Source organism: Rhinatrema bivittatum, chromosome 4 (genome assembly GCF_901001135.1).
Source record: "Rhinatrema bivittatum chromosome 4, aRhiBiv1.1, whole genome shotgun sequence".
Classification (NCBI taxonomy): domain Eukaryota; kingdom Metazoa; phylum Chordata; class Amphibia; order Gymnophiona; family Rhinatrematidae; genus Rhinatrema; species Rhinatrema bivittatum.
The window spans coordinates 409575745-409647609 of record NC_042618.1 but is presented as its reverse complement, the minus strand read 5'-3'; the positions used below and the strand labels follow the sequence as shown (position 1 = coordinate 409647609).

Here is a 71865-nt window from a genome sequence, read left to right as displayed (position 1 = left end):
TGCAGAAACTATACTGCGAGGTGGCAGAGGGATATAAGATAGGGGCAATAAAAGAAAATTATTCCTTACTTGCTAATTTTCGTTCTTGTAGTACCACGGATCAGTCCAGACAGTGGGTTATGTCCCCCTTCCAGCAGATGGAGTCAGAACAAAAAACTGAAAGGACGGCCCCCTGTAGGTTGGAGCACCCTCTGTGTCCCTTCAGTATATAGAATATCAGAGCCAAAAAGCCCACGGTATGGGGCAACTTACTAATAACCAGAAAACAGAACATCTGAACTTGAACCCGTAACTGGTAACGCAGAGAACTTGCAAAAGGAACTGACAGTCAGGCTAAGAGAAAAGTAGTAGAGCTGGGCGCATTCCAAGAGAAAGGGAGGGCGTCTGGACTGATCTGTGGTACTACAGGAACACAAATTAGCAGGTAAGGAATAATTTTCTTTTCCCTGTACGTACCCGGATCAGTCCAGACAGTGGGATGTACCAAAGCTTCCCTAAGTAGGGTGGGCCCTGGATAGCCCAGCACGAAGAACTCACGCCCCAAATGATCCAAACTGTGCCGAGGGAACATGTAGGCGATAGTGACGTGCAAAGGTGTGCAAAGACTTCCAGGTGGCTGCTCTGCAGATTTCCTGCGCAGAAACAGAAGAACTCTCCATCCAAGAGGCAACTTGCGAGTGAAGGGAATGAGCCTTAATACCGTCCGGAGGTGGGCACCCCGCCCCGATGTAGGCTGAGGCAATTGCATCTTTCAACCACCTGGCAATGGTGGTTTTAGAAGCTTGGCAACCCTTCCTGGGTCCGCTCCAAAGAACGAAGAGATGGTGCGTTAGTCGAAAAGGATTCGTCACCTCTAAATAGTGCATAACAACCCTCTTGACGTCAAGACGTTTGAGCTCAGGAGGAGAATCCGCTGGGAAGGATGGGAGCTCTACTGTCTAATTCATATGAAAGGCTGACACCACCTTGGGTAAAAAAAAGCTGGAACCGCGCGCAAAGAAACCCCTGAAGTTGAGAAATGGAGAGAAGGTTCCCTACAGGACAAGGTTTGTAAATCCGAAATACGGTGAACAGAGCAGATGGCCACTAAGAACACAGTCTTAAGAGTGATATCCTTGATGGTGGCGCTGCGAAGAGACTCAATCGGTGGGCCCCCATAATCCGAAGAACCAAATTGAGATTCCAAGACGGACAGGACGAACGTAGCGGAGGCCGCACATGTTTCACTCCTTGCAAAAGTCGAATAATGTCAGGATGTGCAGAGAGGCGAATGCCATGAGAGTGAGGCACGAGGGCTCCAAGAGCCGCTACCTGGACCTTCAAGGAATTGTACGCCAGCCCCTTCTCCAACCCTTGTTGGAGGAAAGCGAGAATGTTGGAGATGGAGGTATGGTGTGGGAAGACCCGGAGGGAGAAATACCATGTTTTAAACACCTTCCAAACCCTCTCATAAGCAATAGAAGTATATGGTTTTCGAGCCTGAAGGAGGGTGGAAATAACCACGTCCGGATATCCCTGGCGCCTCAACCGGCGCCGTTCAAAAGCCATGCCGCAAGACAAAAGCGATCTACCCGGTCAAAAAATACTGGACCTTGACGGAAGAGGTTTGGAAGATGTCCCAGCCGGAGAGGACCGTCCACTGCAAGGTTGATCAGATCTGCAAACCACGGCCTGCGGGCCCACTCCGGAGCGACCAGGGTTACTGGACCGTGAAGAAGTTCTATCCGTCGAAGAACCTTCCCCACCAGAGGCCACGGTGGAAATACATACAGCAAAAGATTCCGAGGCCAGGGAAGGACTAGGACATCTATGCCATGCTCTCTCCTGCGACTGAAGAAGCGCGCTGCCTTCGCATTCCTTTGAGTGGCCATCAGATCGAGGTGGGGCGTTCCCCATCTGAGCACCAGGAGTCGCATCGCTTCGTTGGAGAGTTCCCACTCTCCCGGATTCTAAGCACTGACGACTGAGGAAATCTGCTTGAACATTGTCTACTCCTGTGATGTGAGAAGCCACTAGCCGGGAAAGGTGAGCTTCCTCCCATAGCATCAACTTGTCGGCCTCTTGGGAGACGTGGCAACTTCTCATGCCACCTTGTCGATTGATGTATGCCACCGTTGTCGCATTGTCGGAGAGAATTCACACTGCACGCCCCTGGAGCAAGGGAAGAAAATGAATGAGTGCGAGATGGGCCGCACTGGTCTCCAGACGATTGATAGGCCAGATCGCCTGGATGGGAGACCATTGTCCCTTTGTCGACTGTGAGCCGTAGACTGCTCCCCAGCCGGAGAGACTGGCGTCCATGGTGACTATTGTCCACTGAGGGATCTTCACATCCACTCCCTTCAGCAGGTGATCCAGGTTGAGCCACCAGAGCAGGCTGTGTCTGGTTTAATTCGCCAGTGGGAGAGGGGCATGAAACTCCCGCGACACAGGTTTCCAGCTCGAGAGTAATGCCTGCTGGAGCGGCCGCATATGGGCAGAGGCCCACGGCACCAAGTCTGTGGTGGACACCATGGAGCCCAGCAGTTGGAGGTAGTCCAGGCAGTGGGCGGGGAGAGAGTCCGGAAAAGTCACAGTTGAGAAAGGAGAGAAAGTGCTCGATCCCGATGGAGGAAGACCTTCCCCTGTGTGGTGTTGAAGTGTGCCCCCAGGAAATCTATTGTTTGTGAAGGAAAGAGATGACTCTTGCGGAGGTTGATGACCCAACCGAGGGAGTGTAGGAGATGTAGAATCCGCTGTACTGCCAGCTGACACAGGCTCTGGGACTTTGCCTGAATGAGCCAGTCGTCCAGATAAGGATGAACTAGGATTTCTTCTGCTACCACCACCATTACCTTGGTGAAGGTCCGTGGAGCTGTCGCTAGCCCGAACGGAAGAGCCTGGAACTGAAAACGTTGTCCCAGTATCTTGAAGCGAAGGAAGCACTGATGAGACTGGTGAATGGGAATATGTAGATAAGCTTCCTTTAAGTCTAGGGAAGCTAAAAACTCTCCTTCGTGAACCGCCGCGATGACGGAGCATTAGGTTTCCATCCTGAAGTGTGGAATCTTGAGGGCCTTGTTGACCATCTTGAGGTCGAGGATAGGCCGGAAGTCTCCTTCCTTCTCCGGGACCACAAAATAAATGGAATAGTGGCCTGACCCTAGTTCCGACAAGGGTACTGGGATGATGGCCCCCGAGTCCAGGAGTCGGGTCAACGTGTGCCGCACTATATCCTGCTTTTTCAGCAGACCACATGGGGAAAAGATGAAACGGTCTCTTAGATGTCGAGCAAATTCTAAAGCGTAACCGTGCTTTATGATATCCAGGACCCATTGGTCTGAGGTGATGTTGACCCACTCCTCGTAGAAGAGGGACAGGCGTCTGCCGATCCAGGGGTTGGAGGTGTGGGCCAGCAAGATTTCATTGCGTGGACTTAGCAGTCCCTTGGGAAGGGCTGTCCCTGGACTGCCTGCGGCCCCGAAAGGAACGAGACCAGGACTGTGAATGGGATGAGGTATTCCTCTACGGGGCTGGCCTGGACTGACGAAAACGACGCTGGCCCCTGAAGCGGTAACGTGAGGAACCGAAAGTCCTAGAGCCCCGAGGTCGGTCTTCTGGTAACTTGTGAACTTTATTTTCTCTAAGGGACTGGATGAGCTGGTCCAATTAGTCTCCAAAAAGCAACTTCCCTTTAAAAGGCAAAGAGCTGAGTCTAGCTTTGGAAGAAGAATCCGCTGACCAATTGTGGAGCCAAAGTAGGCAACTAGTGGAGACAGCTGAAGCCATAGTTCTGGCCAGGACTCGGAGGAGATCATAGAGAGCATCCGTCCCATATGCCATAGCCGCTTCCAGGCGATCCGCTTGTTGTGCTTCATCTGGAGGAAGCTCTTGAGCCCTAAGTAATTGTTGTATCCAACGAAGACCACCACACGGACTCCTAAAGCTGAGACTTCGAAGATCCTCTTCAGATACAGTTCAAGCTTACGATCTTGGGTGTCCTTTAGCTCAGTGCCCCAGGTGACCGGAATAGTTGTCCGTTTTGTGACTGCAGACACCGAAGAATCAACGCTGGGCACCTTGAGGAGATCCAAGGAGTCCTCAGGAAGTGGGTAAAGTTTATCCATTGCCCTGCCGACACGTAGAGTGCCATCCGGGACATCCCACTCTCTTGACAATAACTGGAGAAGCCTGTGATGAAAAGGAAAAGTCTTCGCGGGGGGCCAAAGGCCCGCCAAAAGAGGATCTCCCTTCCTCCCCGTTTCACTAGGGCCTGCAGGTTCCTGTGGGGCTTTAATGTCCAGTTCTTCCAGAACTTGCGGAATGAGTGGGTCCAGTTCATCCCGCTGGAATAGTCGTAAAACTCGCAGTCATCCCTTTCCAGCAGCGGTGTGGGGTCATCCAAGTCTGGGTCCGGGTGTTGGGGAAGGAAAGGGTCTGGATTGGGCGTCTGGGAGACCCCCGCACCCGAGAAGAACCAGGAGGTGCCGGAGGGCGGGAGCCCCCTGTGGTGCCTGCCCCTGGGGGAGCTGAAGGCTGCGAACCCCCTGCAGTACCTATCCCTGAGGGAAGCAAAGGATCAGAGATATCTGGGACCTCTCCCATACCTTGGAGTCTAGGAATCTTAGGGAGAGGAGGAGCTGCTGGATCTTGTGAGAGGCTTGCCAAATATGCACTGTGCATGAGTAAAATAAACAGCACTGAGAAGGGCCCCGGGGGGGGGGGGGGGCAACAGGAGGGACCCCAGTAGGCTGCCCCTCGCTTAGATTATTAGGGGCAGGGCTCGTCGGCGTCAAAATGGGCGGAGGGGGGGTGAAGAACCGGAGTCATCGGTAAATCGGGAGACGCCGGAGCAGGCAGCTCCGAAACCAAGATGGCCGCCGCTCCTTCTTCAGAGCGGGTTGGAGCCGACCTCCTCGAGGGTGGGCGCACAGAAGTGTGCGAAATCGGGCGGCCCTCCGAGGTGGACGAACCCTCCCCGCCGGGGAGGCAGGCCGAACAAAGGCCTTCGCGGGAGAGTCGGCCCGACTCCCCGCAGGCTAACATCGTGGCGAGCGCGGCATGGGAGAGGGCAGATTGCTCTCCCGAAGTTGACAGCAGCAGGCTCTAAAAGAGCTAGGCAGAGGAATGGCGCTTCTCTGCTCAGAAGGGCCCGAGGGAAACGGCTTCTCAGGGCTGGCTGCTGCGGGGGGGAAGAGGTTGGAGCCACCAACATTCACCCTGGTTAGTGCTGCAAAAAAGAAAATACAGGAAAGAAAAACACTTACCCCCAAGAGCAGACAGTACAAGAAGAAAAAGTGCCTATCAGGTTCTGCCTGCAAGTCCCAAAGAACTGGGAGAAGTGCCTTGAAATTTTAAATCTTTTTTTTTTTTTTTTTTAAAGTTGCTCCATACCAAGGTAAGCAAAGTAAAAAATAGTGAGAAATGCTGGGGAGCCGTAGGTGTCCCCTGCCATCTGCTGGAATCAGAGAAAAATACTGAAGGGACACAGAGGGCGCTCCAACCTATAGGGGGCCGTCCTTTCAGTTTTTTGCTCTGACTCCATCTGCTGGAAGGGGGACATAACCCACTGTCTAGACTGATCCGGGTACGTACAGGGAATTCTTGGTTAAATGTGAATGTAGGCTCACAGTGACATGGCCCCGTGGAGTCAGTTTCCGATTTGACCCCCCAACGGAGGAGGAAGAAAGTACTGGGCCAAGAAAAAGGGAGAGGCAAAAAGCAGAAGCACTCACCTGCCAAGGCCTGCAGAGACGGGAAGGTGTAATATTCCACAGAGTCCAGCTGGCACAGCTTTTGGCCGAAGGCTTGGCAGAGTCTCTCAATCATGCCAGTGATGCGGGAGATATGGTTGTTAGAAGTACAAATGAAGGAAAAAAGACATTCTGTTGGATCCTGCCGCAGAATTCGCACACCTGAAATTAAAAACATCATCTGTAGCTCAGGAATTTCAGATTTAAAGAAATTCTGTTTGCCAGTTGGGGCAGAGAAAAGACCTTCTGACCATGCAAGGTCACCTTTTCACCTGTCTGTACCTCTCCCTGATTTGATAATCCTTGCAGAAGAAGCAGCAATGCCATCATGCCCACCTTTTCTAGTGACAGCTCTAGTGACAGCAGGGAGATGAAATGCCATCCCAGATTTATTGCTCTAACACAATACCTAGGAAATTGCGGGACGCTCTGTGAAAGCAAGGGTCCGACACGCTCCAGTACTGGTAAAGATCTGCTAGGCCGATGTTTAACTGGAAATAATCTTGCAGAATCTCCTGTGCCTCCTTCTGGGCTATTTCTCCCCCAAGCCATTCTGTGTCTGCCTCCAGTCTGAGAGGAGCTGATATTGCTTCCTTCGTCTCCGTTTCTTCAGGGGTCTCCCACGCATTCTCCATTTTTATGGGCGCCTTGGCAGGACTGGGGTCCTTCTGCTCATCTTTTGCATTATTGCTTTAGCTTCACTTCCTTTCTCACTTGGGTCCTCTTCATTTTTATAGGTCGTATACCAAATTCGGTCATCTGTTTGGGTTAAGGTCCACACGCGACCTGCTAAGACCCCTGTCCAGTGGCCAGGACTGCTTTCACTCCATCTGTCAAAACAGAAGATAACACCTAAGTTTTTAATCCATCAAAAATTCATTAAAAAAAAAAAAACACCATCTAAATGACATGGAAGAGGGATGGATTTAATCTTTAATGGTCTGTGGCATTAATCCAAACCATCTGTGTAAAACTGAAACAACACAGGCTCCAAGAAACTGAGACAGGGCAATGATAATTGTATAATCTGTCAGCATTACAAAGAGTAACTGTACAGAAGCACAAAAAATAATTTCACCTCTGGCACACAAAGGGAATAGGTTTAGCCGAGACAAAAGTGCCAGCAATTCTCAAGTCCCTGCAAGTATTTTAATAACGAGAAATCCCTCTCTCATCCCAACCATTTCATAAATTAGCAAGATAGTGATAAAATTAAGAGCTGCTTCTTCCCAGTCTGAGCCAGGAAAAAAGACAAAACCAACAGGAAAAGAAATGTTAAGTTTTTATTGCCACTTCAATCTCAGAACTCCCAGTTAATGTCCAGAAAGCAGAAGGACAGTAGTTTATTTTACTCTAGCACTTTCTGCTTTTTTTGCCCCAGGAACATAATTGAAGCAGAGGAAGTTTTTATAGATACAAATGATAATTATTTCCTCCATATAAGACAAGAATTTGGTAACTGGAGGGTTGGGTTCAAACAGGTATTGGCAAAAGAAAATACATGTTCTCTCTCTTTTGCTCCATTGATCTGCAGCCTCCTCCCACAAGAAACAAAATGCTTAAAAAAGGAAAATGGGGTTTTTACCTGCTAATTTTCTTTCCTGAAGTACCACAGACCAGTCCAGACAAGTGGGTTTTAAGAACATAAGATATGCCATACTGGGTCAGACGTCCATCAAGCCCAGTATCTGATTTCCAACAGTGGCCAATCCAAGTCACAACTACCTGGCAAGTACCCAAACATTAAATAAATCTCAAGCTACTATTGCTTCTTAATTAATAGCTGTTTATGGATTTTTCCTCCAGGAAATTATCCAAACCTTTTTTAAACCCACTTACACTAACTGCTGTAACCACATCCTCTGGCAATGAATTCCAGAGCTTAACTATGCGCTGAGTGAAAAAGAATTTCCTTTGATTTGTTTTAAATGAGCTATTTGCTAACTTCATGGAATGCCCCCTAGTCCTTCTATTAACTGAGAGAATAAATAACTGATTTACATTAACTTTTTCAAGTCCTTTCTTAATTTTGTAGACTTTTATCATATCCCCCCTCAGTCATCTCTTCTCCAAATTGATCAGCCCTAACTGCCGTTCCATGCTCCTTATCATTTTGGTCGCCCTTTTTTGCACTTTCTCCAGTGCAACTCTATCTTTTTCGAAATGTGGCAACTAGAATTGCACACAGTATTCAAGATGCGGTCTCACCATGGAGTGATACAGAGGCATTAGGATATCCATCATTTTATTCGCCATTCCCTTCTTAATTCCTAACATTGTTTGCTTTTTTGATCATCACAGCACACAGAGCTGATGATTTCAGTGTATTATCCACTATGACGCCTAGATCTCTTTCCTAGTTGGTAATTCCTAAGATAGAACCTAACATTGTGTAAGTACAGCAAGGGTTATTTTTCCCTTCATGCATCACTTTGCACTTGTCCACGTTAAAAATTTCATCTGCCATTTGGAAGTGCAATCAGCCAGTCTCGCAAGGTCCTCCTGCAATTTATCACAATTCGCTTGAGATTTAACTACTCTGCATAATTTTGTGTCATCTGCAAATTTGATCTCCTCACTCGTCGTACCCCTTTCCAGATCATTTATAAATATATATTAAAAAGCACTGGTCCAAGTACAGATCCCTGAGGCACTCCACTGCCATCCCTACCAGCAGATGGAGGCAGAAAACTAAAAGCTTTGGGGCACTGCTACGTTATTGAGAGTGCCACCTGCAGTCCCTCAGTACTGACTTACACCCAAGCCAACTATGGAGTAATAACTCCTCAACAACCCCCTAAATGAGGGCGAATGCCAAACCCAAAGGTTGGAGCCCCCAAACAGAAAAAGCACAAATTAACCCAAGGAGCTAACCACAACCTGGCAAACCTCTTTAAGGTTCTGTCTACATACATTCTGACAGTTCTTCCCAGTAAGCCTACCAGAACACGGACTTGCTGTAACGGTGGTGGGAAAAATTAATGGAGATTCTGCTGAAGGAAAGGATAGTGAACAATCTACAATCTGGTGGATTGCTCAACCTGAGGCAGCATGGATTCACCAGGAGAAGGTCCTGTCAGACAAATCTGATTGATTTTTTTGATTGGGTGACGAGAGTTGGATCAGGGAAGTACACTGGAGGTGATTTACTTGGATTTTAGTAAAGCTTTTGATATGGTCCTGCATAGGAGACTCGTGAACAAAATGAGAAGCTTGGGAGAGGGTGCCAAGGTAGTAGCATGGATTACAAACTGGTTGACTGACAGGAGACAGCGTGTAATGGTAAATGGAACCTACTCTGAAGAAAGAATGGAGTTAAGTGGAGTGCCACAGGGATCAGTTTTGGGACCGATTCTGTTCAACATCTTTGTGAGCGACCTGGCGGAAGAGATAGAAGGCAAAGTTTTGTCTATTTGCGGATGATACTAAGATCTGCAACAGAGTGGACACATCTGAAGGAGTAGAGAGAATGAGAAGTGATTTAAGAAAGCTTGAAGAGTGGTCAAAGATTTGGCAGCTGGGATTCAATACCAAGAAGTGCAGAGTCATGCATCTGGGGTGCAGCAATCCAAAAGAGCTTTATGTGATGGGCGGTGAAAGACTAATGCACACGGACTGGGAGAGTGACCTTGGTGTGACAGTGTCTGATGATCTGAAGGCGACGAAGCAATGTGGCAAGGTGATAGCTAAAGCCAGAAGAATGCTGGGCTGTATAGAGAGAGGAATAACCAGCAAGAAAAAAAGAGGCGATAATGCCCTTGTACAGGTCCTTGGTGAGGCATCACCAGGAGTACTGCGTTCAGTACTGGTGCCCATATCTCAAAAAGGATAAAGACAAGACAGAGGTGGTCCAAAGATGAGCGATCAGATTGGTGAGGGCCAGCACTGGAAGACCTATGAGGAGAGGCTGAAGGATCTGAATATGTATATCCTGGAAGAAAAAAATGCAGGGGAGATATGATTCAGGCCTTCAGATATCTGAAAGGTTTTACTGATGCACAATAGTCAAACCTTTTCCACTGGAAAGAAATCAATAGAACTAGGGTCATGAACTGAGACTCCAGGGAGGATGACTTAGAACCAATGTCAGGAAATATTTCTTCACGGAGAGGGTGGTGAATGCCTGGAATGCCCTTCTGGAGGAGGTGAGGATGAAAACAGTGAAGGAATTCAAAGGGGCATGGGATAAACACTGTGGATCCCTAAAGGCTAGAGGATGGAATTAAAGAAAAGAGTGCATGGGGGTAACTGGGGGTAACTTGCTGGTGTGGCAGTTGCTATCCTTAACACATAAGCCTTGATACTGTTGATGTAACTCTATCATTGCTCTCTGCTTCAACAGCAGTGGGAAAAGGGGAATTGGATTTAGACAGCAACCAATGAGGGCTCCAACTTTTACGGTCTGGGGAAAAATAAACATGGGGGGTATCTTGCTGATGTGGCTTTTACTACCCTTTATCATTAAGCCTGATACTTTTGATGCGGCTCCATCATTGCTCTCTGCTTCCATGGCAGGGGTTAGGGAAAATTGGATTCGGAAAGCATCCGAGGGCCCTGACTTTTACAGTCTGGGAAAACGATAAGCATGAGGGTAAACCTGCACAGTTCAGCAGATACTGGCAAAAGCTTGCTGGACAGACTGGGTGGATCATTTGGTCCTTTTCTGCTGTCATTTCTAAGTTTCTATGGTCTTGAGAATATTAAGGGGCTGGGTCTCTGGACTGATCTGTGGTACTTCAGGAATAAAAATTAGCAGATAAGAACCAATTTTCCTTTCCTGTTCATATCCCAGATCAGTCCAGACAAGTGGGATGTACCAAAGCACAACACTGGGCGGGCCCGCGAAAGATCCCCTCTAAACACACTTTCGCCAAAGGTCGACTTTCCCAGAGCCTGATCACCTAAACGGTAATAGCAAGATAAAGTGTGAAGAGAAGACCACGTCACCGCTCTACAAATCTCCTGTGGTGACACTAACTCGGCCCACGACCCTGCCTGCACTCTAGGAGCGTGCGCACGCAACCCCTCTGGAATTCTTCTCCCCTTACAAAAGGTAGGCTGAAACAATAGCTTCCTTCAGCCAATGCACTATCGTGCCCTTGGAGGCCTTGCATCCATTTCTGGCACCTCCATACAATACGAACAAATGATTTGACTGCCGAAAACCATTTGTGACCTTTGCCTCTGGCAACTCAGACTAATTCGGGGAAGCAGGAGCTCCACAGTCTGATTCAGGTGAAATGAAGATTCCACCTTAAGGTAGGAATGAGGGTACCATGTGTAAAGAAGCCCCCTTATCCAAAATCTTCAGAAATGGTTCGGCTACAGAACAAAGCCTGCAGCTCCGAGATCCTTCTGAATGAACAAATCACCACAAAAAAATACCACCTTCAGCATGAATTCCTTTAACGACGCCTTCCTCACCGCCTCAAAACGAAGGCGCACAAACCACCTGCAAGACCAAGGTTAAACTCCACGCTGGACCCAATCTATTCATCGGCAGCCACAGATAGTCGACCCCCTTCAAAATCCTCACAATATCCGGATGTGAGGCCAATGACCTTTTCCCTGGAGAATACCTCTGAGACACCCCAAGGCTGCCACCTGAACCCGCAAGGAATTGTAAACTAAACCATTGAAAATTGCGGGCTCAGGAGTATCCATTTTGTTGCAAGCACCTGCTCTCAAAAGTCAAGTCGTGAGACAATAGTGATCCTCCCGATCCGAGAAAATAGGATCTTGCCTTAACAGCCCCTGGAAATGAGCCAATTTCAGGGACCCAACGACTGTGCACTGAACCAGATCTGCGAACCACAGACGACGCAGCCTCTCCAGCACCACCAGTACTACCTGGCCCAGATGCCTCTCGATGCGCCTAAACACTCAGCCTATTAACGATCACGGAGGGAACATGTCAGCAGGATCCTTGTCGCCCATGTAAGAACCCGGGCGTCTATGCCTTTGACTGCGACCTATCTCATCTGCAGCTGAAGAAACTTGCTGCCTTGGCATTGCTCCTTGTCGCCATCAGATCCAGACAGGGACTGCCCCAACGAGAGTGGATAAGGCCAAAGGCCTCCTTTGACAGCTCCCATTCTCCCAGGTCCAACTGCTACCTGCTGAGATAGTCCGCTTGCACATTATTCACTCCCAAAACATGTGAAGCAGCTATTTCCTGCAAATGTCGCTTCACCCAGGCAAAAAGGTCCTGGGCTTCTTGGGCAACCGCACAACTCTTCGTTCCCCCTTGCTGATTGATATAAGCCACCGTTGTCGCACTCTGACCATTTGACCTCTGACTTGTGGAAGGAATTCCACCAATGCCCTGCACACTGCTCTCATTTCCAAGCGATTGATAGACCAGGATGCTTCCACTGTTAACCACAGTCCTTGTGCCATCCATTCTCGACAGATCACCCCCCCCCCCCCAACCCTTGAGGCTGGCATCTGTGATCCCTATAACCCAGTCCAGAACTTCCAGGTCCATCCCTTTCTCCAAATTGGGCCAACTCAGCGACCAGGAGAGACTGGCCCTGGAAGTACCCTGCAGCGGTAAAGGCAGATGAAACTCCTCCGACAACAGATTCCGGTGTGACCGCAACACCCCCTGATAGAGGGCACATGTGGGCAAAAGCCCATGGCACCAAATTCAACTTAGATGCCATTGAACCCAGGACCTGAAGATAACCCCAAGCACTGGGCACTGCCACCCGCAAAATCCGCACCACCTGGGATTGTAACTTCCAAATCTTCTCCGAGTGAAAAACATTCTGCCGAGCTGAGTACTGAACTTTGCCTCCAAATATTCCAGCATCTGGGTATGGCTCAGGTGACTTCGCCAAATTCACCACCCAGCTCACGAACTGTAACATATCCATCACCATGCACACACACTGCCGGCATACCTTCTCTGATTTCCCTTGGATAAGCCAGTCGTCCAGATAAGTATGAACTAGGATACCCTCCTTTCGGAGAGCTGCTGCCGCCACCACCACCTTTGTGAATGTGCGAGGTGCAGTCGCCAAACTGAACGGGTGGGCCCGAAACTGGAAAAGTTACCCCAGAACCATAACACAAAGAAACTTTGATGTTCTTCCCGAATGGGTATGTGCAGATAGGTTTCCATCAAGTCCAGCAAGGCCCAAAAGACTCCACTCGATGAACTGCTATTATCACTGTCTGCAATGTTTCCATACAGAAAAAACGGGAAATTGGCAGTATCAGATTTCACCCTTTTACAAATCAAGGATGGGAAGAAAGGCTCCTTTTTTTTTTTTTGGCCACCTATCCTCAAGCCAGGCCACCGGCCTGACAAGCTTTCCTGCGCTGGGAAACCGCTGTTGACGCCATCTTGTCTCCACGTGGCCGGGCCTGCTGCAGAGGAACAGAAGCCGTGTGATCGCGGCGCACGGGAGAGGAGGGGAACACGGCCCAAGGCAGCCACCCACTCTCTGAGCAGCCCGAAGCCGTGAACAGAGGAGCTACACTGCTCTATTCCCCAGCCTGGGCCTGCCCTGATTAAACCTGAAACAGCCCGAGCGGTTGCTGCTGAAAGAAAAATAACACTTTTTTAAAATAAAGAAACAGCAGCCACAGCAAAGGAAGAAATTCAAGCAAAAAAAGGAAGACTTCCCTGCTGCTGGCAACACCTCTGGGAAGGAGCCTTCAGCGGATAAGAAGGAACTAGGACCCCTGGATCTGCTGTGGGCTAAAGCTGATCAGGGTTTACCAACCTCCCTCCCCCGCTCAACCTGAAGGATGGCCCATGAAGGAACCTAACACCTCAGGGAGCATCTTCTAACTTCTCTTCTTCTGTCCCTTCTTTCTTTCTTTTTTCATAACTGCAGGTTTGCACCTCTACCATCTGCAGGAGACAGAGAAATACTGAGGGACTGCAGGTGGCACTCTCGGTTATGTAGTAGTGCCTCAAACATTTTAGTTCTCTGCCTCCATCTGCTGGTAGGGATGCAAATCCCACTTATCTGGACTGATCCGGGGTACAAATAGGAATGGCATTTACTTTCCAACATCACTCATAATGTCTACTATTGACTTTCACAGATAAAACCCATTACAATTCAGCATATATGCACTGCTTCTTGTCTTCAAAATGGTAGCAGCCATAACGCTTAGAATGGCACTCTGCAACACTGAAGTAAAAGCTCCTCAGACCATCACTTGCATGCAGTTTTGACTACGCACAAAACTCACGCTCTGGTGGAGTACCACTCTGAACATTGTGACTGAGAGCATTACTACTTTTTCCAACACTGATCCAAAATACTACTGACCGGAAGGACTGGCCACAGGAGAGCACAAAGTCTAATCGCAGCTCAGAGCGTGGGCACACAATGCTGTGCCACAGAGCAGGGCTGGCTGAGAGAAGGGTACGATGCTTCATGCTGCCCCCTTCTGCGCAGCACTGAAAGAGAAAAGAAACATTTTAAGATCATCTTCCTAGATGTCCATTCTGCAAGTGTAGTGGGTGCATGTCTAGGGACAAGTTGAAAAGTTTACTATAGTAATTAGCTGTTACACTGTTTATCTCCTCAGTCACACTCCAGACAGTAATTTTTAATTCACTAATTTTAACACACATGCATTATCTCACTCTCTTTCTTTGGAGCTCTACTTAGAAGGGCATTATCCAAATACAAGGAATCATGAATAAACTCTACTGAGGTGAATTTGTTCCATTTTGCCTTTCTGAAATGCTTCACAAAAAGGGCACTATCTATATATTTTTTTCATCTTGCACAGCTGATTTGTAAGATGATCCACTGCCTTCCCAAGGGCATAGCTATGGGGAGAGCATCTTGTGCCCCTTCACATTTGGCTCAGTCCCGCTTCCCTAGCAGCAGGATCATGTTACAGAGTCAGCTCATAAAGGTGCAGCAATCAGACAGCCTAGAAGATAATGAGATCATTATCAGTCTATGTTATCGTGTGTCTTTAAAAAGGCTAATTTGGCCAGGGAAATGCTGCCTTTGGGTTAGATTTTGGCAGGTAATTATTTCCCCTCCTCTCAGCACCTTGAAAGTTCAGGAATACAGTTGGAAGTCTGTTTATATAATTGCTTTCTAGCATCCTGAGAAGATTAATACTTGCAAGAAGGTACATAGCCAGAGGGGGAATGAGAAGCAGCCAGGGCAAGGAAAAAGTGAAAACTGAAAAGCCCAGACGATACAGAGTACTGCCAGAAATTAAATGGACTGCAGCCAATGTTGGGAAGACCCACATAGGAGTGGGTAAGAGATGGGGACTAGTATAGTGCAACCCTCCATATTAACTTTGAGTCTCCCCAAAATAATCAGTTTTGTTCCTTCCTTTTAAACGGGTCTAATTTACTTGAACATATAGTGAACTCCTACAATGGCCACTCAGAAGCTTTCCTCGTTCTGTAGGCTTTCCGCTCCTGCCATTCTCAAGTTAAGTAAGAAGACACACAACCAGAAACCGAAGCAAATTGCTCACATGATCAAAGTAACGTGCTCAGGTGACCAGAAATCCTAGGGCACGCACCCGCGCCCCAGGCCGTCCCTCCTACCACGCCTGCGCAGTATCGTCTCGCTGCGGACTTTGAACCGTTCACCGCATGCACGTGTCCGTCCCGCTCCTCGCCCAGAATGGAAAAGATCGCGTCCCCTTTGCACTGATGGGCGGAGGCTGTTTATTGTTCTGAGTCAGCGGGGAACACGCCTGCCATCCCACCGTAGTGCTGCAAGCCTCAGCAGAGAAGGAGCCGAACTCCGCAAGCATGCGCAACCTTGCAGGGGCAGGGAGCACGGTGCTCCGCCCCTTCCCTGTAAATTTTTTTTTTTTTTTTTTTTTTTTGGTATCCTGTACACGATATGGCGGCCGGGGGGGTCTCGAAGAAGGGAGGTCACAGTGGTTCCCAAACCTGTACCGGGGGAGCCCCAGTCACTCGAGTTTTCAGGAAATCCACATTGATCATGCATGAAACAGATTTGCATGGGTTATTTTATTTATTTATTTAATAACTTTTATATACCGACGACCGTTGGGAACATCTCATCGGTTTACACAGAACTGAACTTAGCAACAGGCTTTACAATTATTGCATAATTATATAACGAACATTATAAAACATATAAATAACAGAGTAGATTGTACAAGACTATACAAATAGCAGATTAGAATATACAAGTAGAAATTATATACACAATATGTTGTCTTGATAAAATACACTTTAGAGAGGGGGGTTGCCTGCATTGCATAGAAATTTACCTCACGCATATTCATTGTCGACATCCTGAATACGTGACTGACGAGGGTTCCCCCGGGAAGATGTTTGGGACCCATTGTAAGAGACCACAGACAGACAGACACCTTTTTATTGGCCTAACTTAATACATTTCTTGACTAACTTTCAAGAGCTAATGTTATCCAGGTAAAAATTGAAATGACCAAAACCTTGATTTTACAAGAAAACGTAACGTAAAGTAGTATGGTTGGAATGTGAATCATAAAAGGCATGCCATTCTTAGGAAGCTTTACTACTTTATACAGAGCCTGATGTAATAAGATGTAAGTGAAACATTGGCACATAATGCTAACGAAGACTTAGCTTGTGATCTGATATGTTAAAGCATTGGACGCTGAAGACTGGTAATCTGAAAATGCTTAACAGCATGATGTCTATGCATAAAACATTATTTGTGTGCACAAATTGTATTTTCTATATCTAAATCCCAAGTATAGGACCCTACACCATGAACCCCAGAATCTTTAATTCATCTCTGTCCAGTGGTTACATTTCCAGCTTTAAGAAAGCAAGTCAAGCTTGTGCACTTCTCTGCATTGCAAGCAAATGGGGTATGTATGGAAGAGTGCTAATTTGTGCACACATTTTTACATTTGTGTACCGAACTTGTTAAATGTGGAGTAAAATGTGCAAAAAAAAAAAAAATTGTGCACAGCTGAGTGGACCATATTACATTGGCTTAATGTTTTTTAGAGACTGACTTGATGTGTTCTGCTGGAGAAAGAGGGACAGAGCAGCCAAATGACCCGTATCCCAGTGGGAACCTTTACATCTGCAATCTCCTCTTTGCTGGGGGGGGGGGGGGGGTCACCTTTGCAACTGCAGAGTAGAAAAATGTGTCTGCAACCTCAGAACAAGATTCTTCCAGTGCAGGACAGCAAAAGCTAAGGCCAAAGGGAGTCACACACCAGACAAAAACAGCTATCTACCATCTATACCCAAGTTGATAATCCTGGAGGAATTCTGCTCAAAAAAAAAATTAATGTCCAAATCATGTGCACGATATTTTAAAATTCTGCAGTCTTTATTTGTTCAGATAAAACAATATAATCACTGTACCTGAATGTAATTTGCTTTGAAGTGCTTGAAAAGCTGAATATAAATAAAATAAAAATAGTTAATTTATTATGCAGTTCAGAAAAAAATTATTACTCAAAGATGCAGAATTTTAAATATTTTTGTGCAGATTGTTCTCATCATAAGGATTGGCCCTTTCAGATTGCTCTCCTATCTCAATGACCCCCCCCCCCCCCAGTTGACTCTCCTTTATAGCTTGAACCCCCTTCCCCATACTTGAACTCTCCTTTCCCTTGGATCAATGTCCCAGTTCACTTGCTAACTCTCCCCCCTGGGGCTGACCCCTCTCTCATCCCTTTCCCTGCACCACCAGGTTCAATCCTCCTCCCCTAATTTTGTTTCTCTCCCATTCCCCAGGAAGCCCCCCACATACCCCTCCCTAGCTCGCTCTTCCCCTCAGTTCTCTCCTCCTCCTTTAGACAGACCTCCAATGTCTCTGTCTGCTCTCCCTCTCTCTCAGGCTTGACTTTTTTTTGGGGGGGGGGAGCAGAGAGAGTTCCCCCTCTTCTAGTTCTCTCCCCTCACTCTAGATTTCTCTCGTCCATCAGCTCTTCCTACCTTCCCCCAAGTTTGCTGTGTACCTTGCTCATTCTGGCTCCACTGGACTCCCACTGCTCCTTCCCAGGCAGATGCTGCAAGCTTATCTCTTCTGGCCTACGTGGGCCAATGCCGACTCTCCCACCTCTTCTAGTCTGCATAGGATGGCCTGCTGCTGCTCCTGTCTCATTTCCAGCTGACACTGGCACTCTTCCTTTCTCCCTTCTGACCCATGCAGGCTCCACTGCCGTTGCTGCTGCTTTCTGGTCTCTGTGCCTAATTCTGTGGGGCAAATGCAGAATTCTGTGCAGGAGAATTCTGCGCAACATAAGAATTCCCCCAGGAGTTAAGTTGGGCTCCAAAAACAAAATGAATTTATTCAGAGTCCAGAAAAATCACTGTCCATAAAAAGGCAAAAAAAAATCTGTATCAGAGTCCAGAAAAATCACCAAGTCCCAGAAAAAAAACCAGCTTCTTGGTTAATTTCATAGATTTCCTCATTGTTGCTTGCTTCTCAGGCTTCTTGAGTACTGTCCAGTAGAACAGTGCTTTTCAACCTAGCCTTGGGGCACGCAGTCAGATTTTTAGGATTTCTACAATGAAAATACATGAGATAAGTCCCCACTAAGATTTTTTTTCCTTCCTTCAAGCCCCAGTGAAGGGTGAGAGATTTTCCTTTACTAAACACTCAGGCTGTGGATTTCCCCAGGCAGAATGGCGTCCTTTTGATCCGAGGTCATCGTCCATCTCCAGTCTGTACTGAAGGGATTCCCTTTGCTCCCCCAGCAAATCCATAACTTGCACACTTCAGCCCTTAACTCTTCCTGGGCTGAGTGCAGAAATCCTAACATTGCTCCTTAAGCAAACTCTTCTAAAAGACTCTCCTCCCAAGTGCTCATGGAACCATTCTCCCAAACTCATCATCCCCTCTGGGGGCAGGAGGCACTCCTTTCACTCACCACCTGAGCTCACACCTCCTGAACTCTCATTGCAGGAAAATACATAATGTTAAAGCGGAGGAGTTACATAATAAATGGTGGCGGATAAAGAGCCAGCTAATGAAGCCCAGCTGGCTTTACATATCTGTCCTGGCTTTTTGGCATTCTCCCCGTAGATGCAACTTGGGACTTGTGTTAGTTTCAAATGGGCCATAAATTCAAATCCTAGGGGCCTGGGCAAAACTCTTCTTCCAGAAGCTTAGTCAGATGTGAACACTGGATGGAGTATTTGCAGGTGAAGTAGGGGTGAAGTGATTGAGGGTGCTCCGTGCCTTGGTCTAAGCTAGCTACTGCCTATAACTTTTGGAATGTTGCAAAACCTTTTGTTATTGCAACTCTGCCACCAAATTCAATGCAATTGTAGCATGATCTTTTGGATTACACCCTTAACAGGCAATGCATGACTAAATGTTGCTCTGCAGTTGGCATGGCCCATTGTTTGTAATCTACATACTTCACTTTTATTTTTTCAGGCAGTGTCAAGAGATGTCATCAAATTGGTAATGGTTTATTTGCAGAGAGATTTTTTTTTTTTTTAATACATTCTTTTAAAAGACTGAATTTTAGGTACATGCAGTTTTTAAAGAATCTGGGACATCCTAGATAGTGTGGAAGCACGTTTCAAATCTTCCTGCATAGATGCAGAGTTTGCAGGTAATTTTTCCCACAGGCTTTGAAGTAATAATCTATCGGGAAAGCACATACATATTTTCCATTTGAAAATTGCCCTGCGAAAACAGTGCACAAATTTGTACCTGCTATTCCTGGGGGTATGTTTTCCATAGAAAATAAACACAGATTTCTTTCTCCTGACCTAAACACTCCCCCTCCCACACTGTTGGATCACTACACGAACTTTTAGCTGTGCAAAGGCTGGGCAATTTCAGAAGCTATTTACACAGGTAAATTGGCTGTCTAAAAATTGCCTTCCCATTATTATTATTAGATTCTGGTTCAGTTATTATTTTAAGGTTTGGAACAAATGCATGAAGCATTGCATCAGTTGTAGAAATCTATTTTTAATGCTTCTTAATGTAGAAAAAAAGATGTCCCTTGATTTCAGCTGTAACTGTAAATATTGTTTACAAAGTGTCCCATTGGACATATAGGGGCAGATTTTAAAAGATTTACGCATGTACGGGGGTTACGTGCGCCGGGCCTATTTTTAAAAGGCCCTGCGGCGCGCATAAAGCCCTGGGACGCACGTATGTCCCGGGGCTTGAAAAAAGGGGTGGGGTGGTCCGGGAGCGGGGCCAGAGGCCTCGGCACGGCCACTCGGCTGGCGCGCGCAACCTACGCCTGCCTAGAGGCAGGTGCAACTTATAAAATAAAGGTTAGGGGGGGTTTAGGTAGGGCTGGGGAGTGGGCGGAAGGAAAGTTCCCTCTGAGGCTGCTCCAATTTCGAAGCGGCCTTGGAGGGAACGGGGAAAGCCAGCAGGGTTTGGCGCGCGCAAGGTGCACTATTGTGCACGCCCTTGCGCGCGCTGACCCCGGATTTTATAACGTGCGCACGGCTGCGCGTGCATGTTATAAAATCGGGTGTACATTTGTGCGTGCCGGGTTGCGCACACAAACGTACGCCCTCGCGTAGGTATTAAAATCCTGCCCGTATTGTACCTATTTCATAATTAACTTATTTTTCTAACATAAAATTGTCAACATCTTTTCTAACAGCAGTAAGGTTTCCTAGTCTCCCAAAAAGTAAAATAATTTACCATCTCTAGCAACATTTACATTTCATCAGTAATTGGGGAAAACGTGGGATTTTAATGATTTAAGAACGTTAGTGGAAATGAAGGTTAACAAATACAAACAAAAATTCCCAAGAAATCAGGAGATCCCTTTTCATTGGACTATCTTGATACATTTCTTGACTGGCTTTTGGCAGCTAATACTTCCTTCCTAAGGTCAGAACAGAATGAGCAAGAGATGACAAGGCCAATATTCAGCCATGTAGCGGACAGTTAAGTTAGTCAGATATATTCAGCACCATGGCCACGCCACTGAATATATACGGCTATCTTAAAAGTTAGCCGATAAGTATATCTGGCTAACTTTAGGACACTCCTATGGCACAACCAGTTAGCTGCATCTAATGTTACGTGGCTAGAATTTAGCTGCATACAACTTCTAATATCACCGCTTTGCCATTTAGATGGATAACTTTTCAGTTACTCATGCTCCAGCAGTGGCTGTAGGTGTTTTACAATTTCTCTTCATTTTTCTGGCTCTGAATGTAACTACAAGAACTGGTGCTGTGGTTTTCCTGTTTTTGTACTGTAATAGGTTTGTCCTGGGTGTTTTAAGTGAACAAGCATTCTTCCTGGAGATGATTTTGGGGCTTTGATACATGGATCCCGGTTTCCTGGGTCAGAGTACATGCAGTGGTACTAGTGGCTTGGCTGTTTATAGTCGACTTTTTTGTGAGTGGAAACTTGAAACTGAAAGTAATTGTATCTTTTAGTCAGTTTCCTGAATACAAATGTTTATAGACGGTATCCAAAAAGTTATCTCTTTCTTTGGAGTAGTTCATTTATCCTTTTATGATTCACTTATATTTTCTGTTAATATCTTTTGCTTATTCTATTTTGACCTGAGGAAGGGAGAAGACTACTTAGACATGTATTATGTTAGCCCATAAAAAAAAAAGGTATCACATTTTTGTTTCTATTTGTTAAGTTTTATTTCTGTGCTGTCAAGTATACCAACACGGCAACCACACAACTTTAAGAAGTCAATTTTAAAACAAGCGTGCAAGCACCCATACACATGCATATGAGCGCACGAGCGAGGATACGCTAGAATTTTTAATCATGCACACGCTTACGCACGAATGTTTTAAAATGCCACAACCACGTGTTGCGTATGCTCCTAATTTTAAGAGGTTACTTGAGCACAGCTAGCGTGCATATATCTTCAATAGGACCATGTCGGCTTCTACGTGCGTATGGCAGCACATTTTATATCATGCTTATGCGAGGCAGATTCCCATTTTTCCCAATTAGTCCACCAGTTTGTCCAGTTAAGAGTGAGGCCTTTCAGACCTCTTTGGTTCTTCGTCCTGCACGCTGCCCAGCTGACAAAGACCCCTTATCCTGTCCTATAAGCCCTCCAACTTGAGATCTACAGACTTGCTCTTCTATCGGGAGCAGCAGTAAAGTTTTGCAGATATCCAGCAGGTGCGCGCCATGGATTTCGTTTTGTCTTGGCCCCGCCCCTTTCCCTTATTCCTCGCACCCGCACGGGTACATCGCCTGTATTTTGCAGCTTTTTAAAATCCGCATTGCTTGTACGCGGACCACATAGGCATGCAGGTGGGTATTTTTGTTCCTCATTTTGGGCAATTGTTTCAGTCTGTAAAGCGATTCACAAATGCCGCTAAATAAATAATTAAATAAATGCTTTTAAACTGGACCTGTAAGATAATTAAAGTGGTCGCTGAGCTACGGACCGTAGGAAAATGTGAGATGTGGGAAACAAAAAATCATCAGATTAACCTTTTAGATCCGGCTCATTGAAGGAATTATTTCCTGATGCCCCTTTTTACATATCTTAGTTCTTTGTATGTACCCGGCTCAGTCCAGACCATGGGTTGAGACTCCTGCCCAGCAGATGGAGATAGACCAAAACTGAAAAGGGTATCCTATATCAGGACAGAGCCTACCCTGCAGCCCTTCAGTATTTGTCTGTCTCCAGCAGATGGATCAGTTCAACCTGTGGTTCCCTGATCTTGGCTAGTTAGCCCTTTCCCAGTTGGGTACTTACCTTAGCGGATCAAGCAAGTACTTTTATTTTGTTCCGGTATTTAAAAAAAAAAAAAAAAAGGGGGGGGGGGGGGAATTGGCTCTGTTCTTGTTTTTTGGAGACAGCACTGTCTCCACGCTCTTGCGGGGCTTAGGGGGGCTTGTCCCCTTGTGTTTTTTTCATAGCCTAAGCCCCTGTTCCCAGTGCTCCTATTGGGGGTGAAACTAGTGGTCCAGTCCCGTCCCCCCCCCCCTCACCTGGCTGCCTTTTTTGTTCAGGAGAGTTTCTCTCCTGTCAGTGCCCTTAGGGCAGATACATTTGCCTGCATTCAGTTTAAAAACAAGACAAAACATAAGACTCCCCACAAGCCTATTAATTTCACCTCGGGGGCATAGCAATTATTTTTCTCTAGCAGGCGGGTGTTCAGAGAGGAGCGTGCAGGGTTCAGTCGTCTGCCGCCGCTCCTCCCGGCAGCGAAGGGGGCTTCATTAGCTGTTCTTGTCTTATGATCGCGGCTCCTCTTCAGTGAGAATGACGCGATCACACTGCTGCCTGGCCTGTGGGGAGCCCTCGATGGGGTATTCGCGCGAGGGGCTATGTTCTTCATGCTTGCCGAGTGGGGAAGGTCCCTCCCAGGCAGCGCAGTCAAATCCAGCCCGGGGTTGATCCACACCGCGCGTGGGCAGGCCGTTCCTGGGTCAGCAAAGCGCGGGAACGGCTGCCATCTTGAGAGTTTTAGCAGCTCCCGATTCAGAGCTCAGCGCAGAGGATGAGAATTTTTTGGGGTCTCCCCCCGATTTTAGCCCTGTGCGGCCCCAGGATGTGGTCCCTGTCCCCCCTCCCCCCCGCAAGTCTAGACCTCATTTTTTATTGGAATTTGTGCTCCTCATGCACAAATCCTATCTGGCCAGCTTGCAGGAGGAGGAGGACCCCTCACCAGGTCCCCTGCCGGCCAAGCTCCTGCAGGGGTCTGTCCGGGTGGGGGTGGTCCCAGGGGCCCCTACCTGTCCGGACCCTCCGGCACCTTTGGGGACCCCTGATCCGGATCCGAATTTGGACTTGGCGGAGACGCTTCCTCCTGTGGAAGGGGATGATCCCAGGATTGTCCGTTTGTTTCAGAAAGAGGAGTTGGAACCCATCATTCCTTTTGTCCTGTAGGAATTAGGAATCGAGGGACCCCCGGTGGATACTCTTACTGCCACGCTGCCAAAGCACATGGACCCGGTCCTGGCGGGACTCCGGGCTCCGGTTTCTGCTTTTCCGTTTCACCATATGCTCAAATTGTTACAAACTTTATCCGCTCCCGGAGGACTGCCTGGAAATGCTGAATATTCCCACGGTGGATTCTTCAGTCTCCGCTGTGACCAAGCACACCACTATTCCGGTGGTGGGGGCTACGGCCTTGAAGGATGCACAGGATTGCAAACTCGAATTCCACCTTAAGCGTTTCTTCGAGGTACTGGCCTTGGGAGTTCGAGCGACTATTTGCAGCAGTCTCATGCAGCGGGTAGGCCTTAGGTGGGTTCAGCAATTACTCGGCACCCAGGACCTCCCGTCTGCGGAGGTGGTGCAAGCTGAACGGTTGGAAGGCGTTATTGTGTATGGAGCAGATGTTCTTTACGATCTTCACTGCGTCCAGGCGAAAGCAGTGGCCTTGGCAGTTTCAGCCAGACAGCTCCTCTGGTTACGCAATTGGTCAGCGGACCCAGTGTCAAAGACACTGTTGGGCACTTTGCCTTTTAAAGGTAAGTTGCTTTTTGGCGATGACCTTGAGCAGCTCATTAATTCCTTGGGTGAGAACAAGGTTCATAAGCTGCCAGAGGACTGACCGAAGCAGTCCCGAGATTTCGTGCCTTCCTGTTCCCGGTTTCGGGGCCAATGTAGATATATGGCTCAAGGGCATGGTGCTTCTTCTCGGGGTTATCCTTCTCGGTCTCAGTTTTGGTCTCAGCCCTTTCGAGGTCACTGGCCCTTCCGGGAGGGGGCACCTCGGCGTACCACCCCGAAGCCCGCTTCCCAATGAGACTTGGTCAACCCATTCCTCCGTCCCCAATCTAGGGGGTCGTCTCTCCCTATTCTTCGAGGAATGGGTCAAGATCACGTTGGACCAGTGGGTTCTTGAGATTATCCGAAACGGTTATGCTTTATTTATGTTTGTTTGTTTGTTTGTTTGTTTTTATATACCGAAGTATTAGTGTTGGCCTTCACTCCGGTTTACATTTGAACAACATTATACATGAGAACTCAAGAACAATATACATAAGAACTCAAGAATATTATACATGAGAACTCAAGAACAGTATTATACATAAGAACTCAAGAACATTATACATAAGAACTCAGGAATATTATAGATGAGAACTCAAGGACAGTTTTATATACACAAGAACTCAGGAACATAATATATAACAATTATGTGAGGAATGTGGTAACTGAGAATATAAGAATCCGGGGGTAACTGTGACAATAGATAATAACTTAGCAGGGAATAACGGAATAACAAAGGGATAAAACTGGTACAGTTGTTCTGGCACGGTGATCGGGGTGACTAGTGTCGCAAGACTGGAGAGGGGGCAGAGCTGGGAAAGTAGGGTGGATAGAAGGGACATCAGGGGGTTAGATCAGTGGGGGAGGGCTATGGAGGGGAGAAGGGGGATTGTGCTGTGCAGTGGATAGTTTAGCCTATCCCATCCTTGAAGGCTTGTTTAAAAAGCCATGTTTTGAGCAGTTTTTTGAAAGATATGGTATTTCTTTCAGATCTTAGGTGTGTTGGAAGGGAGTTCCATAGGTGTGGACCAGCTATTGAGAATGCTCTTTTCCTGGTTGTGGTGAGTTTAGCGGCGGTTGCAGATGGGATTTCAAGACAATCTTTGTTTGTTGATCTGGTGGTACGTTGAGAGTGTTGTCTTTGGATTAGGGTGCTAATGCTGTCATCGTCATTGTGGTGAGTTGAATTGTGTATGATTGCTAGAGTTTTGTATTCGATTCTTTGTTCTATCGGGAGCCAGTGTAGCTCTTTTAGGATAGGGGTGATGTGGTCTAATCTTTTGTGACCTGTGAGAATTCGGGCTGTGGCATTTTGTAATATTTGAAGAGGGTGTAGAGTTGAATTGCAGTAGTCTATGCTTGAGAAAATCAGGGCTTGAAGGATGGTTCGGAAGTCTGAGTGGTTTAACAGTGGTTTTAGGTGCTTGAGAATTGATAGTTTGTGGAAACCTTCTCTTATTTTTAAGGAGATGTGCTTTTTAAGGTTGAGCTGTGGGTCAATCCATATTCCCAGATCTTTAGCATTTTCTTTTAATTTGATGGGGTTGTTGTCGATGCTAATGGAGTGGTTATGATGATCTCCTGTGTTGGATTTTTCAATTAGCATATATTCTGTTTTTCTGTGTTGATGCATAGTTTCAGTTGGTTTAATAAGATTTTAATTTTGTTGATGGTTGTAGCTGCAAGTTGTAGTGCGTTTTCGATGGTGTTTGTGAGAGGGATGAGGAGTTGTATGTCATCGGCATACAGGAAGTAAGTGACACTGAGACTGGATAAAAGTTGGCAAAGGGGTAATAGGTAGATGTTGAAAAGAATTGCAGATAGCGAGGATCCTTGAGGGACTCCGGTTTCAAGTGGGATGGCTTCGGAGGTGTGGTTGTTGAAATTTACCTTGTATGTTCTGTTTTGGAGGAAGGAGGTGAACCATTCTAAGGTTTTACCAGTTAGACCGATTTCAGATAGTCTGTTGATTAGACTGTTGTGTTAGACTGTGTCGAAGGCGGCCGATAGATCAAGAAGGATGAGGATGTATCATTGTCCGTTGTCAAAACCTCTTAGGCTGGTGTTTGTTATGTTAATGAGTAGTGTTTCGGTACTGTGATTTTTTCTAAAGCCGTGTTGGGTGGGGTATAGTATTTTGTTTGTGTCGAGGTGATTGTTCAGTTGTTTGAGGGTGGCCTTTTCAGTAAGCTTGGCGAGGAACGAGAGGTTTGATATAGGGCGGTAGTTGCTTAGGTCAGTGGGGTCTAGGTTCTTTTTTTATAGGATGGGTTTTATGGTGGCGATTTTTAGTTTGTCTGGAAGTACTCCTTCCTCAAGAGATTTGTTTATAATAGCTGTGATGGTTGGGGACATGGTTTGGGAGATTTCTTTGAGTGAATGTGTTGGTATGGTGTCTATATCGTGACGGGCTGGATTTAATGTCATGATGAGCTTCTCCGTTTCAGTGATTGATATAGGTTCGAAGTTGGTCCAGGGTGTGATGTCTTTGCAGCTTAGTTGAGAATTGTTGCTTGTGGTCTTAGTTATTTTTTCGAATATTGTATTTATTTTGTTTTTGAAGAACATTGAGAGCTCTTGACTTAGGTTTTTGTTGGGGAGGGAGTTGTTGTTATTCGCTACAATTAAGTTGTTTACTAGATTGAAAAGGGATTTCGGGTTGTTTGAGGAATTAGAGATTTTTTTTGCTGTAGTATTCTCTCTTTGATTTGTTTATCTGGCTTTTATAGAGGGCAAGGTGGGTACGGTATCTTTCCAGGGTTAGTGGACATTTGTTTTTTCACCATTCTTTTTCTTTCTGTCTTAGGGTGACTTTTATCTCCTTTAGATGTGAGTTGAACCAAGGGTTGTTGTTATGTCTTTTTGATTTGATTATTTTGGTTCTTTCTGGGTTTATGGTGTTGGCTGTTTCGGTGGTGATTTGATGCCATGATTGGGTGGCATTATTTATATTGGAGAGATCTATGTTCGACAGTTGTTTTTCCAGTTCGAGTTGAAGTATGTTGGGTGAGAAAGGCGGTCTATACTTGAATGATAGTGGTTTGTTGGTTTCCTTCTTGTTGATGATGTCACTAATGGTCGTGCATTGAAGGAGAAGGTGGTCTGACCATGGGACTTCGAAGTAGGATATAGTTGAGTTTGAAAAGAAGTTGTCATTGGTGAAAATCAAGTCTATTTATTTATTTATTTATTTAAATGATTTATATACCGGAGGTTCCTGTATAGTATACATATCACCCCGGTTTACAAAGAACAGTAACTATCGCTAAAAAATATAGCGGTTTACATAGAACATAGAACATAATAAAAGAAGTTTTTACATTGAACAAATCTAAGTAAGCAAAGTCTAGGGTGTGTCCGGCTTTGTGTGTTAGGTTGTTAATGAGTTGAGTGAATTGGAGGGTGGTAAGGACGTCCATCAGTGTTTGGCAAGATTGGGAAAGTGGGGAGATGTCAGCGTGGAGGTTAAAGTCTCCTAGGATGATTGTTGGGTTTTTGTTGTTGATATTTGAAATGAAGAATTCAATGAGTGGTGAAATGTCTTTGTCCAGTAGTTTGGGGGGGCAGTAGATTAGATAAATTTGGAGGTTGTTGGAGTCGAAGAGTGCTAATTCGAACTGTTGGGGGAGAGAGTGGGGGATTAGTTTTATGTTGAAGTGTTTTTTTATGATTAGCAGTAGACCACCTCCTTTTTGCGATTTCCTTGGTATTGAGAATAGGTCGTAGGTGTTGATAGGGATTTGGTTTGTTAGTACATGATCGGCGTCTTTGAACCATGTTTCTGTCACTGCGATGAAGTCTGGGTTTTGATCTTGGAGGATGTATGAGATGAGAACGAGTTTTTTTGTGAGGGCTTGCGCATTTATGAGGAAGAATGTTAGGTAGAACAAGCTTTTGAATGGCTCAGTGAGAGGGATGTTTGTAAGGTGCCAATGGTGATCTTTTGGTGGGTTAGTTGGGTGGATTGCATTTTGGGTTCCGAGTGTGGTTATTCAGTGGTAGAGGTGTTATTGCAGGGGGGTTAGGGAGGGGGTAGAAGGTGGGACTTGTAATGTGTGATGTTCTATGTAGTATGGACGTCTCTTTCTTTTTGGGTGGTGAGGCAATTTGAAGAAAGGCTGGTGTTTGGAATCCTGGGTGCAGTGTTACCTTGGTCTGGAGGCAGGTCCTGGTAGGCTGGTGACGGTGGCCGGTGGATTTCGTGAATCTTGGTGCTTGGTTTTGGAGGGGCACGCTAAGGGGGCACAACAAGGGCCAGGCCCCTTAGTCACGCTCCTTCGGTGCACGGCGCCAGAGGCGTCTATTCTCGAATCTCTGCTGGACCTCTATGTAGTCTCTCCTTGCGGAAGTCTGAAGTGGGAAGCAGTGGCCCAAACCCTTACCAGGCTCCAGCAGCTGGGCGCCATTGTCCCGGTCCCAGCGGAAGAGCTTGGCGCCGGCCAGTATTCCATCTACTTCATAGTACCAAAGAAGGAAGATTCCTTTTGCCCGATCTTGGACCTCAAGAGTGTCAACCCGGGCCCTCAAGGTACCTCATTTTCATATGGAGACCCTGAGGGCAGTCAGAGCAGCTGTTCATCCTGGCCTCTCTCGACTTAACGGAGGCGTACTTACACATCCCGATTCGCTCCGAACACCAGAAGTATCTCCGCTTCCACGTTCTGGGCCAGCATTTTCAGTTTCGGGCGCTTCCCTTCGGTCTAGCCACCGCACTGCGCACCTTCACCAAGGTCATGGTGGTGGTGGCGGCGGCTCTCCGCCAGGAAGGAGTCTTGGTCCATCCTTATCTGGACGACTGGCTCGTGAGGGCCAAATTGAAAGTTCTCTGCAGGCAGGCGGTTGACCGGGTTTTAGCTCTTCTTACCTCTCTCGGGTGGATAGTCAACTTCCCCAAAAGCCATCTCCAGCCTTCCCAGGTGTTGGAATTTCTGGGGGCACGCTTCAATACTCGGGTTGGACAGGTGTTGCTACCCCGTGCTCGAGCACTCAGGCTCATCGACCAAGTGCGCAACCTTATCTCGCCACCGCTCCCGACGGCGTGGGACTACCTCCAGGTCCTAGGGACTATGGCCTCCACCATCGACCTAGTCCCCTGGGCTTTTGTGCATATGCGACCGTTACAGAGAGCTTTGCTATCCCGCTGGCAGCCGGTGTCAGAACAGTTCCAAATGGTTCTTCCGCTTTCGGCCTCTATCATCGCCGACATACAGTGGTGGCTTTCGCTTCCGCATCTTCTGAAGGGAATGCCTCTTCGGACGCCACAGTGGATCATAGTCACCACGGATGCCAGTCTCTCCGGCTGGGGAGCCATCTGCCAGTCTCAGACCATGCAGGGATACTGGTCTCCAGTCCAATCCCGTTGGCATATCAATCGGCTGGAAGCCCGGGCGGTTCATCTGGCCTTACAGGAGTTTTTGCCCCTGCTCCGAGGCAAGGCGGTGAGGGTCCTCTCCGACAACTCCACGAAGGTAGCTTATATCAACTGACAGGGGGGCACTAGGAGTCGCCTAGTGGCCCTGGAAGCTAGCCGGCTCCTTGCCTGGGCGGAGCGTCACCTGGACTGCCTGGCGGCCTCCCACATAGCGGGCAAGGAGAATGTGCAAGCCGATTTCCTCAGTCGCCAGCGTCTCGATCCGGGAGAGTGGGAGCTCTTGGTCAGGGCCATGGAATTGATCATCAGCAGGTGGGGTCCCCCACAGCTAGACCTCATGGCAACTTTGAGCAATTCCAAAGCCAACCGGTTCTTCAGCCGATGGAGGGAACACTTCGGAGGGAGTGGATGCTCTCGCTCTCCCCTGGCCTTCGGACATCCTCCTCTACGTGTTTCCTCCGTGGCCTCTCGTGGGAAAAGTGCTCCAAAGAATAGAACTTCACAATGGGCCGGTCATTCTGGTAGCACCCGAATGGCCCTGCAGGCCGTGGTTCGCGGATCTGGTCAACCTGGCGTCAGCGGGCCTCTTCGTCTCGGCCATCTTCCTGTTCTGCTTCGGCAGGGTCCCGTATTTTTCAACCAGGCGGATCGCTTCTGTCTAGCGGCCTGGCTTTTGAACGGAGACATCTGAGGCGTAAAGGCTATAAGGAGGAAGTGATTACCACTCTCCTGTGGGCGCGTAAGCCATCTACTTTGGCTTATGTTCGTGTTTGGAAAGTCTTTGAGACTGTTTTGAATTGGGTGTCTCGGCGCGTTCGGCACCGGTCTCAGTGGTTCTTTCCTTTCTCCAGAAAGGCCTCTCCAAGGGTCTTTCCTTTAATTCGTTGTGCGTCCAAGTGTCCGCTCTCGGTTCTCTTCTCGGTTGCGTAGAAGGGCACACCTTGGCGTCTCACCCGGATGTTGCTCAGTTCTTGAAGGGCGCCAAACATTTGCGGTCACCCGTCCGTCCCACATGTCCATCCTGGAATCTCAATTTAGTCCTCCGGGCTCTCTGTGTGCCTCCATTCAAACCTCTCCAACGGGCTACCTTAAAGGATCTTACGCTTAAGGCGGTTTTCTTGGTTTCTATTTGTTCCGCTCGTCGGGTTTTGGAGATTCAAGCGCTATCCTGTCGGGAGCCCTTTCTGCGTTTTTCTGATTCGGGAGTCTCTCTCAAGACTGTTCCTTCCTTTTTGCCGAAGGTCGTTTCTTCCTTCCATGTTAATCAGTCGGTGGAACTTCCCGCATTCTCTATGGAGGACGTCACAGGTCCCGCTGGGGGCGATCTTCGCCGACTTGATGTGAAATGCGTGTTACTCTGTTATCTTCAAGTCACCAATGAGTTTCGGGTCTCGGATCATCTTTTTGTCCTCTGGAGTGGTCCAAATAGGGGCAAGCAGGCTTCTAAGACTACTATTGCTCGCTGGTTGAAGGAAGCGATTACCTCAGCTTATATCTGCCAAGGCCAGACAGTTCCTGAGGGCTTGAAGGCTCACTCTTTGCATTCTCAGGCTACTTCGTGGGTGAAGAGTCAGTAGGTCTCTCCGCAAGAAATCTGCAGGGCCGCTACATGGACATCCCTGCATACTTTTGCTCGACACTACCGGCTGGATGTGCAAGCACCGGTTTTTGGTCCTTTCGGTCGGCAAGTGCTTCAAGCGGGACTGTCTCGGTCCCACTCGGTTTAGGGAAGCTTTGGTACATCCCACGGTCTGGACTGATCCGGGTACTTATGGGAAAGGAAAATTAATTCTTATCTGTTAATTTTCGTTCCTGTAGTACCACGGATCAGTCCAGACGCCCTTCCCTGGTTTCTTTCTTTTCTGCCGTCCGCTCGAAGTTTTTTCCTACAGGTCTTTGAATCGATACCCAATATTGACTGGGTAAATGTATCATCGGGACACGCTAGAGAGATAACGTTCCTGGATGGAATAAATGATAGCTTTATGGAGCAATTGGTTCAGGAACCGACGAGAGAGGGAGCAATTTTAGATCTAATTCTCAGTGGAGCACAGGACTTGGTGAGAGAGGTAACGGTGGTGGGGCCGCTTGGCAATAGTGATCATAATATGATCAAATTTGATTTAATGACTGGAAGAGGAACAGTGTGCAAATCCAAGGCTCTCATGATAAACTTTCAAAAGGGAAATTTTGATAAAATGAGAAAAATTGTTAGAAAAAAACTGAAAGGAGCAGCTACAAAAGTAAAAAATGTCCAAGAGGCGTGGTCATTGTTAAAAAATACCATTCTAGAAGCACAGTCCAGATGTATTCCACATATTAAGAAAGGTGGAAAGAAGGCAAAACGATTACCGGCATGGTTAAAAAGGGAGGTGAAAGAAGCTATTTTAGCCAAAAGATCTTCATTCAAAAATTGGAAGAAGGATCCAACAGAAGAAAATAGGATAAAGCATAAACATTGGCAAGTTAAATGTAAGACATTGATAAGACAGGCTAAGAGAGAATTTGAAAAGAAGTTGGCTGTAGAGGCAAAAACTCACAGTAAAAACTTTTTTAAATATATCCGAAGCAGAAAGCCTGTGAGGGAGTCAGTTGGACCATTATATGATCGAGGGGTTAAAGGGGCACTTAGAGAAGATAAGGCCATTGCGGAAAGATTAAATGATTTCTTTTCTTCGGTGTTTACTGAAGAGGATGTTGGAGAGGTACCTAATGGAGAAGGTTTTCATGGGTAATGATTCAGATGGACTGAATCAAATCACGGTGAACCTAGAAGATGTGGTAGGCCTGATTGACAAACTGAAGAGTAGTAAATCACCCGGACTGGATGGTATACACCCCAGAGTTCTGAAGGAACTAAAAAATGAAATTTCAGATCTATTAGTAAAAATTTGTAACTTATCATTAAAATCATCCATTGTACCTGAAGACTGGAGGATAGCAAATGTAACCCCAATATTTAAAAAGGGCTCCAGGGGCGATCCGGGAAACTACAGACCGGTTAGCCTGACTTCAGTGCCAGGAAAAATAGTGGAAAGTGTTCTAAACATCAAAATCACAGAACATATAGAAAGACATGGTTTAATGGAACAAAGTCAGCATGGCTTTACCCAGGGCAAGTCTTGCCTCACAAATCTGCTTCACTTTTTTGAAGGAGTTAATAAACATGTGGATAAAGGTGAACTGATAGATATAGTATACTTGGATTTTCAGAAGGCGTTTGACAAAGTTCCTCATGAGAGGCTTCTAGGAAAAGTAAAAAGTCATGGGATAGGTGGCGATGTCCTTTCTTGGATTGCAAACTGGCTAAAAGACAGGAAACAGTAGGATTAAATGGACAATTTTCTCAGTGGAAGGGAGTGGACAGTGGAGTGCCTCAGGGATCTGTATTGGGACCCTTACTTTTCAATATATTTATAAATGATCTGGAAAGAAATACGACGAGTGAGATAATCAAATTTGCAGATGACACAAAATTGTTCAGAGTAGTTAAATCACAAGCAGATTGTGATAAATTGCAGGAAGACCTTGTGAGACTGGAAAATTGGGCATCCAAATGGCAGATGAAATTTAATGTGGATAAGTGCAAGGTGATGCATATAGGGAAAAATAACCCATGCTATAATTACACAATGTTGGGTTCCATATTAGGTGCTACAACCCAAGAAAGAGATCTAGGTGTCACAGTGAATAACACATTGAAATTGTCTGTTCAGTGTGCTGCGGCAGTCAAAAAAGCAAACAGAATGTTGGGAATTATTAGAAAGGGAATGGTGAATAAAACGAAAAATGTCATAATGCCTCTGTATCGTTCCATGGTGAGACCACACCTTGAATACTGTGTACAATTCTGGTCGCTGCATCTCAAAAAAGATAATTGCGATGGAGAAGGTAACAGAGAAGGGCTACCAAAATGATAAGGGGAATGGAACAACTCCCCTATGAGGAAAGACTAAAGAGGTTAGGACTTTTCAGCTTGGAGAAGAGACGACTGAGGGGGGGATATGATAGAGGTGTGTAAAATCATGAGAGGTCTAGAACGGGTAGATGTGAATCGGTTATTTACTCTTTCGGATAGTAGAAAGACTAGGGGGCACTCCATGAAGTTAGCATGGGGCACATTTAAAACTAATCGGAGAAAGTTCTTTTTTACTCAACGCACAATTAAACTCTGGAATTTGTTGCCAGAGGATGTGGTTAGTGCAGTTAGTATAGCTCTGTTTAAAAAAGGATTGGATAAGTTCTTGGAGGAGAAGTCCATTACCTGCTATTAAGTTCACTTAGAGAATAGCCACTGCCATTAGCAATGTTAACATGGAATAAACTTAGTTTTTGGGTACTTGCCAGCTTCTTATGGCCTGGATTGGCCACTGTTGGAAACAGGATGCTGGGCTTGATGGACCCTTGGTCTGACCCAGTACGGCATTTTCTTATGTTCTTATCCTCTATCATTCTCTTCAGGACACCAGAAGCATCTGTAATTGATGACCAATGATATGCAGGAGCGCTATTTTAGAGTCCATTCCTTGTTGATAATTGTTTCGTTGAATACTCATTTGAGTCTTGTTTACTTGCTTGATCCATTTTCGGGGGTTTATCTTAAATTCTTATCTGCTTTGACAATGGTTATACTGAAGGGCTGCAGGGTAGGCTCTGTCCTGATAGAGGATACCCTTTTCAGTTTTAGTCTGTCTCCATCTGCTGGGCAGGAAGCTCAACCCACGGTCTGGACTGATCCGTGGTACTACAGGAACGAAAATTAACAGGTAAGAACTAATTTTCCTTTAACTAGACCCAAATGTGGTATAAATATGGCATAAAAAATTTTGCAAGTAATTAAAAGTATATGAAAAAATGTTCCACTTGTGGAACATTGGTACCTAAAAGGTTAAAAACCTGGCAGTGTCATGGCTATGGGATCATACCCCACTATCACTATGAACAAATCACTTATCATTGGTATTCCCAGCTTTAACATTGTGCAGTCCTTGGAGAAAGGGGCTTTGCCACTGTATCATTATGTACAGTACTGCTGACACTAACAGAGTTGTATTAACATTTTTACAAAAATTCCAGGGATTGTCCGTTTTCGGTTTTGAATTTATTACAGAGGGACCAGATTTGCCCACTTGTTTCCCTCAGAGATGCTGCAGTTAATGAAATCCCTGCTGTTTGCAGCAGGCGTTTCACATTTGAGGCTCAGAATGGAAATGAAACAAGCACAGGAACTTCCAAATAGACTGTTTATTTCTAAGAACAATATATTTCTCCTTTCAAAATAAATACAAACATAAAAGTTTAATAAGACGTAAAAAGAAAATAAAAAGGAAAGGTGTAAACCCAAATGTTTAAAAAGGAAATTCTACTCGCCAATGTGCAGAGTGCCACTTAATTGCAAAGGTATCAAAGGATCTGAGAAACAAGAGCTGTATTAAAGTTTCTTGCTAGTTCTATTGTAAAAAGGGTCATGATATGAACTTACACTGTAGTACTGAAATTGTTCACCCTCCAAAAAAATGACAAACAGTTTACAAATGAGAATAATTTACATTCTCCCTAATATACAGTATTTACAGTAAGCCTGGAGAAGGGATAAGGGGCCTGAACAAATCGTGCGGACAGAGCTGGATTTGCTGAGGGAGGCGCCTGCTAACACAGTTGTATCTCGGTGCTCAGAATTACAGGATCACAGTGTCCTCCGCTAAGGCAGCTAGAACAAAGGTTTTCCGGTCTTGCCCGTGCTGCTAGCGACATTTAGAGAAGTATGTGAAACCTAGAAAACGTCCAGAATTGTGATTTGTAAAGGAATTTATGACATTTAGAAAAATCTGTGCAAAGTCATAAAATCTGTCTTGTCAGGGCATTAAAAATACAGGGGGCCCAAGTCAGCATTAAATAGGCTGAGGCTTTTTGTGTGCATAACACCAGAATTGGTAAAGTAGCAAGTATGGCCCAGTCAATAATTTTTGAAGAGGATCTAACTTGCACTGCAAATCATGGAGGCCTTAAAGTTAACATTCTGAGAAGGTAATTCTCTCTAAAAGAAAATAAATAAGTGCGCCCTCTGATGTTTATGGTGCCCAAAGCAAGGACTGGGCTGAGAATACTACAGTTTTCACTTGGGCCATTTCCTTGAAACGTCCATGGCAACATCATATCACCAGTAATAAGCCCTAAAGTCTGTGCTGCAATAACCTTATGACCAGCATGCTTTCTGATGATCTGATATAACTACAGGAGGAGGAGCTCTCCCTCCCATTTGCTCCTTTAGGCATGCTGCCATGGTGGAACCTCTCTCGGCTTTCTCTCATGGCAGCAGTTAGGATTTCAAAAATGAAAGCTTATCCATAAAGAGAAGCTAGGCAGGATGCCATCCAGATGTGCTCTTTTAAAGGTCAAGATTGCTCCTGTTGGCTGGAAGCTCTTCCCCATTCAATATTCCCTATCAACATATCAAAATAGTCTACTATAAGCCTTCCCCTGTTTCCCCTGCTCCAACTTTCTTTAAACAAACCTTTCTTCTGCTTTTCCCAGAATCCATGCTACACATCAAGCCCTGACAGAAACTCCTTTTATTTCTCAGGCGTGAGGCATACGTTTACTCACCACCCATATACAACAAGCAGTAACAGTCATCATTGGAGCTTCAGGGCCTGTTCCAAAAGAATTTTCCCCCTTTCATTGGGCATGTCACGATATAACAACACAAGACATTTCAAGTGGTACATTATTGAACAACATATATAAAAACGAAAAAGTCTAGAGAAGGGGATCCGTCAAAAGTCCTGGTTCACAGTGTGCTCATCTAGGGAGGATGTGCTGCCTGAACTAGTCACTCTCACTGGAGTCGCTGCTCTGCTCTCCCTGGACTTTGTTGCGATGTTGCATGGCTCGATGATAGGCAATTTGCACAGATTTACGGATGTTCGATTTCCTGCCTTCCATCATCTTCTCCTTATCCAGATCCTGATTGACACCCAGAGGAACTAATTTCGTCCGAGGCAACCACTGCCTATAGTGAAGAAAAAATCAAATTAGATGTAGCATTTGAACTGTGCTAAGCATCTGATTGTTGGCTTGTCTGATTTCAATCAATGCCTGTGTCAAAACATTTTGATTTCTCATTCTGATGCTCCTATACTCCTTTTCCCCCCAATTTCCTTTACCCTAAGACCCAGTATTTACCAGTCAAAGCTTCTCTATTTTTCTACCGAGTACACAGGGAAGTTTCCATGCTATCTTTCTAAAACTATGTGCATCACAACCATAAATTTTGTAAATTCTGCCAACAAGAGCAAGGCAGATTACAGTCTCAAACCTGGCTTCCTATGCTTCACTGGAACCCAAGATCAAAGCAAGAGGGGAAGAAAAGCAAAATAAAGCGATATCAGATTTTTGGCACAAGTGGCAGTGAAACCATTGATGCAATAAAATTCTGTGATGATCAGGAAATTATCCCCTTGATTTGCAGCTTCAAAATTAAGTCTAAAGGTTTTCTCTTTCTTGCATGGTCATCCAGCCTTACCAGGTCCGCTTATTGTCAAAGAAGAGTACGAGGTAGAGATGCTCGCGTGCTTCCTGAGTCATCTGCTCACCCAGCTTCAGGACCTCAAGGGGGGGTACTGGGATTGGAACACCATGATGGAACATTCCCTCCCGGGGCATTTTCGGGTCAATGATCTGCCAAAATTTCAGAAAATTAAAACTCAAGACAACAGCTCCCTAAGTCTAAGCTCTATTACTCTGACAGAATCTTTTTCTTAAACACCATGGGGAGGGAGTCCCTGAAGACTCACAGTCACCCCCTGTCAATTATAATACATTATTTATTGGAGGCAGGACAGTTTAAGCATTCCTTCAACAAAACTGACTCAACATCTGCCTTTTCTCAAGTACTCCTGCCCACAAGTTCCTAATTATATAATACTAAAAAATTAGTAGAATTTTACATCAAGATTATTTTCTTCTATGTTTTGGAGGTTGTGCACCAAAAACTCAGGACAATGCACTGCATTCTTTGACTGGTCATATTGATAAGACCCAATATTTTTGGGGAGGGAACCCAAATTCTTGGCATATGCTACCTAACCCTGGAATACAGAGGAAAATCATTTGTGTAGCTCATTTTATCTTAGCATCATACAAAGTGAGCACTTCAATGTGGCTGACTTTGGAGTAGAACGTGCTATGCTGTTCTTTTAATAATCAGGACCCCCGAAGGAAATATCCCTTCCACTGGAACTGCAACAATGAATGCTAAGCGTAGGATGACCTGAGCGCTAAATCACGAGATGCAAGAAAGAAAGAATGCCTACTAGCGCTGGGTACGATGGGTATCCACGGCACTTGGCCCAAACCAAGTCCAGGGAATCCAGAGGGGTATCCTCGTCCTCTGACAGCCACCCGGCTCCACGGCTCATTCCTTTCCGCACCACTGTACCAAAGACGAGAAAACAGGATTAGAAACAGGTAATGCCGTGCCTGGAGACAGAGAGCAGGAAAAGAAGAAAAAAAAAAAAAAGTCACAGGCTGGCCAACCATTTCCAGTGTGCGAAAGGCTACAGCATCTACACTGTTACAAGAGACAGTCAGTAGTGTTACTAGAATGTATCTTCAAAAAAAGTAAAGTCTAAAAAAGAAAGATTTAGAAGAGCGGTTTTAAATTGTGGTTATGCACCATAGCTGAAAGGAAAGGGTAAAAGGAATTCCTGGTTGTTCTAGCCATAGGATATGTTACAATTCATTTTCAGTTCCTCCTCTCATCCCGCTGATGCTGTAAAGCTGTTTCTTTATCTTCCATGATTACCAATGGAGAGGATCACATTTATTTTTTTTATTTAGATTTTTATATATTTATATTCTGGTACTGTAGGTGTAGTGTTTCCCTCTCCCCACAGGACTTACAATCTAATTTTGTACCCGAGGCAACGGAGGGTAAAGTGACTTGCTGATGCTATGTGTATGGCTTTATGTGATGCCAAATCTTATATCCTGGGATATAAGATTTGGCTTGACAAGACCCTGTAAGTGACAAAACTCCCTAGCTCATATTTTTTTCATAACCACTGAATCTAGCAGGAAATACTCACAGCCATGGCCAACACTTCGTCCACCCCCAGCAGAGTAGGACTCGTTCTCCGTGCCAGATGTGTCTTCGCTGCTGTCTTCAGGAAAGTTCACGCGGGAGAACGAGGGCTTACCCCTGCCTTGCTTTGACGGGGTTGTGCTGGAAAGAGAGCGTATGATTATCATGCAAGCTACACACTAAACAAAAAAAGCATTTATTTTATTTTCTGTATTATTGTTATTCCACTATTTTGATATCAAGGATTGCGAATTTCAGTTATAATTTTGTAGTTTTAATAATTCAAACTTTTTTTTATTATTAAGGAGTGTTGCATGTTAATCCTGTCTCTCCTAAAATAGGAAAATTAGTTCTTACCTGTTAATTTTCATTCCTGTAGTACCACGGATCAGTCCAGACTGTGGGTTGAGCCTCCTGTCCAGCAGATGGAGACTGTCCAAAACTGAAAGGGTATCCTATATCAGGACAGAGCCTACCCTGCAGCCCCTCAGTATAACCATTGTCAAAGCAGAGAAACACAAAGAACAAGATCAAGCAAGTAACCAAAAAACTCAATTGAGTAACTCTACAACTTTGAAGGAACTCTGTAGAAAAAAACGCTCTTGCATATACTTGCTCAGCAAAACCAATGCTTCCGGTGTCCTGAAGATAAGAATACAGTACTGGCATCCGGAGATCTGTAGGAAAAACTTTGAGTGGATGACATGAAAGAAAACAGGGAAGGGCGTCTGGACTGATCCGTGGTACTACAGGAACGAAAATTAACAGGTAAGAACTAATTTTCCTTTCCCTGTACGTACCCGGATCAGTCCAGACCGTGGGATGTACCAAAGCTTCCCTAAACCGGGTAGGACTGAGACAGTCCCACTCGAAGCACTTGCTGACCGAAAGAACCAAAAACCGGTGCTTGCAGATCCAGCCAGTAGTGTCGAGCAAAAGTATGCAGGGACGTCCATGTAGCGGCCCTGCAGATCTCTTGCGGAGAAACCGATTGACTCTCCTCCCAGGAAGTAGCTTGAGAACGCAATGAATGAGCCTTTAGGCCCTCAGGAACCGCCCAACCTTGACAAAGATAGGCCGAGGAAATTGCCTCCTTCAACCACCGAGCAATAGTAGTCTTAGAGGCCGGTTTGCCCCGATTGGGACCACTCCAGAGAACAAAAAGATGATCAGAGACCCGAAAGTCATTAGTAATCTGGAGATACCGAAGTAAAACGCGTTTAACATCAAGCCTGCGAAGATTGCCCCCAGCGATACACGCAATCTCCTCTTGAGAGAACGAGGGAAGCTCCACCGACTGGTTGACATGGAAAGCGGAAATGATCTTCGGCAAGAAGGAAGGAACCGTTTTGAGAGAGACTCCTGAATCGGAAAACCGCAGAAAAGGCTCCCGGCAGGACACCGCTTGAATCTCTGAAACCCGCCGAGCGGAACAGATAGAAAACAAGAAAGACCGCCTTGAGCGTGAGATCCTTTACCGTAGCCCGAAAGAGGGGCTCGAACGGAGCCGCACAGAGAGCCCGAAGGACGAGATTAAGACTCCACGATGGACAAGTGGAGCGAGCGGGCGGCTGCAGGTGCTTGACGCCCTTCAAGAACCGAACCACATCCAGGTGAGCTGCCAAAGGATGACCTTCGACCCTACCGAGAAGGGAGCCAAGAGCAGACACTTGCACGCGCAAAGAACTGAAGGAAAGACCCTTGGAGAGAACCTTCTGGAGGAAGGAAAGTACCAATGAAATCGGAGCGGAACGTGCCAAGACACCAGATTCCGCACAAACGGTCTCAAAACCTTTCCAAACGCATACGTAAGCCAGAGAAGTAGACTGCTTACGAGCCCGCAGTAGAGTGGAGATAACTTCCTCCTTATAGCCTTTACGCCTCAGGCGTCTCCGTTCAAAAGCCAGGCCGCTAGACAAAAGCGATCGGCCTGGTCGAAAAATACGGGCCCCTGCCGAAGCAAACGAGGAAGATGGCCAAGATGAAGAGGCCCGTCCGTCACCAGGTTGACAAGATCTGCGAACCACGGTCTGCGAGGCCATTCGGGTGCTACCAGAACCACTGGCCCTTGGCGGAGTTCTATTCTTCGGAGAACTTTTCCCACCAGAGGCCACGGAGGAAACACGTAGAGAAGGACGTCTGCGGGCCAGGGGAGAGCTAGAGCATCCACTCCCTCTGAACAGTGCTCCCTCCAGCAGCTGAAGAACTTGTTGGCCTTGGCATTGCGCAAGGTCGCCATGAGGTCCAGGTGAGTGGGATCCCACCTGCTGACGATCAACTCCATGGCTTCTTCGGAGAGTTCCCACTCTCCCGGATCGAGAGACTGGCGGCTGAGGAAATCGGCCTGTACATTCTCCTTGCCCGCTATATGGGAGGCCACCAGGCAATCCAGATGACGCTCCGCCCAGGCAAAGAGACGGCTGGCTTCTAGAGCCACCAGGCGACTGCGAGTGCCCCCCTGACGGTTGAAATAAGCAACCGTGGTGGAGTTGTTGGAGAGGACCCTCACCGCCTTGCCGCGGATCAGGGGCAGAAACTCCTGTAGAGCCAGACGCACCGCCCAGGCCTCCAGCCGATTGATGTGCCAACGAGACTGAATCGGAGACCAGATCCCCTGCGTGTTCTGAGACTGGCATCCATGGTTACCACAATCCACTGTGGAGTCTGAAGAGGCATTCCTCAGAGAAGATGAGGAAGCGAAAGCCACCACTGCAAGGCGGCGATGGTAGAGGCCGAAAGCGGGAGAACCGTATGAAACTGTTCCGACACCGGCTGCCAACAGGATAGCAAAGCTCCCTGTAATGGTCACATATGCGCAAACGCCCAGGGGACTAGGTCGATGGTGGAGGCCATAGATCCCAGGACCTGGAGGTAGCACCCGTCGGGAGTGGAAGCGAGAGAAGGTTTTGCACCTGGTCGATAAGCTTGAGAGCCTGAGCGCGAGGTAGGGATACCTTGCCTATCCGAGTATTGAAGCATGCCCTCAGGAATTCCAACACCTGGGAATGCTGAAGATTGCTTTTGGGAAAATTGACTATCCACCTGAGGGAGGTGAGAGCTAGAACCCGATCTACCGCCTGCTGGCAGCGAATCTTCGACTTGGCCTGAATGAACCAGTCGTCCAGATAGGGATGGACCAGGACTCCTTCTCGGCGGAGGGCAGCCGCCACCACCACCATGACCTTGGTGAAGGTGCGCGGCGCGGTGGCCAGACCAAAGAGTAACGCCCGGAACTGAAAATCCTGGTTCAGGATGTGGAAGCAAAGATACCTCTGGTGATCGTGGCAAATCGGAATGTGTTAGTAGGCCTCTGTCAGATCGAGAGAGGTGAGGTATTTGCCGGGATGAACCGCCGCGATGACCGCTTTCAGGATCTCCAAGCGAAAATGCGGGATCTTGAGGGCCCGGTTGACCCTCTTGAGGTCCAAGATCAGACAAATACACCGTCTTTCTTGGGCACCACAAAGTAGATGGAATTCTGGCCTGCGTCGAGTTCCTCCTCCGGAACTGGGATAATGGCACCCAGACTCAGGAGCCTGGTGAGTGTCTGGTCCACCACTTCCCGCTTCAGATGACCGCAAGGAGAGACTACGAAGAGGTCCGGTAGATCTCGAGCAAATTCTAAAGTGTAACCTTCTGAGACAATCTCGAGAACCCACTGGTCCGACGTGATTTTGGCCCACTCCTCGAGAAACAGGGAGAGACAGCCACCCAGAAAGGGGACAGAGGAATGAGTCAACCGAATTTCATTGTGGGGTGGGCTTTGGGGTGGGGTGCTGGGTAGCCCCCCTCGCGGAAGGGCCTGCGCCCACGAAAGGGCTGGGACCAAGATTGAGACCGGGAAGAATAGCCTCTAGAGGAGCCACCGCGCCCGCGAGGCGTATATCTCCGTTGACCCCGGAATCGAGGACGGGAGGGCACAAACGACAGATTGTTTCGGATGGTCCTCAGGCAGCTTATGAACCTTGTTTTCCCCCAAGGAGTTAATAAGTTGCTCAAGGTCCTCTCCAAAGAGCAACTTACCCTTGAAAGGCAACGTGCCCAACCGCGCCTTGGATGATGGGTCCGCCGACCAATTGGCAACCAGAGGAGCCTTCGGGCGGATACCGCCGCAACCATTGCTTTCGCCTGGACGCGGAGGAGGTCGTACAGTGCATCTGCCCCATAGGTGATGATGCCTTCCAACAGTTGAGCCTGCTCTGCCTCTGCAGACGGGAGGTCCTGGGTGCCGAGCAATTGTTGAACCCACCTAAGACCTGCCTGCTGCATGAGACTGCTGCAGATAGTCGCCCGAACTCCCAGGGCCAGAACCTCGAAGATACATTTTAAATGGAATTCGAATTTACAATCCTGTACATCCTTCAGGGCCGTCGTCTCCACTACTGGAATAGTGGTGTGCTTGGTGACCACAGAGACAGAAGAATCTACTGTGGGAATTCTCAGAATGTCCAAGCAGTCCTCCGGGAGAGGGTAGAGCTCCCGACACGGAGCCCCGCTTCGGGAGATTCCCATTCCCGGAGGAGCAGCAACTTATGCATAGGATGGAAGGGAAAAGCACACACCAGAGCCCTGAATCCCGCCAGGACCGGGTCCATATGCTTGGGCAGCGAAGCAGTCAGAGTATCCGTAAGGGGCCCCTCAATCCCTAGGCTCCTGGAGGACAAAGGGAATGAGAGGTTCCAATTCCTCCCTCTGAAACATATGGAGGACCCGGGGGTCATCCCCTTCCAGGGGGGGAAGCGTCAACGCCAAATCCATACTTGAATCTGGATCTGGAGTGACCAGAGGCATCGGAGGATCAGGAATGGGAGGGACCCTCGGGACCACCCGCACCCGGACCGAACCCTGCGGCTCCAGAGTCGGAGGAGCGGGCGGCGGAAGGGTCCTCCTCCTCCTGCAAACTGGCCAAATAAGATTTGTGCATGAGAAGCACAAATTCCGATGAAAAACGGGGCAGAGCCTTGCCGGGGGGGGGGACCTCGTCCTGAGACAGCACAGGGCTCAAATCGGGGGGAAACTCTGCAAAATTTGATTCCTCAGCGCCGAGCAGCCCCGAATCGGGAGCTGCTGAAACACCCAAAATGTCTGCCGTTCCTGCGGTTTGCCGACCCAGGAACAGCCTTGCCATGTGGTGAGGAACGCGACCCCAGGCTGAATTTGCAAGCGCTGCCGAGGAGGGACCCTCCTCACCCGGCAAACACGCAGAACAGAGCCCCTCACGCAATAGGCACATCAAGGGCTCACCACAAGCTGTGCAGGAATGAGGATGCGGCATACTCACTGAAGAGGAGCCGCGATCTTCAACAAAAATCAGCTGATTTGAAAAAAATTAGCTGCCGGCAGGAGCGGAGGCAGAGGAATGAACCCTGCACGCTCCTCTGCACCAAACACCCTGGCTGCCGGCTTGTGGATTTATTTTTTGATATTTCCCTTCCCCCCCCCCCCCCCCTAACTGAGAGGGACAGTGAAACCCTTCCCAGCGCAGTGGAAGAAAAAGAGGAGCTCTGAGCCCCCAAGGCAGCCAGGGAAAGGGGGGGGGGGAGGGACTGGACCACCAGTGTCACCCCCCAATAATCACCGTGGAAGCAAAATAGGGCTTAGGATATGCCACACTCAAGGGGCCAAGCCCCCCTAAGCCCCGCAAGAGCCAGAACTGTCTCCTGATAAAAGACAGAGTCCGACACAAACGAATTAAATCTTTCCTTTTTTTTTTTTAAAACACTGAAAATAAATTACTACTTGCTTGATTTTTTAGAGACAAAAGTATCCAACAGGAAACAAGGGCTCACTAGCCGAGATCAGGGAACCACAGGGTGAGCTGATCCAACTGCTGGAGACAGACAAATACTGAGGGGCTGCAGGGTAGGCTCTGACCTGATATAGGGATACCCTTTCAGTTTTGGTTTGTCTCCATCTGCTGGACAGGAGGCTCAACCCACGGTCTGGACTGATCTGGTACGTACAGGGAACTCAGATTTCTAATGCTAATGTATTCAAGTTTAATAACAGAACCCTCTAAATAACGTTGAATACACTGAAGGTGTTCCATCTGTATTCAATTTTGAGTTCTGGGTAGAGGAATCCTGCATTAAAAATCCCCTCTTTAAGAGACACGCATCACGCAGTAATGGAAAGGGTTACCTGGTTCGGTCCGAAGCAGCACTGCTGCTACTGCTGGTGCTGGACTCAGAGTCAGAGCTGCTCCGTGGCAGGTTGCAGTCATTCCGATAAACCAGAAAACTCTTTTTCACTGGCTGATTACTACCACTGAAACCATTTGCTGGTAAATCTGCAGCCCAGGTAGCATGAAAGGGGGGGGGAAAAAAGCAACAAACATTTGAGCAAATTGCAGGAGATCCTGCCAGCATCTTTACAGCACCCTAAATTTTCAAGGGACTCCAATAATCTGCACTGAGAGTCAGAGAGTCATTTAGCATGTTACTAATACCGGTTCAATAGAATAAAACGATTTATCAGATGGTAAAATGTGTGTGTTGGAATTTGTGTTTTCATGTGTGTGTGTCCCCTTTATAACTTGGGAATGACTGGACCAAACTGCACCAAAGTCTGTATGGAGGCAGGTCCTCGGGAAGGGATGGGGGTGTGGAGGGGGACATATGACTTTTCAAAGTTGGTGAGTGATTTAGGGGTATGCAGGAGAAAGGCAAAGCTGGCAGTTTTCTCATAAGAAATGCATGAAGTTCGTGTGTTTGTCTCCTCCCCTTTATAACACCGAAGCGGACTGACCTAGTTCTAGGTTAAGTCCTTGTAGGCAGTGGGGGGAAGGGGGCAGGTAATATCAGGTGTGATTCGGGGAGCACAGGCAAAGTTGGCACCTTTCAAGAAGAAATGCATGGCAGGGTGGGGTTTGAATTGAGGCTATCTAGAATGTCAAACTTACTAGTCTTATTGAAAGAGAGGCTTCATTAAGCCATTAACAGAAGGCTCAAAATGCCTGCGACTCTGGCACAGTGCTCTTAGAAAAGGCAATGCCACAAATTTACCTCTCAGGCCTTATAACTAACCCTACCCAACTCCCTCTCCGAATGCCTAATTTAATTCACTGATTTATAGTCTTGCCTTCCAGGGTCATAAAATCTCTCCAAAGTGCATGACAGCAAACAAAAGTAAATAAATACAAAAAAAAACAAACCTCATTAAAATATAAGTTAAAGAAAAGATCCATATACAAATAAAATACATTTACAAAAATCAATTCTTTTAACTAGTTAGGTAATTTAGTTGAAAGAAAACATCAGTTTATCCAGTTCAGTCTTCTTCAGAACTATCACCTTTGGGTAACTGTGTGTGTTGAGCCAGGGAAGGGCAAAACTCCCTGCAGATGTTGAGTTAATTGTGTTACTTTCTGATCTCTTATTTAAAAGGGCTCCCACATTCCAGGCTTGCAGCAGTGTGTTAGCGAGAGAGCAGAGCCGAAAAGCGGCTACGAGGTTAGGGATCTCCAGCTTGGAGAAGAGAGAGCTGAGGGGGACCATGATTGAAGTTTATAAAATCAGGAGTGGGATGGAACGGGTAAACATAGGATAGTTATTTATCTTTTCAAATAATATTAAAACAAAGGGACACTGTTAAATTAACCAGCAGATTTAAAACAAATCGTGGAAAGTGATTTTTTTCACTTGGCATACAATCAAGTTGTGGATTCTGTTACCCAAAGATGTAATCAAAATGGCTAGCATAGTGGGGTTTAAAAGAGATTTGGACAAGTCCATAAAACATTATTAGCCAGATAGTCTAGAGAAAGCCATTTCTATCCCTTGGAGAGAGAGAGAGAGTAACAGGAAACAGATCTACTTTATGCAATCTGCCGGGTACTCGAGACCCAGACTGGCCACTGGACCTTGATCTGACCCAGTATGGCATTTCTTATGTTCTTAGGACATGGGGATGAGCTTGTTTAATTTAACCCTGCAGGTAAGATGACATAAAATAGATTTTCTTCTCTTTGCTCCAATGCTGAAAGAAAGGGAAGACCATGTTTAGAAATATTTACTGGTGATATGGGGCAAACTTTAGTAGGAGACATGCCTTTATCGGCTATGGTCCTGCAACCTAGAAGGATCTGGAGACCATAGAAGATAATACCTCCAATTACTCTCCATCCCCTGAAACTTTGGGCCTGATGGTGCTTGCACGTAGTAGGTTATAGAGCTTCTTTCTATAGCTCTGCACTATACAGGGCTTGAGTAGAAACAATATAAAAAATGGTCCGATCAAGGGATGCAGTTGATGGAACATCTTTGTGATGGGAAAGAAGTAAAGAGCTTTGATACTTTGAGGAAACAACTGATACCAGAGGCCAAAAACTATTTTTTATATTCTCAAAAACTTCACTTTTTGAAGTCGAGAAATTAAGAAGCATTTATCAAAAAGTAAAACCTTATTTGAAGGCTACTGTAATTTGGCAGATTCTTTAAAGTGGACTATTACAAAATGATACAATTTGCTGACTAAGGAGTTGTTCGTGGCTCTGACACATTTTTTTGCTTGGGAAAAGGATTTAGGGCAAGAATTATCTGAGGAAGAATGGGAGCTTTCTTTTTTACAGACTGGTAAAAAGTTCTATTTCTAGGTCTCTAATTGAAAATAGTTGTAAGATCCTATTACGTTGGTATCTCACGCCTGTGAAGCTGCACCTTGCCCATCCACATGTAGATGAAGGGTGCTGAAGGGGTTGTGGAGGACCTGGTATGTTCTGTCATATATGGTGGTCTTGCCCTATTATAACTATGCTCTGGGTTAAGATTTATGCTTTTATAAAGAATGTTGTGGGTCTGGAATTGACTCCTTCCCCCCAAAATGCATCATTAAATATACCAGTTTTGCAGTGTGAACAACACGTGCAATTATTGTAACACCAAATCTTGGTGGCTGCCAGATGTGAAATAGCTTATCAATGGAAGAACCCTGCTGAACCGTCTTTGCTGGCAGTTTTTAGATGCCTAGAATGTATATACAGGTTGAATAAAATCACTGCTTTTACAAGTTATTCTGTTCCAAATTTGAAAATGTTTGGTCTCCATATGTACATTGGAGAACCACATAAGATACAGACTTAGGATGATGGGTTTTGTGTCATTATTTCTTGTGGTCGAGCTTCTTCTTGTTAAGAGCATAGAGGAGGGAACTCTATTTATACTTGCATCTGGTATTATGTGGTCTTCCTTATAGATTTTTGAACTTCCTTGAACAAATTTGACTACTTCACTTGGTCTCCATTGGTATTTGTCGAGGTGGGTGGGTGAGAGGAGGGAAATGTTTGGTGGGGGAACAGTAAGAGAGGAACATCTTGTTCTGTGTTAAGACGGTTTCTAAATCTTTATATGTTTTGTGGTATACTTGCATTTTCTGTATTTAACATAATAAAAATTTAAATAAAAAAGAAAGAAAGGTTTACTAGTACATAGAAAGGAACTGACCAACTTTGGAAGATTAAAACATTTTCTCTTTTCCCAACCCTTGGTTTTAGCCTGTTGAATTTGAAATGCCACACGGGCCTAATTTGAGGGCCATCATTACACTCACCAAGAGAGGCCTCCTCTGTGGACTTGTCACTATCACTGTCTGAGCTGGAGCTTGGACGAGGGCTCCTCCCTCTTTTGCGCTGCCTCTGTGACCCCCCCATCACTGGGAGCTGTGGCGGTCCCACTGAGCTCCCTCCTTGTCCTGGTGCTATCTGGTTGTCCCGGTTCTTTGGGGGGCGTCCTGGCCGTTTTGGAGGGCCTGCAGTTTTGGCGTTCTTCTTGGAGAAAAGGACAGAGGTCCTCCTGCCAACTTCATGTGCTGGGGTGGAGGAGGAGTTGGGGCCGAGTCCTGCAAAGAAAAAAAGAAAAGAACAAAACCGAAGTAAGAGAGAAAGCAAGACTCAAGACCCAAGGACAGAAGAGAGCAGATAAGACACAAAGGACAGAAAAGGCAGGGGGAGAAGAAAGACTGAGAACATGATAAAGGAAGGCTAGAGTGGAGAGGACAGAGAGCAAAAGGAATGAGAAGTACTTTATTTTTTCATAAGAAAACAGCCAAAGCAGCTTTTTCAAGTCACACTTACAAGAAGAAAGCTCTCACTTTGCTCCTCAGCCCCCTTGCATATAAATGACAGTGCTTTTGCATGGTCACTAATACATTCAAAATTAATCTCCCTGAACTCCAAAAAAACAAAGGGGGCCAAATGTTTAATGAATGTGCTTTATTGAAAAAGAAAATTAGAAGGTTTCCCAAATAATTATCAAACTGTACAGTACTTAATTACAATCGTAAAAACAAATTTTAATATTCAAGTTGTAGTGAATCCAAATAGGGGACAAGCAAGTCCCAGTGCACCAGTCTACTGAATTCCTGAGGGTACAGTGAAACTCCCCTGAACATGGTGTCAAATAAATAAAAACTGCATAGAAAGTACTCGATGCATAAATGCCCTGATTAGCTGCCAGTGCAGGCCCTTTGAAGAAACCCTCCTTACTTACGAAAGAAGACGTCTCTGATACCAAGGCCACAGGAGGAAGACTATCTTTTACTGTGAAAAATGTGATACACAGCACCCATCTCACTTGGCTCAACCAAGCACAGCACCCAAGGTGGAATGCTTCATTCAGCACCCCCTCCCCCCTTCGTTGAGTCAAGCCTGTGGTGCTTGACAGAAAAGCACTATAGAAATCAAATCAAAATTACTGAACTACAGGCGGAAAAAGAAGGGCTAATGTCCCTGCCCTAGAAAAGCTTGAAAAAGGAACACATTTCCAGTGGTGGTTGTAGGCAGGGCCATGGGTCCTCTGGTTGTACAGATTATTTAGTGACCCTTTTTTTTTTGCTTAGTGTTGTGGGTCAAAATTTAATAGAACGTATTACCTTTGGGTAGGGCATGCTGGATGGTCGCCCGGGGCGCCATGAGCGGAGGGTGGCTCTGGGCCCACTAGGGCTGAAGAAGCCAGTGGGGAGCTGATTTCTGCCCAGGGTGCCATTTGCCCCACAGCCGGTCCTGCCGACATCCACTTTCACAAACCTACAACAAAAGTGACTTTGGCAGGAAAATTTGCTACCATGCACCTTGAAATTGTTCTCCTCAACGCTGAGAAGCTGTCACAGACCTGGGATTCATTACACAGACCCAACTGCTACTGAAGCACAGAAAAGCACCCAAAACACTGGAAAAAGCCCACAGCTGGGCTGTTATCAAAAAGAAGAATATCTGGCACTCATAATAATACTTACTTTAACAATATTTAATTCCTTAACCTCCCTTGCGGAACTACAACCATTCTGGAAGGAGATGATAAGAATACCTTTTGAATTTCAAAGTTATTCTAAAACATTGCTCCTATTCTATTTAATAAATTGCCTATGGAGTTGTCAAGAGTTAAATTTACTATGGATTTTTCCCATAGGCACAAAACAGGAGAGACATAGTTAGGGAACAAGTGGGGCAAAGAGTATGAAATACATAACCTTCTTCCACAAGAAATCAAATATTTGTTGGCTATCAAGTTTCAAAGGGCTCTGCCTCATAAAACATGCCTCTGTAAGCCTCGCAGATGAAAAAGTGACTGGTAAAAGACACAAAGCCCTATTTTCGAAAGACTGGGATAAAGTCTTTTAAATACAAGCCCTCAAAGTTATCAGTTTATTAAAATGTTTAAATTCAGTTAAGATCCATGATCTCCTTGGTGGACAGCTCGACAGCCAGAGTTGTTGTTCATAAAACTTGTTAGCTGCCTTGGCTTTTTGACTCATTTAGGTCTCAATAATTTGACAGTATGACCCACTACTGTGGGGGGTAGCCCGTAAATAAAAGACCGTGCTAACAGCAGTGCTGTGTTCAACTCACAAGAAAGAAATGGATTTACTGACAATATCCTTTGTCTTGCCTGCAGGAGGACAGATGGTATATGTGACCACAGAAAGTGCTTAACAAAAACACACACACATAACTGTAACAGCCTCTAGACAGAAATGCAGAAGCAGCTCCAGGTGTCAAAAGCAGGGAACTGTTGAACTAGCCCTGGTCAATACCTTTCCCAATCTCCTGACTGCTGCTCTCTTCTGCAGCACTGTCTGTCTGTCCATCCTTCTCAGAAGGGCCATGTGATGGCAGGACCCCCCCTCCCAGGCATGCTGTGCCTGTCCAATCCATCCCGCCCAGACTCCCGCTGGTGGGCAAGTTTGCGTCGGAGGACGGTGATCTCTTTTTTTATCATCTTGGCCCGGCGTGAGCGCCCGATGCTGTGCTTTCCGGCGTTCACCTCATCCAGTTGCTCCAGGAGGATCTTCAGTTGCTCTTCCAAGGGGAGATGCTTCCTGTTCTCAGACAGCAGCATCCGCTCATCCTCTGAAGAGCACATAGAAAGGGAGAGAGACGTTAGGAAGTGGGTGGAGCTCTTTCTTCTCTCAAACCTAGTCCATCTTCTGGAAGTGAGACTGAGCAATGCCAAGCAGGTGATGTACAGAGCACAGATGGGGGAAGAATGTAGATTATTAAGGGTAAAATATCACAGAAGTAGTATAGGCGACAGTTACGAGTGCACAAGATCATAATATCCACCTGAGAGGAAAGGTCTAGGTTACAGCCAAGACAGGCAGAAGACAACCAGGGTTTTTTTCTGGGAATAGTAAACACACCAAACAAACCTCTCTCTCGATATATACATAATCTCAGAATAAAATGCCAATGGGCTTCAACACTGGCTTTCCTTTTCATCTCTTAGCCCATCTTTTCAGGGACACGTCTACAAAAGAGACACATTGGTATGGCTTTGAGGGTAACAGGAAAGCAGATATGGTTGAATGGCAGATGAAATTTAATGTGGAGAAATGCAAAATGATGAACATAGGAAAAATAATCCCAACTATATCTAGGTAAATGCTGGGTTTCACATTAGGAGCTACCATTTAGGAAAAAGATCTTAGAGTCATTATGGGCGACACAATGAAACCCTCAGCTCAGTGTACAGCAGTGGCCAATAAAGCAAACAGCATGTTAGGCATTATTCAGAAAGGAACAGAAAACAAATCTGAGATATCAAAATGCCACTGGATGGATCCACGTGCAATCACAGCTTGAACACTGTGTGCAATTCTGGTTGCTCCATCACAAAAAAAGATATAGCAGAATCAGAAAGGGACAACAAAAATGATGAAGGGAATGGAATGGCTCCCGTATGAAGAAAGACTAAACAGACCAGGGCTTTTCAGCTTGAAGAGATGACTGAGAGGATACGATAGAGGTTTATAAAATCATGAGTGGTATGGAACACATTAATAGGGAACGCTAACTTAACCTTTCAAGTTGTACTAGGACTAGGGGACACTGCATGAAACTAACTAGTAGCAGACTGAAAACAAAATTAAATAATTTTTCAATAAAACACAAACAAGCTGTGGAATTTGTTGTCATAGGATGTGATCAAGGTTAAAAGTACATCTGGGTTTAAAAAAAAAAAAAAAGTTTGGACAGGTTCCTGGAGGACAAGTCCATTAGCAACTATTAAGAGAGGTAGGCATGGCAATCACCATGCCTTACTACTAAGAATGAACAACATGAAATAGTTATCCCCATTAAGATCTGCCGGGTAATTCCAAATGACCCGAAATGGCCCCTCTCAGAGGCAGGATGCTGGTCTCGAGAGACCATTGGTCTGACCCAGCATGGTCCTTCTTATGTTCTAGTCACTTGTTCCAGTGCGGTGCTCATTCTAATTCTTCTAAAGCAAATTTTCAAGCTTGAGAAGGTCTCTCCTTAAATTAAGACATCCCTATAAAGACCATGGCACATGAGCTACAACTATATAGAAGTGCATCTGAAAATCTCAAAAATGTTTTCTCTTTTTCAAAAAGTAAGGATAAGGCTTTGGAACCAGTTGCCAAAAAACATTATCAAGGTCAGTGTAGTTAATATGCAGTACTGAAGAAGCGAATGGATGTTTTCTTGGTAAGTGAAAACATCAAGTTTGTGTGATGTTATATTTAGTTAGCATGTGGAGAAACAAGCTGTATGGATTTCCCGCAGAAAGCTGAATTAGATGGATTTGTATTTTGTCCTTGTAAATTTATGTATTATTTAATTCCCTCCTCCCATCTTCTAAGCCCCCTGTAAATATACTGAACACGCACCATTCTCAGTGCCACGATGGCCAATCTCATCTGCCAAGATGGAACGAGGCGAGTGCATCCCTGTTTCAAAGTCGATGCCAATCTTCTCAGCCTGTCTGCGAGCCTGACGCAGGACAGCCCCACCCTGCTCCCGCAGGCGTATGGCAGCTCGGTAGAAGATGGTGTCCTTGGCGTTGTACTTGAGGCAATTGCTAACAATCAAATTGAAATCTTCCTCAAACTGGTCAAAGTTCAAATAGCGATAGGCCTCCAAGTTCTGCTTCATTGTCTGGAAATCCATAGGCTTCTTGATGTGCTCCAGATAATCTGGCACCTGTGAGGAAAGAGCGTAAAAGGCTAAAAGAATGGAAGTCACTAGCACAAATGACCTGTTTCAAGAAAATATAAACATTAGTCATTCGGCAACCTCAAAATTTACTGAACATTAAATATCCCATCAGAGCTCCTGTTCAAGTGCTGAAAACATTAACACTAGAGGAGATCTTTATGGTGAAAATTAATATTTTCTAATACAAAAAGGCCCTGGGCACTCTGCCACTGTTTGACCATAATCAAAGTTTTTTTGATGCAGCAAAATCAGCAGATTCTCTGGTTATAAGTAGCTTTGATATCAAAGGCATTTTAAACAGCCAAGGACTTTCATCACCTGGTGAAACGCTATCCTCTCGTCATCTTTTGACTACAGCAATTCAAATATTTTGATGTGATTCGAGCACAGAATAGGAAATATAATTGTACCCCAGTAGTTCAAACGTTTCTGAAATCCAAGGTTGGATCTACGTTTGGAAGCAGTTCGGCACTATCATTCCACATGTGCAATGGAAGCTAAATGCTCCAGACTGCTCTTTTCTTCCCTGTAAGTGATAATCCACTAGTACAGATAAATACTCTGAAAAGTTCCCCATTCAACAGTGCCAGTGTCAGAGCAGGAAATCTGGCTAACATGTTCATGGGGACCAATACAAAAACCAAATACACAGATTTGCTTGTTAACCGCAAATACCAGACTTTGCTGTTCATAACCACCGCGTGTGTGGCTTCTGTATAAATCCAGACAGGCAGGCAAGAGTCCGGAAGAGGGTTCTCCTGACACAATTCCATGACCGCCTTCACCAAAAGTCATTTTTGCACTGGAGGCCATGGTTCACTGTGTTTTCATAGCATACTATTTGTTTAAAATAACTTTTTACAGCCAATAATTATGTGTCAGTCTGGACCCCTAAGTCAGTAATGGACAAGTCTCAGATGCCTGGCTCTGGAGTCAGGCCCAACTGCTAATCCCCTGTGGTACCAAAGGAATTCTCTTCTGAAATTAAGAGTCGTGTTGTGTGTACTACATAAGTTGGGGGAGGGGGGGATTCTTACTTCGTAGAGTTCTGTTACCTCAGACAGAGGGACCGGCTCACTGAAGATATTGCCTGTGTCCTTCTCCTGAAGTTGTTCCAAAGTCTTGCGAAGGAGGATGAGAAAAGGTGTCAACTGCACTTCCAATGCCACCTGCTGGATTTTAATCTGAAACAAAGAGCACGGTGATTACAAACTCGCAATTGCTTTCTTCCCTAGCTCCATGCCCTCCTGTGAAGGGGAGCTATTTGTCTCCCTGTAATTTCTGATATTCCAACAGTACTTATATAAACAAAACATACATAAGTAAATAAGAGAGTAGGTAAAGCACACGTATGTTCAAAGTACAGAATGAAATTAGCTCAGTCTGTAAGACTTATTTTCTCTTCCACCACATACGAAGGGGAATAGAAAGAGTAGGGGGCACTCCATGAAGTTAGCATGGGGCACATTTAAAACTAATGGGAGAAAGTTCTTTTTCACTCAACGCACAATTAAACTCTGGAATTTGTTGCCAGAGGATGTGGTTAGTGCAGTTAGTATAGCTGTGTTTAAAAAAGGATTGGATAAGTTCTTGGAGGAGAAGTCCATTACCTGCTATTAATTAAGTTCACTTAGAGAATAGCCACTGCTATTACTAGCAACAGTAACATGGAATAGACTTCGTTTTTGGGTACTTGCCAGGTTCTTATGGCCTGGATTGGCCACTGTTGGAAACAGGATGCTGGGCTTGATGGACCCTTGGTCTGACCCAGTATGGCATGTTCTTATGTTCTTATATATAGACATGGAAAAGTGCACAGTCCTATGCAAAGCACTCTAAAGCCAAGAAGGAGCAGCACAAGGCTGACGGAAGAAAAGGCATATGGACTAGTTACCGTCTCTCTCTTAAGCTTCTCCCGCTTGCGGATTAATTCCACCAAAAGACGTGCTCGCTCCAGGTCATGGCGGAGGCGCTGCCAAGATTTCAGCTGCTCCTTTAGGGCCCAGTTCTTATCCTCAGCATCCTTCTGTGAATGCAGAAGAAAATGTGAAACAAAGAGGAAAGCAGCAGCTCACTAGAAGGGCACTTAAAAGAATGTGATGAGTCCATGGCCAGAAGCCACACCATAGGCGGGATGTCATTAAAAAAAAAAAGTTAAAGTAAATAAAACAAAATCCAGCCACTTAAAATGATGATGGCCTACGTACCAAAAAGGCCTAAGAGTGAATCATTACACAGCTTGGGCGCTTTACCCAAGAGAGGATGGTTCCTTCAGCTCATATTGCAAATGCTAAATTTTAGAAGTATGTGGACTACAAAAAGTTCAGTTTCCAGCTCATTCAGAAACTCATTCAAATGAAAATCACAAGAAACTAACATTCAGGCCGATTCAGTAAAGTCCACGGGAGAGCGGCCGGCGCGCGTACCGGCCACTCGCCGGTGCGCGAGATTCAGTATTTAAATTAGGCCCAGTGGTAACAACGGACAAAAGGAGGCGCTAGGGACACTAGCGTGTCCCTAGCGCCTCCCTAGAGGCCATTTTCAAAGGGAAAGTATGCACCAGTGTAAGCAGTTTTGTTTTTTTTTTTTAAATTGCCCATATAGTGATCAACAGAAAGGCAAAACGCTATGCACATCCTGAAAGATCCATGTTTGAAGATCATGTTCCTCAAACACATGGATCAAGATGATAGCAAACTTACCTTGTTAACAGGATCAATAGGTCCTTCGTCTGATTTAGGCAGTGCAGCCCAGTGAAGATCTCTATCATCTACTCCAGGGATTCGCCATTTCAGATCCTTTCACACACAGATGTGTACAAAAGAATATTAGTGTCACATTACTTCCATTACATGCTCTTTGCTCTTCTTCAGGTAAATAGAAAGTGAGGCAAAACTCAATTCCTGCATAGGGAATAGAGCTTACTAATTAATAGATCAGATCAACCTCATTCCATAGTCTCGTGCAAAGAAGACTTATCACGAGAGCAGCCGAATCTTTTGAGCATACCTTACCAAAAGATCTCTTCTGTGCTAATGTGTTAGGGAGCAAAAGAGATTTTCTATATACCCCATGACTTATATAAGGTAATACTAATTAGAAGAAGAAGATATTTTCTAATTTACCTTGAGAATTGCTTCATTACCAGCTCATTAAAAAAATATAAAAATTTGTTGACCAGAAAAACTAGATTACACTAAAAGCCTCATTTTCAATGGAAGCCCAGGAAGAAAAAGTGACTTGCCCGAGATCATGAAAAGCAAAATATAATATAAATAAACTAACTCATTTACAGGCTGATATAGTAAGTTCACAGGAGAGTGGGCGAGCGCCCGCTCTCCCGGCGCGCGCACAAGCCAGTGTCCTGTGTGCGCGATTCAGTAAACTAAAATATTTAAATTAGGGCCGGCAGTAAAAAGAGGCGCTAGGGACACTAGCGTGTCCCTAGCGCCTCTTTTCGGACAGGAGCGGCGGCTGTCATCGGGTTTGACAGCCGACGCTCAATTTTGCCAGCGTCGGTTCTTTAGCCCGCTGACAGTCACGGGTTCGGAAACCGGACGCCGGCAAAATTGAGCATCCGGTTTTCAAGCTGCGGGCTGATTTCACTTTTTTTTTTTTAAATTTCGGGACCTCCGACTTAATATCGCCATGATATTAAGTCGGAGGGTGCACAGAAAAGCAGTTTTTACTGCTTTTCTGTGCACTTTCCCGGTGCCCGGAGAAATTAACGCCTTCCTTTGGGTAGGCGCTAATTTCTGAAAGTAAAATGTGTGGCTTGGCTGCACATTTTGCTTTCTCAATCAAGCGGGAATACCTAATAGGGCTATCGACATGCATTTGTATGTTGCAGGCGCTATTAGGTTCGGGGGGGGGGGGTTGGACACGCGTTTTCGACGCACTATTACCCCTTACTGAATAAGGGGTAAAGCTAGCCTGTCGCAAATGTGCGTCCAATCGCGGGTTTACAGTGCGCGCCGCCGTACTGTACTGTATCGGCCTGCCAGTGAGTTAACAGCAGAGGGGAGTCAAACTTATGCGTCAGCACCACCATTGGTTCACAATCCAATCCCTATTCCTTCACCCCATTAGGGAAGGATTTTTTTGAATCACTCCCTGATTGCAGCATTTGGGGAGGAGAGAAGCCAGCACAGACGCATTACAAGAGCAGAACTCTGCTAAATCAGTACTCTGAATTTTTTTCTTGTGTTTTGACTAGGACTTTCCATTACTACTGCAGAGGCCACTTACCTGATCGCAGTTCCTCTGAGACTGTAGGTGTGTTTGCAGACGACGCAACAATGGGACCCCATTGCGTGACTGTCTCTTTAGTGTCCAGTAACTGTGCAATCTCTGCATGAACTGGCTTTTCCTTTGGATGGTTAAGCGGTTTGTAATCTTACTAAGCCTGGCAGAGAAGAATGAGAAAGAACCACTTATCAACTTTGCCTAGGTTCACTATTGGCAAACTTCAGTTGAAGAACCACTGCCAGTTCCATGCACATCAGGAAACTGGCATATTTTATTAGGGATGTGAATCGTTTTTATAACGAATTGAAATATCGTACGGTATTTCTTAATTCGTTATTTATCAGTTAAAACGCGAAACAAACATTTTTTCTCCTGAATTTTCATGCGCACTAACAAAAAAATGTTTATTTTTGTTATTTTTTGTTGGTGCGTGCTAACTCCCGTTAGTGTGCACTAAGCCGAAAAACGACTTTTTACTAAAAAAAAAAATGCCGATCCGTGGGAAAACGAGATTTTCCCGCGGCCAGACGAACCCAAAAGCGCAAACGATTGGGCACCCAATGCACATCCCTAATATTTATGCCAATGCCAACCCACCAAACTTGTTTCAGCCATCTACACATATTATGACTTATTCAAAGAGGACTCTGTCCTATGGAAAAAAAAACAGAACTGAATAAGACCTATTGTCAGAGATTTCTCTCTGACATATTAAAAGCTATGGTTCACCTTAAGCAGACCAAAATACTTTCCTCTCTGATCACTGCTGAAAATGCACAAGTCTGCGTAGTACTATCACAAGAACAAGGAAAACAAAATAGATAAAATGAATATACAGCTTCTAGGAACTGGAGTGACACTGAAGGAATACAAGGGGACAAACAGCAAACTATCAGGGCTTTCTGAGTAAAATAAATTCTGCAGGAATCACTTACTCAGAAGCAATTAATGACTTTTTTCAGCTCTCTCCGCCATGTCCATATTGCAGGTAAGCCTGGGTCTCAGATACCTGCTAACACACAGCTTGTTTCTCGGACATCAAATCGATGCCCGGTAATACGAAGCACGTATTTAATAGAGCCCAGGTGATTTATTTACTTACCGAACTAGGGCACATGAACTGCTCCTATTTACAATCTTTAAAACAGAAGAGTGCCGCCTCGCCCCTCTACACCAGAAAAATAAAGGCCTGCAAAAAGAATAAATCAACCTGCCTCTAACATACAAGGCTGATGATGCAAAGCAACCACTTTCTTGACTTGCAAACTTATGCCCACTGGCAGTTTGGGTTTTTTAAAAAAAATCCTTTGACAAAGTGATTGGTCTCATCAGTAGACAAGAGTTCAATATGGAGGAGGGGGCTGGAAGAGCAAATTTTCAAACTGCTCGCACTGTTAACAAAGCCCTTGGGTCCTTTTTACCTGTGGTCTTTGCATCAGTGTGCAAAGGGAAAAATATGTGCAGGCTTTTACTTTGAAAACTGTGCCAGGGAAAAGCATCCATGGAGATTTGGGTCTGATTTTTCGGTGGATACTTTTTCCTGACCAAAACCCTGTGTGCAGTATTCTCCTCAACCTCACCCTTGCCCTGGAAACGCCTCCACTACAATGCGGGATAAGAGTACACGCCTTGTGGAACTGTGCACGTAGTTTTACCTGTCCACTGTGTGGGCAATATTCAGGCAGGCGATTTATGTGGGTAAAATGCTTTTTATTGGCAGAAATCCAACCGGCATTGAGGCACTTTGGGGGGGGGGGGGGGCTTTCCTCCAAATTTCAAGCAAATGTACACATGGGCTTTTACGTTGAAAACTATATGAGTACAAAGTGCCTGCTTGTAGTGCATCTACTTTCTGAATGGAAAGGAGAAACTACTACTTACCTGATAATTTCCTTTCCTTTAGTGAAGGGTAAGTCAATCCCAACGAGTGGGTTAGGCACCTCTGCCAGCAGATGGAGACTGAGCAAAAGCTGACGTCATGGCTATATAGTCCTGCCCCGACATCAGCCTGCCAGTATTCTCTGGAAAGCCAAACTGTGGACAAACCTGATTACACTTGAACATTATTAGCTTTAGACAACCATTCGTGTTTCCCAACCAACAGGAACCCTGAGCTCAGCCAAAAGAAGGAACGTATCTAGCAAACTAAGAGCTAGAGAAGTCATTTACCAGTTATCAATGAAGAGCAGGAATCATACTCTGCATCACTCGCCCTAAGAAGGCCAGCCACAAATCCAAATCTGGCAGTAGAGGGCGGGTCTGGGATTGACCTACCCTTCACTAAAGGAAAGGAAATTATCAGGTAAGTAGTAGTTTCTCCTTCCTAAGTGTTCAGGTAGGTCAATCCCAATGAGTGGAATGTACAAAGGGTAATTCCGAAAAGGGGGGGAGGCTGCCAGCGGCCCAATCAAAACCGCCCATGCAAAAGCAGCGTCCTCCCTGGCTCTAACATCCAAGCGGTAATGTTTGCAGGAGGTGTGCAAAGATGACTATGTCGCTACTCGGCAAATTTCAGCAGGTGATTACAAACAAATCTCCATGATACCACCTGAGCCCTCATGGAATGCGGTCTAATCTGCTTCTGTATGGCAACCTCAGCAGCCACACAGGCTACCCTAATGACATCCTTAACCCAGCGGGCATTCGTTACCACGTCACTGGTGCTCCCTGCTTACCTCCACCATGGAGCACGAATAGGTGATCAGACTTCTGAACAGTCTTAGTCACCTCCAAATAACACAGTAAATGATGCTTTAGGTCCAAGGAGAACAAAAGGCGGTACTCAGCTTCATCTCTGTCCCTGTCCAAGGCAGGCAGAGAAATGGACTGATTCAAATGGAAGTTCAAAACCATTTTGAGCAAAAAGGAAGGCATAGTCTGAAGCTGAACCGCACCTGAGTCACACGGAGAAAAGGCTCTCGGCAGGAAAGAGCCTGCAGTTCAGAGACCCGATGAGCCAAACAGATTGCTACCAGAAACACTGTCTTCAAAGTAAGCAGCCACAAGGAAAGAGTACACAGCAGTTGAAAAGTCGGTCCTGCCAAGAACTCGAGGACCAAGTTAAGATCCCAAAAGGCACCGGAAGCCACAATGGGGGATGAAGATGTTTAACTCCCCACAAGAAATGGGACACGTCCGGATGGGAAAACAAAGGCCCTGACTTCCCCTGTAACAAGCCACTGCCGCAACTTGAACCTTCAAGGTATTAAGGGCCAAATCCTTAAAGTCATCCTATAAAAATTCCAAAATCAAAGGAATATTCACCCTGAAAGGTTGAATACCTTACTCAGAACACCAGGCCTCAAAGACCCTCCAAACTCTAAAGTAAACTAGAGAAGTAGAACATTTTTGGGCCCGAAGAAGAGTGGCAATGACAAAAGGTGAATAACCATGCTTCAACAGCCAAGCCCTTTCAATGGCCTAACCGTAAGACAGAACCAACCTGGATCCTTGTGTAAATGGGCCCCTGACGTAACAGAGGGACTGTCCAATAGAAGTCTCTGGAGATCGGTGTACCATGGCCTTTGAGCCCAATCTGGAGCCACCAAAAGGACGGTGTTGGTTTGACTTGCAATCTTCTGTACTAGCCTGCCTATCAAAGGCCAAGGTGGGAACGCATACAGCAGGGTACCATGAGGTCAATCCTGAATGAGAGCATCTTTGCCCATCGCTTTTGGGTCTCGCCTGCGACTGAAGAAGCGTGGAACTTTCATGTTTATTTATTTATTTAGGATTTTTATTTAGGATTTTTTTTGTTGAAGTTCGCCAACAGGGCTAGATCTGATAGACCCCAGCGGTCCACCAGGAGCTGTAACGCCTCGTCCACCAAGCTTCTCCTGCTGAGGAAATCAGCTCTGATATTGTCCTTTCCAGCAATGTGAGAGACAGATATGCTTAGGAGATGCTACTCTGCCCATACTATGAGTGCATCTATCTCCTCCAATACCGGCTGCCTCTTGATTCCGTCCTGATGATTGATGTAAGCCACCATTGTTGCACTGTCGGACATTATCCGGACCGCCCGAGCCTCTAGCCGCTCAGTGAACTGCAGGCACGCCAACCAAACTACTCGTGCCTCCAGTCTGTTCATGTTCCACTGCCCCTCCACTGCATTCCAGCACCCTTGTACCTACAACTCCTGACAGTGAGCCCCTCCCCCCACCCCATTCTGGGGCTTACATCTGTCATGAATTCCAACCAATCCGGCGCAATTAGGGACATTCCCTTCCTAAGATGGTCTGCGTGTAACCACCAGCCCAATTGGGATTTCACCTCTAATGGAAGGAGCAGCTTCATCGCATAGTTCTGCGACTTTGGAGTCTATCGGGAGAGCAAGGCACGCTAAACAGGGCACATATGAGCCCTCGCCCAGGGAACCATTTCTAATGCGCCAGCCATCAACCCAGGACCTGTAGGTAAGATCACATGGTTGGACGAACAGAGTTCTGCAGAGATCGGACTCACAGCATCAGCGAGTGGATCAAAGATTCTGGTAGAATCACTCTGCCCTGCCTTGTATCGAATCAAACCCCAAGATATTCCAGAGTCTCAGACAGTTGTAAATTACTCTTGACCAGATTCACCACCCAGCCTAGTTTCTGTAGCAAGGAAACCACCTTGCAGGAAATGCAAAGACTCTCTTCCAATGTCTTGGCTCGAATCAACCTGTCGTCCAGATAAGGGTGAACTAGAATGCCAGCCTTCCAAAGAGCCACCGCTACCACTAGCATGACCTTGGAAAAGGTCCTGTGCACTATGGTTAGTCCGAAAGGCAAGGCCTGAAAATGGTAATGACGATCCAGGATGGCAAATTGGAGGAACCACTGATGTTCATGCCAGATGGGAATATGCAGATACGCCTCCGTCAGATCCAGAGGTGTGAGGTACTCTTCTGCTTGAACCACCATTATGACAGAACGCACCATTTCCATCCTGAAATGCATGATTCGTAGATGTGGGTTCATGCCCTTGAGATTCAGTATGGGCCGAAATGACCCTTCCATCTTAGGCACGACAAAATAAATGGAATAATGGCCCATATTTCACTGAAATTCGGGATTGGGGATCACCACTTTCAGAATCAACAGCCGTTGTAATGTCGCTTTCACTTCTACCCTTTTCTGAGGGGAGCTGCATGGAGAGACCATGAAAGCATCTGGAGGAATGAGAAGAAATTCTAGAGCATAGCCATTTTGAGAACCCATTGATCCAAGGTAATCTGGGCCCACCTGTGATAAACGACCACCTATCTCCCGCACCACCAGGTGAGCCCGCAAACCTTCATTGGGAAGATCAAGGGGCTGTGCCTCTGGAGCCCATATCCTTTTGAGGACCTCAGGGCAAAAGGACTGAGATCTGCGGAAGGGATGGGATCTCTGGGAAGAACCTCCCTTATAAGGCTGAAAAAGCCGGTAGTCTCGAGAGCGGCCACTCACCCAAGAAGTCTGGGAAACGGACTAATCCTCCGGCAAATGCGGGACTTGAGACTCTCCCCATTTACTTGCCATTTTTTCCAATTCCCTGCCAAACAAGAGTGAGCCTTTGAAAGGCAGCTTAGTCAGATTGGACTTTGAAATAGTATCTGTGGATAAGTTGCACGGCTACAGCTGCCGCCTGGCCGCAATAACTGAAGCAGCTCCTCTGGCGGCTGTGCGTACCAAGTCTCAGCCCGCATCTGTCAAGAAGGTGGCCCCAGTTCTACCATAGGCCCTAGAACTGACCCAGTGCCACTAGATTCTTGACACAGCCGCAAGGTAGCCCAAGCTACCAAAGTGCAACAAGAAGCAATTTGCAAGTTCATTGTCACTGCCTCAACGGCTTGCTTTAGGATAGCCTCAATCATTCTATCCTGAGCATCCTTCAGACACGCACCTCCCTCTGCTGGGATGGTGGTACGTTTTGTGACAGAACACACCAAGGTATCTATCTTAGGGAAATGCAACTGCTCACTGGCTTGCAGATCCAAGGGGTATAGACCTGCTAAGATGCATCCTCCTTTAAAGGACGCTTCTGGCGCATTCCATCCCAGATCAATCAACTCCTGGATTGCATCCAAGAGGGGAAAGAAACAAGAAGCCTTGCGCAGAGTGACCAAAATAGGGTCCTTCTTCTGAGTCCCCAAGGAGTCAGGCCCAACCACCCCGAGGGTCTTCATGGTCTGAGATATCAGACCCGACAACTCATCTCTCTGAAAGAAACAAGGAAGAGTTCTATATGGCTCCAAATCTGGGGGGAATATCCCCTCTCTCACCAGATAAGCCCCCACTGTTATCATCGGTATCATCCTGATCCACTTGCATTCGAGCTCTGTCAGACCGCACTGCACTACAGCGCTTGACCATGGAGACAGGCGGAGCAGCACTCGGAGCGCCTGGAACTAGCTTAGTAGGAACTGCCACTTCAGCATACCGGCCCTGTAAAAATGTCTACAATCCCTGGAAAAATTCCACCTAGGAAAAGGAGGCTGGGTCCATTCCAGGCCCCAAAGGCTCGAAACTGACGTCTTGCGTGCCAGTGTCCCCTGAGGCCTTTACCTGCGAACCAATCAGAGGAGGAGACACCTCTGCAGTGTCTCCCTCACACCCACTCCCCTCAGACTGAGGAGATGGATCATCATCAGCAAAATCAGAAGGAGGCAAATCTCCCCGAGCATCCAGGCAGACTGACACAGGCTTAAAAGAAAGCCCACGCGCCTAGGCCACACGTCCTACTGTAAGCCCAAATTGAACACCCAGAACCAACGCCTAAACTGGGCACTCAAGATATGTGTGCAGAAGGAAGAACACCCAATTTCATGCACAAACAAGAATAGGTGCACACCCTGACACGCAAGCACGCACAGATGGTCTGAAGCAAAAAAGAGCACAAAAGTACCCTGCGGCCTACCGCGCGCCCAAAATGGGAGAAGCCTGGAAGCGGGGCCTAGCCAAACGGCTGCTCAACCCACTGTGCCTGCACTCCCTCCTCACCTCACAGAGCTCCCCAGAGACATGAGCTGGACAGCCGAACACCAAGGAAACAGACCCTTCTCCGGTTCTCTGTAGCTCTTGTTTATTGTTTGTTTGTTTTTAATTCAAAAACTTTTACCTGAGCTCAGCCCTCCCTGGCTGAGAGCAAGAACAGGTCCCAGCTGCAGGGGGGAGAGGGCTAAAGCCTTCACTGCCGAGCCTCTCTCGGCTTGCAACCGCTAATTGGAATTTAGGTCCATGTCAGTCCAGGCTACCAGACTGAGGCACTCTACTAAGGGAGGGGCTGCATGGTATCACCTCAGGTGGCAACCCATACTACATAGACATCTCCTTTCCAACTTCTTTCTTCCTTTTTTTTTTTTTTTTTACTCACAGGCAATCCCCCATCTGCTGGAGATGGAGAATACTGGCAGGCTGATGTCAGGGCAGGACTATATAGCCATAACGTCAGCTTTTGCTCCGTCTCCATCTGCTGGCAGAGGGGCATAACCCACTCTTTGGGAATGACCTACCCGAACGCTTAGGGAACACCATGTGTAGATTCCAAAATGAAATTTATGCGTGCTATTTTACTTCTCCTGACCTAAACGCCCCCGTGTGAACTTTCCGCTGTGCCAATTAATGGGCGTAAAATGCTTTTTACCTGCAGAAATGGCTTTGAAAGTTGACCTCCCAATTTATAACTCTTCTGTTCTTGCCAGCACCATAAAGCGATTACTCACGATGTTTACAGCCTTCGTTAATTATACTAATTTGTATTTTTATAGCACTACTAGATGTAAGCCCTAAAGGGCTTACAAACCAAGTGGGTACCTGAAACAATGGCTGATAACATGGCTTGTCCAAAGTCACAAGAAGCATCAGTAGGAGAAGTGGGATTTGAATCCCAATTCCCAGCCCACTGCACTAACTGCTAGGCCACTCTTCCTCTCACTACAAGAAATTCATCATGACGACGCCTTTAATACCAGAGCCATCTCATATGCATTCATAAATTGAAAGAACCTTACAGCAAAGCTAGAATGACCTTCCAATGAAAGTGGCAGAGGCAAAACAAGAAAGAGAATTCAAAAGGGTTTGGGCTAAGCACAGAGACCCTTAAATCACAAAGAAGTGAAGGGAAAGCCAGAGATCAACAGGGGTCTATGACATTGCCCAAGGAAGTACATTTGGCTGACTAGATGGACCTTACGGTCCATATATGCCATCACATGTCATGTTAGTAGTTTAATCATCTTAAGAATTCATTTACAGAGCCACACCAGCACATTATAAAAAGGACAGGAAAAACAGGGAATGAACAGCTTTGAAGCACCTAACAAAACAACTCTCACTTTTCTTCTCTTCCCACTTCAGATTTTGACATTATGTTTTGCATCTGCTTTTATATGCCTAAGCTGTTAAGAATGCACTAGGAAATGGCACCATCTAATAAAACTGACTTTCTAGATTTATAATCATGAGATGGGTCTCATGCAGCATAGTACAGGCATTTAATTGACTCTATTATGATAAAACTAAAATGTTCCATGAAGTCTTTATTTCTCTGTAATGACCATGCTCCACATCAAACAAAAACAGAAAACTCAAAAGGATGCCATTGACTTTCAAAGGTTCTTGCTAGTGCATGATTTCTTCTTTGTTTTTTTACCGCAACTGGACATTTCCTCTATCTTCATGGGACTATGGCACAAGCTATTCTAACACCCTTTGCTCATGAGGAATATTAGAACAGAACACTGGTGATAAAGAACAAATGGCTGTACCTGTGAGGGGGGATGCAAGGGACAGAGACCACGGGGGCTGCAGCTCGCTTCTCTGCCAGGATCTTTCTTGCCTTCTTCATTTTGAGTCTAGACTTTGCTTTTGCCCGTTTCACTTTCTCTGAGCTCCACACTTTCCCATCCTCTTCTTCTTCATCATCTTCTTCTTCACCTTCACTGTGGGAGAGGGCTGGGAGCTTGCGCACTGAGCCTGGAGGTGTGTGAATGTCACAGTAGGCGGTCTTGCGCACGCTAAAAGAAGTGCCATTGGCTCCCGTCTCCCGAACGGGCTCCATTTTCATGTACAGACCAGCCTGCTGGGCACAAGTGACATGGAAGGCAGTGTAACAGTTTGCTTTGTGACACTGTATACAGGCGCCTGAACCCCGTTGCTTGCAAATATAGCAGGTAAGCTTCCATCGTGCTGGTGGGATGTGTTCAATGCTGTCTATAGGTTCCAGAAAAACTGTGTTGGCAAAACAAACTTCAGGAATCCACAGGGCACATACTACATGTGCCCAACGTCCGTCGTCTGTCTGTTTAAAAGCACCCCCCTTGTTTGGACATAAAGCACAATCCACTGCTCGGGAGGGTGACTGCAGACACCTCCTGCAAAGCCACTGGCCCTCAGGAATATAGGGCACACCATAGCACTCCTGGTGCACAGCAAGGTTGCACATGTCACAGAAGAGAATGACATTACTGTTCTGACATTCTCCGTCATTGCAGATGCAACAAACAGCATCCTCATCAATTAGAGCGTTTGGGTCCCCCTTGTTATGGCTCTCGAAGTAAGACTCTTTTTCCAGTCGGTCCATCAGGTACTCAAATATGTCTTGGGGAATTGGACTCACCCCCTCCGTCTTCCGTCGTTCATTCATAATATCTAGCCAAATGTAATCCTCTTCATCCATGTCATACTCCACCTCCTCATCCAGCTCTTCTGCCGACTTCTCAATGTACCTGCAAAGTAGAAAAAGGAGAATCAACATACTGCATCAAATTACAGTACTCGCTTAGCAAGAGGAAAAATGGACCCAAAACAAAGAAAACTAAAGAAGGAAGAGAAAATGCATTTAAAAAGTACTTTGGTTACAGATAATTCTCAATCTTGTTGTAATGATTTATATTTATATAAAACATGGCTACTTGGTCAGGAAGGTTTCAAATTTATGGAAAATTACCAAAACAGGAGAAAGTACATTCTACATCAGTTTCATCCAACTTCCTCATTATATGCAGAGAACACACTTTATGGAATATACATCAGCTCCCCACCCCTTTGGAATAAATATCCAGTTGCACAATATGTTCCCCATGAATCTGTATACATCTATTACACAATTAACTCTTGCAATTTCCAAAAAAAAAACAAAACCCCAAACTATTATATACTACATGCTTCCCACAACTTCCAAATACAGCTCCACAATGTCTGGGTTCTTTTGCTATAAGTCAAGGACAGCATTATCAAGGTGGCACTAGGAAAATTGATGGGTACTTAACAATGCACTTAACACACCTTTCAAGTATTTATACATTACAATCAAACCCCTTCAGAATAAAGATTCGTATTACAGTGGTTGAAAGCTCCAACTGACAGGAAGAATAAACATGGTTAAACTGATCTACTTTAACTTCTCAGCACATTCTACCACCTGAGCTCTCTGCAATGTCACTGACAATCAAGACCTTTTTTCAGCTTGGTGCTTTGTGTTGGAAAGTTCTAACTGTAGGAGCAGAGCCCGAGAGAAGTCTCTCTAGGGACTGCTGCTCATCCAAAGTCAATAAATCAGCAAACCCCAGAAGGTAAGTGTGATGGGCAATTTACAGAAGGAATGAGCACCATCTTTCCTGCTTGACACCAGGTGCAACAAAATGGTGGGAAAATGACACCCCCACAAAAATCCAGATTGGCTACCTATAGTAAGAGGTGGGGCGGGGAGGAGCATCAGGTGTTTCTTGGTCCAGCTCCCGATACACCACCTCAGGGAGTTTGGGGGTGGTGCCAGCAGAGGCGCTGTGGTGATGGTGGTGATTTGACTCCTTCCGTTTCTCCTTGTTTTTGTGCTTGCCTGCTTTGGGAGTAGTGGCTGGAGTTTCATTATTCTCTTTGTTGCTACCATTTTCAGGCACTTCCTCGGGAGCTTCCTCATCCTCCGACACCACATCAAGGTTATCAAAAATGCTGATACGATGAACCCGGCCATGGAGATCTACTTCTACTAGCCTCTGTGCCTGGGCATATGTCATCACCTCACGGGTAGGAGACTGTGAGATCTCTGAGTGAGTGGGTGACTGCTTGTTAGCAGAACGAGGTTGGCGCCCCTTTTTCTTTGGTTTGCGGATGGGGGTCTGTTGCAGCGAAGGTGGGTTATCATGGTCATAATGATACAGGTGGTACTCAATGCCACTGTAACTTTTATAGATTTTGCGGCAGCTCTCTACCGGGCACTCATATGGTGGCTTCGTAGCCCGCAGGTTGTGGCAAAACGTTTTCACATCAAAGTCCACACCCATAATGTTAGTTCTGAAAAAAAGGAGATAAAACTTGTTACAGTCAAATCAGGATAAACAAAAAGAATGGAGAAAAGGTTAGCGGGCCAAAAGTCAGCATAACTGCTTCCAACTCTAAATCCCATTTATTGCAACAGACTAGGAACTAAGTAGAGGTACTAAACCAAGCCAGGGCAGATATCCAGAAAATCTCATTATCAAACAATGATGAGTTGGAAACAGAAAGGAATTTCGGATCAGTGCGGGCTGTCCTTAGACCAACGAGTCTTAAATCGTCCGTCAGTGTGCATCCTGAACCTAGTGATGAAAGGACAGAATTCTGATTACTTAATTTCAGAAAAGGGGGAGGGGAGGGGGTTTCAGTCCGATTCTGTTTTGTCAGCACCCAGGGCAATGCGTTTTGGTAATTGCTCTCATTCTCCTGCTTAGAAAATTGAAATACGAGTAGCAAAGTGCATTGGGGAAGAAGACGGGAGTTACAGGGCCAGGCCCGGACACAAGCCTGGGACATGAAAGTCATTCAGGTGAGAGCAGCAGCCACCACCACCACATCCTCCCGGGGGTGCGGACAGGAGCCTCCAGTAACAGGCTGCTCATACTCACGGCTTTTGCTCTGTGGTTCATTGTGATCCCCGTCTCGTTCCGTCCCGCCTCTTGCAACAGAGTCCGGCTTGGCGGCGAGAGGAGGGCAGGAGGTTCCACTCCCGGTCCACCTCCCCGCACGAGAACCGGGGTTCCACGGACCCCGGCGGCCGGGACTCGGTCCCTCCCGGGCTGAGCAGGGCTCCGGCTCTCCCTCGCCGCCCTGCTGGAGCTCCGGGTCGTCACCGGCGGGGTTCCGGTTCGGGGCTGCGGGAACAATGGAGCCTCCTCCGTGGACAGAGCGGCGGCCTCGGCGCCTAGGTAAAGCTAACCCGCGCCCCCTTAGCAACCGCACTTTCGCTTCCGCCTTCCCGCCTCAACCGGGAAGGAGAAAAATCCGAGAAGGTCGGTAGGAGCCACCTCAAGGCCCGAGGGCGAATACGTGAGAGCAGCGCGAATCTGACGGGCCGCGGCCGACTAAACAGTCTGTGGCGAATCTGCGAGTGCCGGAAGGGAGGGAACTGGCCGCCTTCTCGCATAGTCCCTCTGGGGCTTGAACAGATTTATGTAATAAATACGAGGAGAGGGCGAGCCATGGAGAGAGGGGTCTCATTACTGAAGGGGGTTAGAGAAGGTATTATTATTGACCGTGTCACCGATGGGAGGGAGGGTGTATTTATTTCTGGGGGTTAGGGATGGGTGGGAGCGGAATTATTACTGGATGGGAGTCAGAAATAGGAGGAAGGGGGTATCACTACTGACGGTTTTAGAGACGAGAAAGGGGATATTATTACTATAGGGAGTTAGAGATAGGAAGAAATGGATATTATTATTGAGGGAGTTAGAGATGAATGAGAGGAAAGGGGTATTGCTGAGTGAGGTTAGAGATGGAAGGAAGAGGTATTATTGTTGAAGGTATTAGCGATGGGAGGGAAGGGTATCGCTGTAGAGAGTTAGAGATAGAAGGAAAGAGGATGGTATTGCTGAGGGGATTAGAGATGAGTGGGTAGGAGGGAGAGAGTATTAATGAAGGAGTTAGAGAAGGAGGGGTGTCTCCTGTATATTGTTACTACTTATTTCTATAGTGCTATCAGACATATACAGCGCCATATAAATACACATAATAGGGATGTAGAGATGGGAGGGAGGGGTGTTATTGCTGTAGGGGGTTAAAAATGGGAGGGGGTGATGGGGTTAGAGATGGAAAGTAGGGAGAATGGTTACTGACTGGAAATAGGGATGTAAGAAGGGTATTACTGATGGGGTAAGAAATTAGAGAAAGGAGTATCTGTTGAAAGGGGTTAGAATGGGAAGGATTGAGGAGGGGTATTGGTACAGAAAGGGTGATGATGGGAGGGAAGAAAGAAAGTCATTGGGATATGATAGGAAAAGGGATTCATGAACAAGGTTAGGCATGGGAGAGAGAATACATTGTTGCCACTGGAATTGGGGAAGCTGGGATCAGAAGGGGGATATTGTGACTAATGAAGTGCCTGATTTTGTCTGGGTGTTTTCATACTTTGGTCTCATTTACTTATTCCTATTAGATTTTTGTGGAACTGCAGCAGTGTTGGGAAGCACCTCCAATATTCACTTCTCAAGAACAAAATGGGCATAATTTAATTATGATTTGATATGTTAATAATGTTAATATATATCTTAATAATTGCTTGTGTATGTTGATTTAGTAAATATGTAACCAGGAAAACATAAATCTATTGGTTGCAGTAGGACCTTTATAAAACAAGCAATGACATCAATCTTTTTTGTAAGTACACATTTTAATCATCGGTCCCAGAACTTTTTAAATTGTTTTGTTGCATTTAAAAATACATAAAAGTCCATACTGCTTGTTGCCCAACATGATATCATGTTTTGAGACAGCAGGTCTCTGCATCAGGGGCTTCCAGGGATTTCTTCACGGGATCTCCAACATATCTGACCGCAATCAAAAATGTGCTGACTTTCATAGCATTCTGGCTACTTAAAGAAAAATGGTGGGGTTTTAAACACAGTCACGGCCAATAGAAAAATGTCACATGGATGATTGATTGGTGCTCTTTTGATGCAAAGGACTTTAATCACAGCAAATCACTCCATTCTATTTCACCATTTAGTCTACAAGGCTACACTGTACTCATCAGGAAAATCCACTATTGTTCACATGGAATTAATCAATTTTCAGACTTTCAAGGACAAAAAGTTTCACGGACCCCCACACAATTCTCTTTAGTCTTTGCATGCCATAACAAAATAAATAATGAATGCACTCCAGAATCATTCATAATGTATAAAATTTTGATCTAAATTGAAGATATAGGGAGGGCAATTTCCAAAGCTATTTAAAAGTTTTCCTCATAATTGAAGGTCGAGGCCATTCCATCTTCCAATCCAGCTGCAAAAGGGAAAAGGAAGCAAGTTCAAAAAATATTCCAGGTTGAGAACTTGGTATGGCCTGGCAGAAAATCAGCACCAGTACCTGCAATCTAATTTTCAAAGGGAAACTGGCTTTTGAAAACTCGGGCTGGCAGGGGAAAGCCAGCACTTTTGTTCCTGAGTTCTTTTCACCTGCTTTGAATCAGGTGCAAAATACATGTGTGAAAGTATGCATGAGGATTTCACAATTAAATCCTTGCATGTACATTCCCTTCTCCAGCCTAGCCCTGCTCCTCGCCTCCTCCTGCAGGTAAAAGTCTGCATGCTGTTCAAAGTATAGGTCCTTTACCTTCAGTGATGCGG

General features: G+C 46.0%; 2 protein-coding genes across 2 annotated transcripts in view; both read right to left on the bottom strand.

The window, feature by feature from the left end:
* OGG1 (8-oxoguanine DNA glycosylase) overlaps positions 1 to 15502 on the bottom strand; it is a 23148-nt gene extending 7646 nt beyond the window's left edge. The window contains 5 exon segments of the mRNA XM_029601133.1: positions 5715 to 5894; positions 6142 to 6411; positions 6414 to 6562; positions 14024 to 14154; positions 15207 to 15502. Coding sequence (XP_029456993.1) covers positions 5715 to 5894; positions 6142 to 6411; positions 6414 to 6562; positions 14024 to 14133 — 709 coding nt within the window. The 5' untranslated portion in view covers positions 14134 to 14154; positions 15207 to 15502.
* Positions 15503 to 35471: 19969 nt separating this feature from the next.
* Positions 35472 to 69619, bottom strand: BRPF1 (bromodomain and PHD finger containing 1). Its single transcript, XM_029601132.1, is given in 16 exon segments — positions 35472 to 36523; positions 37037 to 37191; positions 37827 to 37945; positions 38601 to 38737; positions 44738 to 44885; positions 48143 to 48430; positions 50624 to 50709; positions 50711 to 50939; positions 52721 to 53033; positions 54086 to 54232; positions 54943 to 55074; positions 55751 to 55846; positions 57297 to 57453; positions 66031 to 66990; positions 67949 to 68557; positions 69148 to 69619. Coding segments are annotated over 15 exon segments (3750 nt in total). The 5' UTR covers positions 68548 to 68557; positions 69148 to 69619; the 3' UTR covers positions 35472 to 36339.
* Between the last annotated feature and the right edge of the window lie 2246 nt (positions 69620 to 71865).